Source organism: Aphis gossypii, chromosome X, assembly GCF_020184175.1.
Source record: "Aphis gossypii isolate Hap1 chromosome X, ASM2018417v2, whole genome shotgun sequence".
In the NCBI taxonomy this organism is placed as follows: domain Eukaryota; kingdom Metazoa; phylum Arthropoda; class Insecta; order Hemiptera; family Aphididae; genus Aphis; species Aphis gossypii.
Window position 1 is genome coordinate 14,203,223 of NC_065533.1, and position 61,586 is coordinate 14,264,808.

Here is a 61,586-nt window from a genome sequence, read left to right on the forward strand (position 1 = left end):
CCACAATAAAAATGAACTTGGTCAAAAAATGGATCTAAATTCCGAAAATATCCTATAATTTAAATAGTCGGTTATTTTGAAAAAAAATAGAATTTAAGCTGATAAATGATCACAATAATTTAAATACAAACAGTATTGAAGATTAGGTATACACATTTCAAAATAACCATATTATTTTACCAGTTAAAATACTAAAATAAATAAATAATTATTGTTCAATAATACTTCTTATTATTAGAAAAATAAATAAGTAATTAAATCCGAGACTTTGACTGTATTTATTTGTATTTTTTAAATGATAAAAATACTCACAAATATTAAACTATGTATGTATACTTTACAGGTACCAAGTAATAAACATTATTTAGTATTATCTTTAAAAATAACAAGTACTTAGTTTCTAATGAGCATTTTACAATCGTTAATCAATAAATAAAACTGAAAAAAAAAACCATACAATTTTTATTAGTATAATAATTGTTTAGTATTTGTATACATCAACAAAAAATAAAATAAATATGTTAATAAACATAACATAATTAATACTGAATTAATCTTATTTAAAAACTTCGATATGTTTAGACATTTAAAATTGTGTAATATTATGTTGTTTCAATTTCCAAATCAATCATTTTATTTATGCTAATGAGAATATGAACATTATCTGAAGGTAAGTCATAAAAAACTATAAAAGTGTTAGCTTGTTTACGTATAAATTTTTTTATCGCATTTACAACTGTTTGCCTATAACTGTAATGTGATAGATAATCCTTTACTTTAATATCTTCATTCGTTAGTTCTTTGATTAAGTCTTCAGCTTTTTCTTTGTAGCATTGTAATCCAATTGATTTAGAATAATCTTCTCCATACAAAAAGTTCAATTTGAAAAAAAATGTCAGAAACAAGACATTGCGACATGTTAAACATTTGTATTCATTGTTTATATTGTTTATGCGTGGTTTCAGAAAAGACATTGGAGTAAAGGTAATACATTTTGCACAATAACCAGATATTAAGTTGATATAATTATGATCATCATTTAAAAATGGTTCAATACATATTGGTTTACAAGGACCAATACATCGAAAATTATTCACACTTAAAACTTCTAGATTGTTTTCATTAGTAGAATCCAAAGAATTTTGTGAATTATCTGAACTAAATGACATACCAGAAACACCTGACATTTTTATTGGCAAGTTATTTTTATATATGTCTTTTGTCTCATCAATACAAAGCGAAGATGCAGGAGGAAACAATTTCTTATCATATTGCTGGACTTGGTTATGAGTTGGATGATTTAGCTTTATCATTTTGTTATGCTGATAATTATCATTTTTTTGAGCTTCATTATTGTTATTTATGAATTTGTTGCAAGACGAACAATTACCTGTTTTGATAATATGATTGTCAGTTGTATTTGGCTTTAATTTTAAAGACTTAGGACATGGTGGTAAGTTAGATACTTCATCATCAAAAGATGGCTCTGCTGGATTATTTTGAGCCGTTGGAATTTCTTCAAGCCGTGGAATGACTTTAAGGGCTTTTAAATTTGTTGATTTTCCATTAACGTATAGTGAATATGTGTCTGCTTTATTGGAATGAACCACTTTTACATTATATAAAATAACCTGTTGGCTCAATATCAATGAAAGAAAATCTTTGCATGGTTTCTTTATTAAAATATCGACTTGATATGAAAACAAATCAGATTTTACACCATTCATTATTTCATATTCAGAAATATTATTGAAGTTATGAATACTATGAGGATACTTGCGAACTCGAGTATAACATTTATCATAGCTCTGTATTCTTAGCAACATAAATTCTTCATCCGTGTATTTTATGATAGTTTTTATATCTCCAAATAATAAATAAATACCCGGACCAATGATTTTAGCTAGATTTTTATTTTGTAACAAATTTGTTTTTTCTAAAGGCAATAAACTTGACTTTAATAAGATAACGGGCGTGTTTATATGTGATTGAACTGCAATTAAATCTTTGGAACTAAAATCTGTCATATTTCCAATAACTAGTCCATCAATTATTAAAATTCTATCATCTTTATTTAAGAATACAATGAAAGAACTGAGAAATTCATAAATTTCATTTATCACATTCTTAAAAACTACGTCTGTGATTTGATTATTATTTCTAGTTATGGAAAAGCCGGCTTCATGATTGATATTTAATTTATTGACATTAGCCTCAATCAAAACACAATCCTTTGAATGAATACAATCACAATCTAATGATATTTTGTTAATATTTTGTGAAATTATTTCATAAACACTTGACTTAAATTGTATCTTATTAGTCTTAAATAATATACAAATGTCCTCTTCCGTTTTGAAATAGTATGTTTTAATCGGTACATACTTTATGATATCCTAAAAAAAAATTAAAATAAAGCTTAAATTAAACTTGTTAAAAATACTATTAATAAATTACAATTCTATAACATGTTACATATTCGTTGATTCCCCAAGTTATTAAAAATATAAATCACGTGATCATATATTTCTATAACAACATTATTCAGTTTCTTATATTTTAAGGCGAACAAATGTTCACTGTGACCAATGCATATAAGTATTGCTTCGTAAGCTAAGTACTTATTTTGTTAGAAGATAATTTAACTTTTATACTTAAAAATGTTTTATTTATAGTGAAATATTACTTATTATTACTTTACCTAATTGTGCTGTTTATTTTATCTTTTGTAGACCAACATTCATAATCGTACTAACGTGGAAGAGAGGTTCATGTGATTTAACCTCCTTCACCAGTTGGCCATTTTTTTTCTAACAACTCGTAAGGGATGTAAAAATTCATTGTCTCATTGTATAATTTATATTTACAATACCAATATATAAATATATTTGTTGCACCCAAAATTTACTAAAAAGTTATTATCGTTTACTAGTTATATAAAGTGATAACTAATTAATTATTACTAAATATGTGATCAAGATTTGTTATCCCTGGATATTGTTTAATGCGATTAAATAGAATACATAACACATTTTTTTTTTATTACTACCAGCAATTTGTATCATAAAATTAACATTATAATAAAATGGAAAATAAAAGAAAATGTAATACATTGTTCTCGTACTTCAATAAAAATTCAAAATAAATGTGGACACAGTACTATTATTTTATTTGATATAAAATTATTTTGCTTAAAATATATCAATATTTTGTTCATATTATTTTCAATTTTGCAACAGTTAATATTTGCTTTAACTACAGAGTAAACAACAGGTTCATAGCTTTAATGGTAAAATATTGTTTTAGAATATTTAGAATAAAACATAAAAAGCAAAATAGCTTGAATTTAATTCCCATTATTGAATGTGTCATGTTATGTAGTAGTCAAGTTCATGCATGGTCGGTCGTAGATAATCTGGTCCTATTTGTTTTAAAAGTAAATATTTTATAAAGATAACTTACATTATAAGAAAATGTATTATTATATTGTTTTTGTATTTTAGGGGTGAATCTGAACTATGTGTGAATGAAGGTAACTTTCGTGCTTTTCTCAAGCATAAAGAAAAGGATTTGTCATATGTAAAATGAAAATTAATAATACACATTAATCAATAATAAAAATATCAATGATACAAAATTTTTTTTAAGTATTCTACTCTATTTAAATGTTTTACTTTGTACTCATTACACGCTTTATAAGTAAATTGTATTCGTTCTTTTTGGTCTTTACATCTAGGTTTTATTCTACCGTTTTGAGCTCATTTATTTTTAAAAATGATTCCACTTGTATAATTTTCAATTTTTAATAACACTAGTTAATAAAGAATTAAGTGAAGAAAATTGAGAGTTAAAGTGTTTATGAAATGATTCAGCACAATTTGTAATGCGAGGTGCGTCAGTTGGAAGTTCAGCTCAAACTGATGGTGAAAACGGACATCCTTCAATGATATAATAATTAAATAAATAATCAGAAAATTTGTATAAATACTTCTAATTAAAATCTGGAGTTTTATAAATGGCAACGTTGCACGATTTTCGCCTGATTTGAATCGGGCGTATGTGGGCTACAATAAATTGGGTCCGGGCGCAAATGGATTGCGCCGCGATATCAAACACTAGTTTTTGAGATTAAGATTGTGAAATATAATAATACATTTCAGTGTTTTTAAATTTTAGCAGATGAAACAACTGATGTTAAAAACAATAAGTTTTGTACCTGATACCAAAAACGATGATTTTTACGTGGTTTTTTTTTTAATTTATTGAAATTCATAGACTAACAGGACAAAATAGAGCAACCTCCATTACATAATATAGTACATTTATTTATAAGTATCTATTTTATGATTTTTTTATATACAATTAAAATATTTTTTTTTTATTTAAATAGGTTCGAATTCTTGTGGAATCGACTGTTGAAATATGTATCGTCAAGGTTACAACAGTGGTACGATGGGGCTAACATGGTGGGACATCTTAAAGGAACACAAAAAATTATACCTGAAAATTCTCCCAAGCCTTTAAATGATTATTGTGTATTAATCTATAATTTTCTTCTGCTTTTGACATACGGTTTATTAGAAACATTTTGGGGGTATTTAAAAAATGTACTGTATGAAAAAATATGCTAATAAATAAAATTGATGAAAATGGTTAGAATCATACCGCAAAATCTTTAAAATGCCCATGCGCTACAAAGTAGGTGAAAAGATATACACTGGGTCCATGACTTAGTAGAATAATTACCTCGTGTTGTTGGTATACTTGATACAACAATATCTGAGTGGAAAGATTGGGGCTGTTACTGATGTTAATAACTTGGAAAAAGCTATGGATTTTGAATTTTTTTTTGTCTCTAAAAGTTATAAATGTGACTATAATTATAAAAAAAAATTTTTAATTCTGAACGTAGTGATAAATGTATTGATTTTATAATGATAAGTGTGTGTATTATTTTTTTTGTGTTTGTGTACAACATATTTTGTCGAAATAATGCTTCAATTACAACTTCAGGGGGGGTTTCCGATGGAAAAGTGAATATCCTTGGTACATTATACAAGTCAGAAGTAACATCTTCCAACAGTTTTCCAAACAATAAAAAAAAACAAAAAAAAAAAGTAACGGAAAAATGGGAATTTTTACTCAGGACCAGTTTTCGACTAAAACAATATTTTTAGATGGTTGTAACTAAAAAAAAAATCACTGTAAATACTTGAAATTTTCACCGCATGATTATATAAGCGTTATCTATATACGGCTAAATTTTCAAAATATTTTGACTTTTTTTGAGCTATTTATAGACAACTGAAATTAAATGTTCAATTTTTCTAAGTGTCAATAAAAAAATTATAGGTTCCCAAAAAAAAATCGAAAAATTTAATACAAGGTTCCTTATAAGTAGTTTTTGTTTTATAAGCATTTTTAGTTCAATTTTGTACGAAGTATGTCAAAATCGCAAAAATTTGCAAGTAATTTTGTAGTTGAAAAATCATAAGATTGTTTGTTTGTATCCAAGGTTAAAAATTCAAAACTAAATTTTCCAAAAGTTTACCTTCAAGTAGCTATAAAGAAAACTCGAAGTATCATTATAGGAACAATTTTAAGTGCGTTTGAATTTTAAATTTTTACGAAATTGCGTAACGATAACGATTTATTCACTAACGATTTTAAATAATTGTTATTCAAAACATATAAGTCATAAATAATTGAAAATTTTACCTGTTATTTAGTTTGGAATTTTCTTTAGATAATTTAATTTTGAAAATATTTCGCTTATTTTAATGCTATTCATAGGTATTTGAAATATTCGTTTTTGTTTATTTTTTTTTTTTAATATATATAAAAAAATTTTGGTTGAATCAAAATACTTGAAAATTCAATACAAAATTTCTCATAAGTTGGTCTTATAGTGATTCAGAAATAATAAGAATACAAAGGTACAATTTTGTTTTATTAGCATTTGAAGTTCAAATACTGACAAACATTTGTTAAAGTCATGAATATTTGCAAATTATTTTTTAGGTATAATTCATAAAAAATTTTGTATAAATAAAATTTAATAGTTGAAAATTTAAAACAAGATTCTTCATAAGTTTAGCTTACAATAATAAATTATAAAAGAACTTAAATTTTGGTGTATTCAGGCCATTAAAACATAAACCACCTTTTTCACCAACCACTGGAAATTAAATCCTAGGCTGACAAATGTTATTCGTTCAGAATTGTTTTTTGTATACAATGATGCCTCTCATTGGATTTAATACATCAATTATAGTGACCTACTATATAGCAGAGCTGTATCCAATTTTATCTTGATCATAAAATAGAATTTGTAAAATCTGAATCATTACTTAAGACTTAATAAAAATCAAATTAATTGTGATACTAATAATTATGTTATAATATTAAAAGTTGTTTTTGAAAGTAAAAAGATATTTTTAATTATTACAGTTTTAAGTTTATGAACTTATACCCCATAAGTGATCAAAATTATCAAAATTTACCACACAATACCTTGTAAGAACTATAATTTATCATTATTATTAATAATTGAAAATTTTTTATTAGTATGCTCTTCACGTAAATACTTAATATATATTTTTAAATAATTTATGTATAACGGTTTAAAATTTGATTTTACAAATACATTTTTGTGTCTCCTAAAAAGTTGACTTTTTGGAGTTATGGAGTATTGCATTATCACCGATGCTATACTATATTCGTTCCATATTTTAATGTTTTATTTTATAATAATATGATTTTATTTATTTATATTAATTATGATATATTTTGGAGAAAGTGGTTTAAGAACCAACAATATCTGTCGAAGTGAGGCGATCTCTTGTTTTTTTTTTAGGATTAAAAGTTTACACTGCATTGGAAGTAAAAGATGCTATTTCTGTCTATTTAACTATGGTTAACATTATCTACAAAGTTGTGTGATTTTTTTTTGAGAACGAATAGAGATCAACGAGTGACGGAAAAAATTTTTATTAGGTAATTAGTTTTTCACATGACTCACTAGGGTAAAGACAAATATTTTGCATTTTTGTAAGATTTAAAATCAGTCATTTTATAGAGGTTATTTTTCTAGAAATATTTTTATTTAATAACTGATTTTTAATCAGAGAGCTTTCAAAAATTGAAAGTTATTTATGAACCATCATCATTAATAATTTAATTTATAGGGAGTGATGTTCTTGGAGACAAAATTGTTACATTTGAGATGAAAGAATTTTTAAGAAAACTGAGAAGTGAAATTATTTTTATGGATAAGACATTCAAGCAGTATCTATGTTATTTACTCAAATATAAACATTGCATAGCTATGTATGTTGTTGGAATAGCGATACCATTGGCAAGTTACTAATGGTACTAGGTATGATTATAAATCTAATTTATCATAATTTTTTAGTACATAATTATTAATTAATTTAAACTAACTTGTAAGGCATTACACTTTTATGCATTGCTACCGAACAAAAGTATAACAACTTATTTGAGAATCGTGCCAATCATGGAATATCTAGATTATCTACCACTCCCATCTCGATTAAAACTAAAAATGTTTGACAAACATTTGTATATTTTTACTAAATAGGTATGCATAATGATAATAATTTTTAACCTGACTATACAAATTAAATTTATAATTGCTTTAACACAAAACAAAACAAAATTCTATTTGTGACCAATGGAGGGCTATAATATACACAGTTATCTATACACGGTATAGTATACAGAAGCCGGGAGAAAGTAATGCTAAAGCGGTTCCCTCCCGATCGTCGGTTCAAACAGGAAAAAAAAGTATACTGTATAGTGTATACACAGTATACGGACAATTTGGTGTGAATGCACTTCCTTCACTAAAAACCAAACTGAAAAAGTTCATGTATTAAGTGCAGAACTGCTGTACACGAAATGAAGAAATTAGAAATGAATTCGTTCGCACTGTCTGCGAATAACTAGGTATGTAATCCACCAGACAATATTTATGTTTAATAATGTTACTGCTTATTAGTCACATCGTTCATACCATACCCAAACAATGTTATTAAAATGTTTTTATTAGAATAAAATTCCGATGACGATAATTCAGCAGCAGATGTAGGTTCTTATCCTTGGAGAACTATGTATTTGTTGATATCAATGATATCATATTTTCACACATAAAATAATGTATTAATGAATTATTAACCAATGACTTATTATAAATGTTTTATTTGAAACTCTCTGACCGCTGTAAGTGAGTACCCTAGGTCGCAGACGGAACTGTAAAGAAAATATCGTAAAAAGTCTAGTAATCACAATTTTAGTTTTTTGAAATATAGTGGGTGAAGACGATTTTTGCGAAGTTGATTCATTTGAAATTACGTATTACATATTAAAAAAATACACGTACTACGCGAATACCGACAGATCGGACGTGAAAAACGCAAAACAGACGTGCGAAATGCGAAAATAAAATTTTAAAAAAAACGGAGAAAAACGTCGTCGTACTCGTTATCGTTAGCTGCGGTGAAACTCGATTCTATAAATAATAATAAAAGTTATATATATACATAAACACGTCCGTGTACATAAACATGATTTACACAGTTTAACCCGACATGAAATATTATTTCGAGTATAATTCCTAAATTATACATAGACTACGTACGCTGTGTACTACCTACACGATATTATTTTCATACTATTATTAACTAACCTACGTTATAACAATAGAAGGAAACTCGTATAAATAATTTCTCACAGCCTGGTGTTCCTAGATAGAGATAATCCACTAGATAATAATATTCGAGTTCACAAATTATATTTTGTAATTTGTTATTATTATTTCTACTTAAAATCAATAATAATATGTTATCATAAGATTATTTAAAATTAGAATACATTTGACAGTATGGATAGGTAATGAGACGAGTTCACTATAAAACTGGTTATTCCTCGGGTTATTCGCAGTTGCGTCGGAAATAGTTACCTATAATACATATACTTACAGACCTAAATAACCCATAATAAACAATAAGATAGGTACCTACATTGATCATTTTTAAATATTATCATCAATCTATCGATAATAATCATCTATAATAGTAATAAATAGGTAGGTGAATAAAATCGACAATTATAACTAATATATTAATAATAATCACAAATATAACTAACAATAACAGCGTTCAGCGTTCATTTAATAAATTTTTAATATTAAACTTAACTTATTACATTGCTTAAAAATCTCATATCCGCGGAATCGTTCCGAAACGCAAGCAATGCGAATGACGAGAGATTACTGAATTACAGTAATTACACACGTATGACGTAAGTCGTTTAGATCGATATCGATTGTTATTACTTACCATCGCGGCTGGGTCGCTATCCATGGCTTTATTTGTATGCGGTGCGGACATCGTTGACAATTAATTAATGTTCCGCGGGCATAATAATTAACGAGAAAACAAAAAAGAAAGATACAAATTACGGATTCAACGACTTAAGATAACAAAACACGCTATTAAGTATAAACAATTTACATGCGGCTACGCACACCCGATAAAGCTCGCGTCATTGCATCATCGGAAATGACGGACGTCGGACACGGACACGGACACCGCGGTATATCGTGCCGTGTATAGTTCTACCGTTCGACCACCAGTCGCGCTGCATGTCATAATAGTACAAGTTACACTGGAGGCAAGCACGTTTTCCTTTACTGTAACGATTCGTCTTTGACATTAAAATCAAATAAAATGTCAGCTGTCGCTGGGCTATGGAATGGAAGCAAGCACATTTTCATTTACCATAACGATTCGTCTTTGGCATTAAAATTAAATAAAATATCGGCTGTGGAAATGAACATTAGCATTTAGCACTCTATAATATAAACATTATAAACAACTATTTAAGTTTGAATATTATGATAATTTTATCATATAATATCATCGACGATACTATAATAGGTACTTCGTAAGTTAAAAAAATATCGAATACGAAATGTATATAGGTACAGGATGTATGATAGTGATAGTAGTACGACAATACTTCGGGAAATATTAGTATATTACTACGTTCGCTAAATTTTAAATACCTACTTATAAAAGTTAAACGTTTAAGCTACAACTAAGCTAAAAACAACAAAGCTAGATACTCTTCCAAATTTCGATTTTGAAGTACCTATCAAAATATTCTTAGTACTCTTAAAAATATTCGGCTTTAGAATATACAATTTTAAAATTTAAAATTGCATAAATTAATTAATGTATGTTGTTATACAAAAAAAGTAAAAACTTATGGTATTTTAACGATAAAAATGTTGTTTTATACCTACTTTTATATTTATTTCGACTCTAAATTATATAAAGCCTTTTGCACACGGCGATAACGAAATAAAACTGATTACACTCATATGATTGCTCAAAAAATCGGTTCAGCTGGTACACCAGTAAGGAATGTCGCTATAAAATGCTAAATAGTGTAGACTGCTACATATCATTTATCCATAAACTTCCAAATATTAAAATCGACCGCCGAGTCTACTGGAAACAATTTGTTTTGAAGTGCCAGTTTATAATGTAGTATCAATACATTTTTCACTAACCCATTAATGCCGTGCGTTGCTATTTAATGAAATAATGTTTTTAATTATTTTATTTTTGAAATTAGGTCTTTATTTTCTATTTTATTAGGAGGTAAATTATGATAGAAACTTTGACTATTTATTTCAGATTTCCTCTTAAAGATACTTTTAAGAATAAATAGTTCAATTTTTTACAAGAAAATGGTGTACAATGTATCAAAAACAAGTTTAGTTTGTTCACTACATTTTGATGACTTGTTTTTTTGTAATGGGAAAAAGTAGAAGACTATTACTAAAATATGCTATTCCATCAAAAATTATCAACAGAATAAAATAATATGTGAGTGTACATTTTGAATAGATAAAAACAAAACAAAATAACTCTATAACAAATAGGTATCTAATCTACATTACCTAATTATTTGAGGCTAAACAAGACTATACAAAAACAGTAAGCAACTTGCCTGTAATCAAAATGTTTCATAATTCAGAAAGTGATTCAGTCGACAATTCAGCTTCTCTAAATGTTATCAGAGGTTTAGTAAAGGTGAGTTATTAATTAAAATTACTTGTATCATGTATTTAAATAAAATAATTAGATATTTGTTCTTTTAACAATTTACTATTTTATCAAGCAATTAATACGATAATTCATAAACAATATAATTTTTATAAGTAAAGCTTTTGTTGTTGAATTGTATGATTTATAACGCACAACAAAAAAATATAACATAATAACTAACAAAAATTTAATAATATTTATCAGACACAAAACAATTATGTTTCATAATTTAAATTTCAGATAAATAAAAATTACTTTAAGTTTTATTAATAATATTTTAATAAGTTGACCATTTTTGGTTAATATCACATCTCTGTTAAAATGTTTATTTATTCTTTATCAAATCTCTAAATGTTTTATGATATTATTTTCTACGGAGCAATGTAGAAGGAGTGTTACTTTGATATTTTTTGTTAATTTTTTGGTTCTATCTTCATTTAACTAATGCTATGATAAAGAAAAATGTATTAATTAAATTGCTTAACTACAAATATATATATTTCTCCACAAGAATCAATCAAAAAAATATCATTTTTTTATAATCTTAACACATATATTTTTTAAAGTTACATGTAGTTAGCTAAGTAGCCAAACTATAAATGCTCTCCAAAAAAAATTTTTATGATAATTGTTTTATGAAATATTTTAATATAAGTGAAGTGGAGTTACATTGATACATGTCTTTTTTCCTAAAAAAATATAACTATTCATTTAAATGGATATATTTCTTTCAACTCCATTGACATGTAATAGGTAGATAATAAAAATATAATATTATCAATAAAAATGTAATTTTATTTTAACATAACCCAGTCTTATTTTTTCTGGTAGACTTTAACTAATGTTTCTTATCAGAATACTACTTAAAATTTTACCTACATTTTATTTAGTCTTTTAATACGATATTTAATTAAATTTATATTTTTATTACAATATCTGGTGCTGGTTCGGTATGCGCTCTACAATCAAGTTTCTGGTTCGGTATGCGCTCTACAGGTCGATTTTAATTAGTTATTATTTTATTTTCATAATTTTCAAAAACGTCATAATAAAAGTATTATAGAATATAAATATATAAAAATTAGTTAAATAATTATAAAAGTAATATAAAATTTAAATAAGTGTATAAAAATTAGTTATTTTCCGCTCTACATACGTCGTCATTATTATTTTTTTTTATTATTGGCTTTCATTCACGTTATGGATATCTTCTAGCATGGCGAGGAAAAGATCCGGCCTGTCTTGACAGTAAAGTCGCCAGCAATATTGATCAAGATGGGACTGCAAATGATGTAAAGGAACACCTCTCATTTTCTTTAATAATTTAATTTTTGCGTCCAACCATGACCTCTCAATGTTTTGAGTGTGAGCTCCTGTATTTGCATCGACATAAGACGTTTGGTGATTTACCGTCTTGTGTACAAATCCACGGCTTGTGAGACACCTATAAGCAGCCCATTCATCAGAATGAATTTCTGATCCTGCTTCGCATTCACGTTCTATTATTGGTAAAAGTGTTTCTCGATCGCGTCGATGAACATAAAAATAACGGCAATCGTTTCCATTTTTTAAACCAAATACCCAGGGGCCATCTACTCGTGCACCATAATTTCGGTTATTAATAACCTCAGAATTTATATCTGTCAATGTGGGAGGACCATCTCCAGCTAATAATCTACCCCTATTGTACTTCCTTCGGCCAGCGAAACGAGCTTCGTCAATTTGAATTGGATTTTGTGCATTTCCAACCAATTTGTTTTTAGTTTTCAAAACAGCTGTGCATACTTCTCGGCACATATTAAACCAATCGGTAACACACTCCTTACTTCTCCCTGTCCGATCCATTACCATTTGTGTGGGCAATTCCAATACAAACATAAATACAAGTTCAATAATTTGACAAAGTGTTAACCCACTATTGCAACGTTGGTTTAAGTCAGTGAAATGAAAAAATCTGCTGCCAGCTCTTGCCGATCTTGTTGTCTGACAGCCTCGTTTTGGACACCGAAAAATAGCCATCCACTCCCCATTTCGGCATTTCCGTCGTTTGATTTGCATTTCTGTGCCGCATTTATGACAAGGGTCGTTGTCTTCGGCACTTTTCAACAATCCTTTCTCTACTAGAAACCGATGACACTACTATAGTATAAAACTCACGAAACGTCATCACAGCCATCACAATTAACAATTAATACAAAATTATAAATTATAAAATATTGTATTATATAAAAATAAAATATTATACTTATAACGATACTAGTGAACACTAGAAAACGACTGTAATAAAATGTACAGTAAGTATAATATAATTTAAGGTAAAGATAATCAAAGATAAGATAAGTCGAAAGAAAAACCCAACATATAATATATAAAACCGAGGCAGATATTTCCGTACCAAACGTAAATCGAGTGTAGAACGGCAAAATCTGTAGAGCGCATACCGAACCAGCACCCAATATCTTAAACATATAATTAAGAAGTAATAAAAAACTTAATTATAATAACAAAAACAAATACCTAATCTTATTTAACTGAGTCTTATCTTTTTTGGCAGACTTTTATTAATATTCCTTATAATAATATTAACTAAAATGTTACCTACATTTTTTTTTTGTCTTTTGTTAATTAAATTTTATCAACTTAAAACTAAAAATTTCTTACATCCAATGAATTAGAAAATTTGTACTTAATTCATTTCCCCACGCCTTTGACTTAAGGATACTTCAAGACTGCTTGAATTTATTCTACATTTACTTCAAACACATCATCTTTTATTAATTTAAATGTTTGTTTGGTTGTACCCAATGACTTAAGTCTAGTTACTGTTATAATTTTGTCCTTGATATTTTTTATAACAGCGAGATAAACATAAATTGACATCCCATGCTTATCAAATTTAGCATTAACTAAAATAAATGTTCCAATTTTTATGTTATCATTACTTGGTGGTTGATAGTCTGGTTTAGAGTCATCTATCACTTCATGTTCTGACTCAGAGTCATTAGTTAGAATTGGAAGATTGCTTACTTCTACCTCTTCATCAGAAATTTCATTTTTATTGACACCAAATGTAGCCACTGTTATATCTGCTCCTGCTCCTACAGCTATATTTTTTTTCTTTTTTCGTTGCATTGTCATCAGTTTTTGGGTATCGTTGACTTTTAAAAAAATCGGTAACAGTATCATTAATTAAGATATCTGAATCATCAGTATTTGGCAATTTGTCCATCACTTTTTGTTTATTCAATGGAAAAATACTTGAGGTTTTAAAAGACGCTCGCAAATCATTGGCAATTGAACCACCACTATTATAATAATTATACATAACATGAATTGCTTTTCATACAAGAGTAGGAAATGCTACTTTTGGAATAGCTTTCAATCTAGTATTTTGGTTTTTCCACTCATTTAATGCACTTCGCCATGCTTGTTTCAACTATCTGAAATAACCAACATCTAAGGACTGGGTTAAATGAGTAGAGTTCTTAGGAAGGCTAACAAAGCCAATATCATTTTCAATTTTGTTCGCATTCAAAAATTACATCTTTTGGGATGATAGGTTATCCCCTAATAGAACTTTTCTCCCAGGCTGTCGTTTATAATATGGTGAAAAAAAACTAGTTAGCAACCAGTCTTTAAATTTAATGCTATCAATCTGTCCATAAGATGAACGATTGTATCAAGATTCTCTAGAGTAACAAGGTTAGTTCTTAGGTCAATACTTCTTAGTAGGCAACGACTTCAACTCCAAACACTCTTAATGGGGGCGTATATCCAAAAACCGGAGTGGCAAAATGCTTCATTCAACCATCAATAAGAATTCAATCAACTTTATGAGTCCCAAAGGGCCAACTTACTGGCCTCTTCATGAAAATAGACATCCAGACAGACTACACTTCTTCCTCTCCAAACTACCTAAAAATATAATATACTCCATAAGCATCTTGTGCGAACTTAGCTCTGACCACACCCCTGTTCTTTTAACTGTGAATGACGCACCCAAACCAAACATTTCTCATACTTCTTTATCCCAAAGCTCTGTCAACTAAGATAAATTTTCTGAAATAATGCAAAAAGGTACAAACCTAAAACTCTCTCTCAAAGTAAACAACGATTTCGAAAATGCTGCCCATGATCTAACATCTTCTTTACAATCTGCAGTATATGAATCTTCTTACAAGATAAACCAAAAAAACCACAATTATATAAAAAAAGTGCTACCCGCTCATATAATAGACCTAATCTCCCAAAAACGTCAAGCCCAAGCCAAATTCCTAAAAGATTGCTCACTGTCGAAAACGCAAAAAGATTACTTAACTTTCCCACCACTTACCGGCACTAATCGAGCTCTAGCCTATTCAGATAAAGAGAAAGTTGACTTTTTCAGTGAGCATTTATTCAATGTATTCATGCCCCATCCCGATATTCCACCCGATCTTGTGCTCTTAAACTCGATTGCCAAATTTCTAGATACCCCTTTTCCAGTACCATTACCTGCTAAAACCACCCCCACAACAAAGTTAACTTTCTAATCTAAAATCCAAAAGTTGGCAAAGCACCAAGTCATGATTTATTAACTAACGCAATTCTTAAAAAATTACCTGAAAAAACTCTGATTCTCATTACCTTACATCTTCAATTCCATGTTTAGACTTTCATATTCTCTTTTGAAATGGAAACTATCAACAATTATACTCATTCTTCCAATAAACCAAAAAACCTAGTAACTGCATATAGACTTATTAGTTTGTTACCAACTTCTTTGGCCAAATTATTTGAAAAACTCATTCTCAAGAGAATCAGACCGATTCTTTAGACAGTGAACATTATCCCTGACTCTCAATTTGGTTTTAGGTCTTAACACTCAACCATACATCAAATAGGCTAACTAATATTTAATATTTTGAAGTAAGTCTTTACATATTGGCTGTGCTAAAATTTCATCATCACTGGAATCAACTTTAGAACCCCAGCGCATTTTTCGCTCTGTGCTTTCTGTGTCTGATACGACTACTATATCAAAAAGTGTAAGTATATAACAGCTTAAAATATGTACAAAAACTTAAAATAATAATAACAACACCTCATTTAACCATTTATCTTTATAACTAATATTATATTTAACCAATTTTATTTTATTTGTTTACAGATTAGATTGAATGAAAATGATTTTTTCAACGTTACTGGTTGCGAGTCTAGTTCTTTTTGAGTTTAAAACAAGATCAGCTTTGGAAAATAATCGTTCGCTGAGAACAGATGTCGCAGGTACACAAAGTCTTCTTTTTACAATTTCGTTCAACCTGGGATATAATTGTTTTCTACTAGACCATCACTTTAAAGGGTCTAGCTGACGGCTAAGTAGACTTCCACTCTAATATTTATCTAATTTAACAACACTTGCTACAAATGAATTATTTTGACCAACAATTAAACTTACTTGATCGTCAAATTTTTTCCAAATACTTGAAGACGATTGTACAAGTGAGGTATTTTGATTTTCTTCGTTTATTACGTTATTTGGTATGTCATTATTTAAGTTTTGTAATTTCTTACCAGTCGAGATTTATAGGCTTCAAATCTGTCATCACTTGAAAATCCATACTTTTTGAATCTAGGGTCTAGAAGAATTGATTGGGACTGAATGCCATTACTTTCCAAATTTTTGAAGTACTTAGTTAGTGTTGTATTAATTTCATTTGCCATTTCAACAATTGCAGTTGGTGTTTCTGAATTCGGGATAATTAAATGTAAGTGGTCTAATAAAAATATATAAAATAAATTTTGTTTTGATATTGTCACAGTATTTTCAGAGCTCATTTCAGTTGTTACATCATCAAAAACTTGAAAAAATGTACAAGCAGAAGATATTATTTCCCATTCGTCATCACTTATGCAATTTAAACTGTTATTAGTTATGGCTAATGTTGAAAACACCGGTTCTTTTAATTTAACAATCCTTTCCATCATTTTAAAAGCAGAATTCCATCTCGTTTTACATTCCTGAATAAGTTTAAGAAGTTCAAATCCACTTTGCTTTTGAATATTTTGAAGTTTATGAAGAGCCCCAGAACTTTCTTTAAAGAACTCAACTATATTTTTTATTTTGGTCATAATTGGTTTTATGTGATTAAGAGCATGTTGATTACCGATGTTTAAAACATGGAACATGTTGCCATTGATTTAATCGAATAGCATTAACTATATTTGGAGCGTTATCTGTGACGGCGGCCGATATTTTATTTTAAATGTTCCATTTTTTAGCTGTAGCCATCAGAAAATTGGCAAGTTCCTTAGTTGTGAACTTTTTATTATAAATAATGCATCCAATTAATCGAGAGCATAATACAATGTCTGAATTTATGAAATGAACAGTTAACGCTATAAAATGCTCATTGTTGATAGATGTCCAACCATCTGTTGTCAACGACAATGCAGTGACATAATTTAAATCCGCTTTAACTTTCTCTAAGGTACTTTTATACATTTGTAGTAGTAAACTATTTGAGATGGTCTTCCTAGATGGCATTGTATAGTTAGGCCCAAGCATTTTAATAGGATTTCTGAACTCAGTTTCTTCTACAATTGAAAATGGATGGAAATATTTCAGAATGAATTTTGTTATTTGTAAGTCTATAGCTTTAGATTTTAAAAACGAAATCGGTTTTGAAATAAATTGTATAATTGAACTTTGTCTAGATGAATTTGTTGATGGGTTCAACGATGATGTTAATGGACCTACTGATTCAAACACTGTAATTAAAGAAGCTGTACTTACGGTTGCACTGGTGGATGGAGTGTTGATGTATCATCTACATTTTCTTCGATAGCGATGGTCTTGACAGTGGCACAGTTACGTGTTTTGTTTAAGTTTTCAAATTCCTTAGAAGGTTACTTGTAGATCCTTCAGAGTAACTGATTTCATGCCCACAATAGGAGCTTTTAGCAATAATGTCAGATTTTACCGTAAAATACTTCCAGATCGCACTTCGTTTACGTTTTAAATTATTCATGTTTAAGTATATCACAAATATTAATATGTGTAGGTTAGGTTAGGTTAGTTGAAGAGCTGCCTAACCTAATTAATGATAGATATATGATTGCCATAATGTTTGGTACTTCTGAAGGTACATCTCAACCTAGTAGAAACTATTCTCTTAAATATTATTTATATATTTATGCTATTGCTTATTGCACATGTAGCAAATTGTAAGAAAGTGTCTAGTATAGTTTAACTTAAATTTGGAGGATATTGAAAAAACTCAAATGGCCAAAAAAACTCTCTGATTGCTTGACCTCGTGAAACGTAAAATATTTCAACTTTTATTATATAATAGTTATAATTAATAAGTCTTATTTATTTTTTTAACGCTAGTCTGGAATCTGGAGCCTTATATTTGTCGATACTGTAATTTAGTTTTCAGACATATAGTTGCACTTGATCAACATGTTAAAAGTAAAAATAATAAAGCCTCCATGTCCAAAATTCTCCCCAATGGAAGATCAACCACAAGAAAATGATAAAAAAAAACCCTTAATTTTACATAAGTTTCAAATAAACTAATTTTGAATTAATAATGATTTTATAAGTACCTACCTGATTTATGTTTAATTATTCTTTATTTATATCTAGATTACATAAAACATTTAAAACATATTATTATGTATAGTATAATTTATTAAAAACGAGAAAATTGAAATTTACAAAACTGTATTTTTATAAACTTAAGCCATTTCAGACAAAGTATTTACAAATATTTGCATCAATCTAAAACATCACCTATTTTGCCAGAAGATATAAAAGGAAAATTTGTAATTTAAGTTATGTTTTTCGAGTTAAATAAAAGTAATAGATAACTATATTAATTATAAATATTTTAAAACTGTATGTAGGTATTAATTTAACTTAGTTAAAAATATCATTAACTTGCAAAACCACCCTTAAAGTGGAAAATCAAATAATTTTATCGACAACATATTGACAAAAAGACTAATGTGTAAACATACACTCAAATAAAAACCCTCATCATTGTAAATTGAATATTATATTTATTAGTTTATTACTCCGTTCAGAATCTAAAACAATTATTATTGTTAAAATTCAAAATTGAATGGAATTAAGGATTTAGGTATTTAACACAGATAATAATACGACTTTATAATCATAGTGACAGTATAATATAATAAATGTAATGTACAAGGTACAACTGATCTAGACACACGTCATATTACGACATACCGTGTCCAAGTAACTCTTAAACAAACAAAAAGCCATATATTTTATACGCATCATTGTCGTCATTCTACTTTCATACATCCTTGTTAAATATGTCTTAATCATGAATGTAATATAAGAAAGACAAAATTTACTGATGAAATACAATAATGTAACGCGCACACGTGTGCTTACAATGATTACTAATGTCTAATATTGATTTAATTGTGTATTTCAATAATATTATTACCTACCCAGTACAAGCAACGCGGAGAAATGGCACTGCATGTCTGCATTTATCCATGCATTCAGAGTGGGAGAAAAAAATAAGTAGACAATTCTAAAAATAAATTTAGATTGTTATTTTTGTACAAAACAGCAATAGGTAGGTACTTACGTGGATTTACCATGATTATATAGGTATTTACGTAGTGATTGTCAAACCAATGTATTTCACGTAGGTACATATTTCACTGAATATAATTTTATATAGTCGTCTCGGAAATCAGAAAAATTAATGCTGTTTACAACTTTTTTTGTTTATGTTCATACTGTACGCATATTTTACATTATACAAGGTATTTATATAAAGTTGTTCGTGAACACGTGCGTATGAAGGGTTCGGCGTCGTGTTCGCTGGGTCTTGTACACTGCTCATAATATTATAGACGAACGCGCAGAGAATATAAACACGGTCCGCCGCCTCCTTTCAGACGCACCTCAAACCAAACAACCAATTACGCGTCACCCACGGGCGGGGCCGATCTCCCGGAAATAAACATATAAAATAATAATAATGTATAATTCAACTTTCCGGGCCAATTCACGCGCGTGCACACTGCACACGTCCTTTATTCACCCTTCCATGCACGCGATATACCCATATTGTGTACGACGCACACTTCTGAATATCCTTTGCACTCTCTCTCTCTCACACATATTCACATATTATTATCTGTTGTTATTGTTGTAAACGGCGGCTGACGACGACGGTTATGATTTTTTTCGTTTTCATTTTTACCTGTGCACCCATCATTTCCGGTTCGAGCGTCGCACCACATGCATCAGCCTTGCTCTTCTTAATACATACATTGTACTGAACGCGGCCGTTTCTATAGTATGGCTTTATTGAAATGCCTACGTATTATACATGTCTATTATAAATCAATATTATATTAAAATTTCGTCGGTGTAGCTGAGTAGTTCGATAGTGTAAAAATCTATAAGACATTAAGTAACTATAACACCTTTTTTTCTATTTAAACTATTTTAATTGTTAAGAAAGTAACGTGAATGAATTAACACATAATATGTATATTCTTTAATTCCTATTATACCTACAACAGTTATAATAGTACTAACTCTAGATTACATATTAATGTGGATGTAGCTATGTGTATTTGCTCCTATCCAGTTGAATCCAACATAATCCCCATAAAAACTTCAACGTTTATGTACACCACATGTAAGATAACGCAAATCACAAAAATAAACATTTTCAGGAGAATCAAAAATAAATTTTATTTTGTCATTTTTATTTTAGAACATATTAATAATAAAAAATATTAATTATTATTTTTTACTGATTATATATATTATTTTTTAGTAAAATCATGATTTTTAATTTATGAGAAGTATGAGTATTAATTTTTATACCGTTCATTTTGTATATTTCAAGTAATAGTTAAGAGGCCGTCACACTAGGAAAAAATCGACCGTAAAACATGGTTTTTTGATTCCAATAGTACTCAAGTCTCATTAGTCGTAGAAACATGATTTTTGTATCAAATTAAACGTGAGAAGTTGTACTAAAAACTGTTGGAACAAATTTTTGAAATTTGTTTTCAAACCGATTTTATTTATATTTGAAATTTGTTAAAATTTTGAAATTTTTAAAAAATTATATAAAATCAGCAAATTGAGATATCAAAATTCTGTTCCAACAGTTTTTAGTACAACTTCTCACGTTTAATTTGGTACCAAAATCATGTTTCTACGACTAATGAGACTTGAGTACTATTGGAATCAAAAAACCATGTTTGTTGTAAAAAAATTATGATTTTACGGCCGTCGTGTGCTGCTATCGAAACAACTGCGGCACTGTTCTAAAACTGTACTCATTCCCCCACACTTCGCGCATATGCAGCGGTACCTCACCTAGATCGAAACCGGTTATCTAGCCGCGCGCGTTTTATAAATACCCAGAGTATCGATAAGGAAAATAATAATATGGCCCATGAATATTATTTGAATTATTTCGATATAATAATTCAAATTCATATTCTAATAAACTAAACACATGTTGAAACCACAAAGTATCATAAAGTTGCCAAAACTCAGCTGAAAAATGTACGATCTCGACAATTTTTTTTTTCAAACTGTAGGAAATTTTTCAATATAATTAGTGGTTAGGTTTAAAATATGAAAATGTTTTAATTTAACTGAGTATAAGTGTATACAAAAGAAATATGTCGTTTACTCCTGAAAAAAATCATTGTTGATAACTTTTGCAGGGCTTTTTTAAAAGAATGCCGTGGAATTAAAATATAAATATTTTAATTTATTATAAATATTTTTATATTAAATACAGATTTTTGTAAACTAAACATAAATGCATACAGCAATTTAATGATTTTATTGAAATAGTTGAATCAAAAACTAATTGCTGCAGCATGTAGTACATAGTACCTACATAGTATATAATACCCTAAATAATATATAACTGTGTATAAACGTATTGAGATTACTATGTAAGTATTTATTGATATCCACATGATTACACTAATCATCAGTAGAAAATATGTGGTCAAAGTATTTTTCATATAAAACTAGAATTAATCTACTATAGTCTATGGGTGTTGTAGTATAAAATTTTTATACCTATTTAATATATGTAAACATTCGGTTATTATCAAGTAAAAAGGCGACAGTATGACATATATTGGTAGAAACTTTTGTTTGCTCTTACTAAATCTAAATAAATGTATATATGTATAATACGTCAATAATAAAATTCTCAACACTAATGAGTAATGACCATAATTTGTTCAAGATAGTTTTAATATCTAATATATTATATTATAAATATTATATCTACTATCATTTCTCCATTAGATATAGTATAAAAGTAAGTACCTATTTGTGATAATTAAATTATTATTATTTTATTACTCGCATTATTCATTAGTATAACTAGTATAAGGTAATTATATAATTAAATATTATGATCAACGATAATAGTGCATATCAAAATGGGAAGACATCAAAATTATTGTCATTCTGTAAAACTGTCCACACCAGTAACAACTTACATTCTAATTGAATTTTTATTGTGGTTTAATTTTTTTTTATTTAACGTTAAAATGGATCAACTTAAAAAACGTACTCGTCAACCATCGAAAAAGTTATCAACTAAAAAGAATTGAGTAATCGAGTGATGAATTTTCTAGGAATTCAAAACAAAACCAAGTAAGTAAAATATTAAATGATTAAAATATAAAATATGTATAAATAATAACGTAATATCAGTTATAACAATACATTGTTTTTAATTAAGTCCCAATCCAGAGGTCGTAGAATCTGTTGTGAAACCTTTTTTCTTGGGTGATGACAATCAACTACCATGCACATCAAGGGAAACAATTAGGTAAACTTTTGCTAAATTATATAGCTATTAAATTTGGTAAACTATAATAACTTAATATTTAAATAATATACGGAAAATGTATTACATAATCGCATGCAGCAGTATAATATTTTTATATATACAATATTTTTATATATTTTTTAAAGTCAAAATCCAGAGCTCGTAAAATCTGTTGAGGCACCTTTTTTCTTAGGTGCTGACAATCAACTACCATGCACATCAAGGGAAACAATTAGGTAAATTAAAAATGTTTAATAATTTAAATTAAAACTCTGATTATATAAATTTGAATGTATATGAGAACTCCAACGATTTTTGTATATATATATCAATTTTTTTTTAAAAAAAAATTAGAAAAATAAATGATCCGGAGGGTAATGCAAATAATTATTGGAATACTGAAGAAAATTTACATAACTTAACAGTGGACGAATCTATACTTAGTAATCAAGAAATTAAGTATGCATTTAAAATTTATATTTTGATTGAAGATGAGTCGTAATAAATTTAATTCTTTAACAGGCAATGTGATGTTGATGAAAGTTCGGGAAGACGAATAGTGGATATGCATTACGTTTTTAGTCAAATTAAAAACAGTGTTCATAGAGGGTCATTTGGTTGTACATTTTTAAATATGACGTTTATTTCTGAGAAAAAACACGGGTTTAGATCATCATTTAAGTTTAAATGTGATGTTTGTAATATTGTTATGTTTATCGACTCAGAAAAGTTGAAACCTGAAGCTTATTTGCCAGTAAATTATTCCGCCGTTAATGGATCAATAGCAGCTGGAATTGGATTTACACAGTTGTCCGAATTGTGTGCGATAATCGATATACCTTGTATGTCTTCAACTACTTTTCTGAAAATTCAAGAGTTTATTTGCAAAAGAATTCACGAAGTTGCAGAGGAACAAATGAAAATTGCTGGTGAAGAAGAACGTCGTTTAGCAATAAAAGCTGGTACATTAGATGTTGATGGAACCCCTATGTGCACTGTAGTTGCGGATGGACAGTGGTCAAAGCGCAGTTACAAGACTAAATATGATGCATTATCTGGAGTGGTAAAATATATATATGCTATATTAGTATATTAGTTTTATAAAACTGTTTTGAATGACCTTATTTATAATTCTACTTTCTAGGCAACAATAATAGGTTATAGATCGAAAAAAATTTTGTTTGTGGGAATTAGAAACCGTTATTGTATAATTTGCCAAAGGGCCAAAAATAAAAAACTATCTCCACCTGACCATACTTGTTTTTTAAATTGGAAAAAGGGTGCAACAAGCATGGAAGCCGATGCCATTGCCGATGGATTTAAACAAAGTTTGGAAATGCATGGACTCAAATATAACAAACTAATAGGTTAGTGTATATAATATATCAGTAACAATATTAATATATCAATATCAATAATGACCCATTCGGCACGATTCCCAACGACTGGCTTTATCAGTAGTAATTATTATAATGACAACGACAAAATCGACAAATAATAAAGAATATATAATTTGTTTATGGGGCCCACACGAGCTTGCTCATAAACCATAACACACGATATGGGGCCCATTATACACACGATAATATTATAATATATTTATTAGGTATAATTTCTGTATTAAATAAAATAAAATATATATGGCTTATAATGATTTTAATGATACGATTTATAAAAGAAATAGGAATAATAAAATTAATGACAACTACAATATCAATTACATATAGTAATTATACCAACAGTAATATTTTAATTAAAGTGTCAATTATTATAAAAATGCAAGATAAATTAAATAATATTCGTATATATACATATATATATAGTTGCAGCAACCATAGTTGATAAAAATGTATAAATGATAATAAAATAAAAATAATTATCTTTACCAGGAGATGGAGATTCTAGCGTTTCAAAAAGGCTATCTGAAATCATGCCTTATGGACCTAGACTACTCGTAAAAAAAATAGAATGTCGTAATCATTTATTGCGAAATTATGGTACAAAATTAGCAGCTATGACAGCAAACACGAAGTATCCAATTTTGTTAAGAAAACATGTAAAAGCCAATGCATTACGTTTTAGATTTTCAATAACTAAGGCAATTGAATATCGTAATAGTTTACAAGGTCAATCAGATTACGAAAAAGAAGTTGGTAAGTTGAAAAAAATTTTTTTTATGAATTTTAATTTTTTAAACAACAAGACTTACAGACTTACTTGTACTACAGAGTATAGAATATAACTTGAATAATATATATTTTTTTATAACTATACTATAGGATTACGGAAAGATATAAGTAATAGTTTTCGTCACATTTTGGGTAGCCATGATCGATGTGAGCCATATTTTTGCAAGGGCACAATACCAAATGAAAAAAATATGATTTTAGAAGCTGAAAGATCGGGATTCTTAACTGATATATCTCAAATAATATCTCGTTTAGTCGTCAATGTTGATAGTTTACTTATGAATGTTGACAACAACGTGTGTGAACAATTCAATAGTGTAATTAATAAACATTTAGCGGGTAAACGAATAAATTACTCACAAAGAAATTCATACAATTCACGAGTTGAAGCTGCGGTTATATCATATAATTCAAGTGGACAATTTCTTCGTTTAATGCATAAAAATATACAAAATGATATAAGCCCAGGTATACCTACTTTGAAGTATTATTTTTTTTTTAGTATTTTTGATTTTTTTTTTTATATATACATATACTTCTAGGTATAATAGGAAAGAAATTCCTTACATCCAATAAAAAAAAAAGAAACCAATCTAAAAAACGTCTTTTTCCTACAAGTATACAGAAAAAGAGTAATGTTGGCCCGGATCAACATTATGGTTTAGCCGAACCATTACCCGAAGAAGATAATATTTCAAAAGAAGAGTTACAAAAAATAAAAGATGATTTTATCAATTCACTACGATTAGATAGAAACGGGCGCTTGGATATTGAAAAGAAAACTAGAGAACAAGCTAATTCTCAAATTTGGCATGCTGAACGAAGGAATAGACTTACAACATCAAATTTTGGCCGTGTTTGTAAACTACGACCAACTACGTCTTGTAAAATTTCTGTTTACGATATATTATATAGGACATTTTTTTCGAAGGCAACTGATTATGGTAAAGCCACCGAACCAGAAGCTATCGTCGCATTGGAAAATATTTTAAAATGCAAAATCCATCCGTGTGGGCTTATCATCGATGAACAATTTCCTTACCTAGCAACAACTCCAGGTAAAATGTATTACAGTTACTTATGATATGCATTAATAATTTCAAATAAAATAATAATAATAATTTTTTTTGTATATGAATACAGACGGTATTATCAATGACGATTTTTTAGTTGAAATTAAATGCCCGTTCGCAGTCAGAGATACGTTGACATTTTCGGAAGCGATAAACAGTAAAAAAGTAAGAGTATAATATATACTAACTATCTAATCCAGTGGTTTTCAAACTGGGTGCCGCGGTTATTCCATAAATTACAGATTGCATTGAATTGTGATATAAGAAAATAAATTAATAATTAATTCAAAAAACATTTTGTTCATCTAAAAAAGGTCAGTGTGCCGTGAACATTATTTTAAGTTTACGGTGTACCTTGTGGCATGTATAATAAAAGTTTGAAAACCACTGATCTAATCAGTACCTATAACTGTTAAAATATTAAGTTTAGTGTAGGTAAAAATGTAAAAATGTTTTTATTCTATTTTACAACAAACATTTTTAGTTATTATTCTGTCGACTCGATGACAATGGAAAAATGCAGCTAAAAGTTGATCATAATTATTATTATCAAGTTCAGGGACAAATGCATATTTCCAAACGAAGATTTTGTTATTTCTTCGTTTATTCAAAAAATTGGACAGAAGTACAAATAATAAATTATGATGTTTGCTTTTGGAATACAAAAATGGTTGATAAATTAAAACTGTAAGTTTTTAAAAATTTTTAATTTTAATATCAAAGATAAGTTTACTCTTATACAACTTAGTAAGTTTGTTACTTTCTTTTAAGATTTTACATGGAATGTTTACTACCAGAAATAGTGAATCCTCAGTATGGAAAACGATTACAAATAGATGACATAAAAGATCCAGAACACATTTTGGAAAACATAAAAACAAAAAACAAAACTAAAATAAATTTGAAACTAAATTATAAATGATTTAATATTAGAACCCATGTTTATAGTATACATATTTCTATACATAATATATATATACCGTATCCAAATATTTTAATAAATTATTTATTACGAAATATGCATTGCTTAATTATTCACATTATATGCCTATACGTAGGTATTAATTAATTAATAACATATACATTATGCATCATCAGATATAATAAGTATAATACTATTAATACTATAATAGTTGAAGTTCAATCTGTGTAATTTAAGGTTATTATTTATTACAATTATAATTAATTTATAATTTCAGTCATTCAAACAATTATCTGAATTATCATAAAACATGATTATACGAGATCGTTAATTTGTAATATCATAAATTGGAACATTTATTATAATTAACATTAATTGTAATTGCATTATCATACCTCAATTATCATGATACATTAACATTAAACAAGTCTAATCTAAAAATTAGAAAAAAATTAGCCTATATTATAGATATTTAAAAAAGCGATACAGTGTTCAGTCACAGTCTCGAGATCAGTTTCAGTTACAGTGTGTAAGTGTTTCCAGTCACCATCATTGCGAGACTCCAGACAAATTTTTATTTTCTAAATACAGTTTTTTTTAAAGTCAGTGTTCTTTTAAATTATATATAGTTTTGTATTTATACATATACATTATACATATCATCAACTCTCAGAACAAACGCTACATCATTTGTAAGTACCCATTTATAACTACTTAAAAATATACTTTTTTTAATTTTAAATTTTAGTTCATTGATAAATCTTGTATACGATGAAAAATGATTCTGAACGGAGATAATTAGGTACCTATTAACTTTCGATTATTATATTTGGACGAGTCTTACAAACGGAATGATATTACGAAATTTCGACCAAATTTAAAAAATAATGATTCTCTTTTCGACCAAAACAAACATTTTTGTAAAATTATGGCAATTACCTATATAGATACTTTTAATACTTTTGCAAAATTATTAAAAGTATAAGTTGCATAAAATATTGTAAAATAAAATATAGAAAATTATTTAAAATTTAAGACTATCTATATCAACATTATTTTTATATTAATATGTCACAATATGTATAATATTATTTAAAATAATAAAATAATAATATGTAATTTTGTCAAAAGATACAAGATACTATTATTGTAAATATTTGTAATGAATAGTACCAAGATATTTGAATTTAAGTTGCAGAACCTTTAAAACTTAAATATTATATGAAACAAATAGTGATAATTTTTATTGTGTGTGTATAATTAATATCGTTTTGTAAATAATTTCGTAAAGAATTGTATTTTTACGAATAATAATCTATCCAGGTGCAATTGTAAAAGATAATTAAAAACCCTAAAATTAAATTGTATACTATTTTTTAAATTTTTTATATAATATTGTATATATATATTGTGGCATATTAACATAAAAATAATGTTAATATTTTACTATTCTTATATATTAAAAATGTTCTATATTTATTTTACAACATTTTATGCAACTTATAAAAAATTATTTAGCAGCAATTATTTTATTTTTTTACATATATTATATACATTTTTGATTTTGGTCAAAAACGGGTATGCCCCATTTTATGAGAAACCTTATTTTAAATTTTCAAATTTTAGGTATTAATTCTCAAATGAAAATACTAATGTAAACATCTGATACAAGTTTCAAGTTTTTACAATGAATTATTTTTGAATAAACATAAAAATCGTATATGCGTCGTACCTACCTACTTGTATTTTTATTATTTATTATTTACTATTTTTTTTTTACCGATCAGATTAAGGTTAGGTTAGATCAAATTAAAACCTAATAGAATAAGAATTTATGCAGTAAAACAAATTTTTTCAATGATAAAAATAGTTTTAATTGCTGTTATGAGTGCGTTAAATCGTATTTTTATACAAATTTTTCTTGTTTTTTAGAGCATTTAAATCCGTTCTCTTATTTTTTAAAGCACAATATTTAAATTAAGTGTTTAATTTAAATTGTACCTATATATAATATTTATATTTTATTTCATAATAGGTATTACAACCAGTCAACACTCAACATGAATATCAAAAAAGTTCTATTTGTTATTATTACAACCATACATTTCACTTTTGGATTCATTGCTTACGATTGCGGAGGTCCTAACCTAAATATAACTTCCTTTGACAGTCTAGAAGTAGACAACTGTGATCTTCCAATACCTTCGAAAACAGAACGGGTAACAAGAATACAACTATTGCAAAGGGTTGAAACATATCCAGTTAATTTCAAATCATGCCTGATCACTGTTGATTATTTAATAACAAGGTGTTCGGCGTTTGAAGACGCACAAGTTGTAGAGGGAGGGTATTTTTCCGACATAATAGAGTTAGGTAGTGCTAGATGTTCAGAGACTCACCAGAAACAATCTTTCACTTTTCAAACGGGAGGAGTAGTGACAGATTTAAAAATAAACGAAACGATATTTGTAACAAATATCATTGCCGGAACATTAGACAAGTATGGTAATTGTAAAGGCACAACTTTTAAATCAAGCAGAGGAGAGTGGGAAGATGTGGTCGTACAAGCTAAATTTAAAATATTGCTTTCAGAAGGTACGGCTATAGCAAATAGTAAAGATAATATCCTCATACTTCCAACAGGAACCAAAATGAAATTATCTGAAAATTATGGTTTTGATTCTTTTAAAGGAGAGACTATATGGACAAACAACCATTTCACTTGTGAAGTACAAGATTTCAATGTTTTATATGATGGTCCTGCATCGTTAATAATTTCAAATGCCATTAATGATTTTTCAAATAATATATATACCTATATTGTGGAAACGGATAAAATAGTTTTCCCTAAAACAAATTAAAAAAAGTTTTGCATGCGGGATGCCAGTGATTCAAACTGAACACATACAGTTAGTCATACTTGTAGATACCGCATTTTTCAATCGATTTACGACAACAACAATTTCTCCGCAAAACACTGATTTGTTAGCCTACGTTAATACAAAATTTGTTTATGTTGAAAACTTCTTTAAATCTACGATAACATCATTGTATAATGACATAATTAAAAAACAGTGTGATCTCGAACGAAAAATATTACAACAAAAGCTTACACTAGCCTCTTCGAGCATTTCCGACTTTTCGTATCTTATGGGCGAAGGACCAGGTTTTACTGCAGTGAAAACAGGCGAAATAATATATTTAATAAAATGTAAAAAGGTAAATGTTGAAATATCGAGAAAAAATGTATGTTTTAATGAACTACCAGTTTTATATAACAACAAAACGTTTTTCATGGCCCCCAAAACGCACATATTGCAACAATTTGGAACTCAAATTGATTGTAATATACTACTTCCACCTGGCTTCAATTTGGACGGAGACTGGTTTGGTATTGTACCCAATATACAAGAAAAAAAAAAACCACAAAAGCTCAAACCGGCTACAACCTGGACGTGGTCGTACAAAAGTCCAGAATCGCTTATGAATGCTGGTATATACACACAAGACACAATGAAAGCTTTTCAGCAACATATATTGTTTCCACAAGAAGTGAGTGCTGCTACAAATAATTTAATAAGACAATCTATGGGATATGATACGACTAACCAAGGTCTGCAATATAAATATCTTATTGACGAACAGACAATAAGCAACATGGTCGAAAATAAATTACATCAACTTTGGGGATGGTTTACAACTATTGGTACTTTTGTTTCGGGACTGATGGGGATATTTTTTATTGTAAAATTAATATTAACACTAGTGGATACGGGGATTAATATTACTATTTTATACAAAACCTTTGGGTGGAGTGCAAAACTGTTGGCAGGAATTTTTTCTAGTATTACCCATTATTTAATGTTAAAGACACAAAAAAAATCAAAATTTTGATCAAGACTCGCTAGACACAAAACATGTTCGCTATTCAATTAAAAATAGCAAAAAAGTGTACCCGAGCTTGAGTCAAGATTCTGTTTAAACACTTTAAAGCCATACAGAAATAATGTATTTAATTTAATTTATTATTTATTTAGTATTAAAAGTATTGTTTTAAATTTGTATATTTTATTTAATTATTTAATGATAAAAAATTTTAATTTCATATTAAATGTACATGAAAAATGCAATTATTACCTTTATGTTATATGTTTATAAATATATACATTTGAAAAAAGGTTAAAGAAATATTTGTTTTTTACTATTTTGTATGGTAATTAAATATTAGATTATAAAATGATTAAATTATGTATTTTTAAGTGTGTTTAAGTAGTAGGTACAGGTTATTATGCTCAATATTCTATTTTTCTTTGAATTACCAAAAAAATTTGTAAGTTGTAGCATGTTCACGAATAATGTAATGTAAAATATACGCAATACATTTAATATTACAAAACTAATATTTAGATATTTAGGTAATATTAATTTAGGTTATTGCTATAAATTAGTTATTATTTACTTTATTATAAATATTTCATGAAGTAAATATCTAATAATGTATTATAAATACAAATCACATCGGTACCCGCGGGTATTAAAAATATTACAGCTGCATTTACCCATTTACGTGTATATTACGCGCGATCCGTCTTAGACGAAGGTTCAAATAATAATAAACACCGCTCCCGAATAGGCATAATCCTCGGCTGGCCGCCGACTACCAGTAGTGGGCGTGGTTAAAACGTCGCGTGCTTGCGGATCACGAAAACACCTAACAGCGCGTTCTCTCGGACGTTGTATGCGTTTCACTTTTAGTGTGACGGCCTCTTAATACTTAATATTATACGCGCAAATAATGGCGATTTCATATAAAGTCCAATTGAGAAAAGCGCTTTTCAATTTTTTATGAATTTTTCCATTTTCCGTGCAAATTTTTTAATTTCTCTTTTAGTAAAAACCTTATTTAGACTATTAAAAATATTTCTTAAAAAAATGACCCCAAATGGTCGATTAATTGTTATAATAAATAATAAAAAAAATGTTTCTGTAAAATATTTTTATATTTTTATTTTTATATATTATATATTATATATATTTATAAAATATTATCATCAAGCATTTTTTTTTTAATAAATCTGTATTATTATGGTATTATAACGGAATAAAATAAAAAACCTTTTTATTACAAATAAATAATATTAATACTGTTGACTAATATTTATATCAAAAATAAAAAGTTTTAAAAAAAAATTAGAAAAATAAATGATCCGGAGGGTAATGCAAATAATTATTGGAATACTGAAGAAAATTTACATAACTTAACAGTGGACGAATCTATACTTAGTAATCAAGAAATTAAGTATGCATTTAAAATTTATATTTTGATTGAAGATGAGTCGTAATAAATTTAATTCTTTAACAGGCAATGTGATGTTGATGAAAGTTCGGGAAGACGAATAGTGGATATGCATTACGTTTTTAGTCAAATTAAAAACAGTGTTCATAGAGGGTCATTTGGTTGTACATTTTTAAATATGACGTTTATTTCTGAGAAAAAACACGGGTTTAGATCATCATTTAAGTTTAAATGTGATGTTTGTAATATTGTTATGTTTATCGACTCAGAAAAGTTGAAACCTGAAGCTTATTTGCCAGTAAATTATTCCGCCGTTAATGGATCAATAGCAGCTGGAATTGGATTTACACAGTTGTCCGAATTGTGTGCGATAATCGATATACCTTGTATGTCTTCAACTACTTTTCTGAAAATTCAAGAGTTTATTTGCAAAAGAATTCACGAAGTTGCAGAGGAACAAATGAAAATTGCTGGTGAAGAAGAACGTCGTTTAGCAATAAAAGCTGGTACATTAGATGTTGATGGAACCCCTATGTGCACTGTAGTTGCGGATGGACAGTGGTCAAAGCGCAGTTACAAGACTAAATATGATGCATTATCTGGAGTGGTAAAATATATATATGCTATATTAGTATATTAGTTTTATAAAACTGTTTTGAATGACCTTATTTATAATTCTACTTTCTAGGCAACAATAATAGGTTATAGATCGAAAAAAATTTTGTTTGTGGGAATTAGAAACCGTTATTGTATAATTTGCCAAAGGGCCAAAAATAAAAAACTATCTCCACCTGACCATACTTGTTTTTTAAATTGGAAAAAGGGTGCAACAAGCATGGAAGCCGATGCCATTGCCGATGGATTTAAACAAAGTTTGGAAATGCATGGACTCAAATATAACAAACTAATAGGTTAGTGTATATAATATATCAGTAACAATATTAATATATCAATATCAATAATGACCCATTCGGCACGATTCCCAACGACTGGCTTTATCAGTAGTAATTATTATAATGACAACGACAAAATCGACAAAAATAAAGAATATATAATTTGTTTATGGGCCCCACACGAGCTTGCTCATAAACCATAACACACGATATGGGGCCCATTATACACACGATAATATTATAATATATTTATTAGGTATAATTTCTGTATTAAATAAAATAAAATATATATGGCTTATAATGATTTTAATGATACGATTTATAAAAGAAATAGGAATAATAAAATTAATGACAACTACAATATCAATTACATATAGTAATTATACCAACAGTAATATTTTAATTAAAGTGTCAATTATTATAAAAATGCAAGATAAATTAAATAATATTCGTATATATACATATATATATAGTTGCAGCAACCATAGTTGATAAAAATGTATAAATGATAATAAAATAAAAATAATTATCTTTACCAGGAGATGGAGATTCTAGCGTTTCAAAAAGGCTATCTGAAATCATGCCTTATGGACCTAGACTACTCGTAAAAAAAATAGAATGTCGTAATCATTTATTGCGAAATTATGGTACAAAATTAGCAGCTATGACAGCAAACACGAAGTATCCAATTTTGTTAAGAAAACATGTAAAAGCCAATGCATTACGTTTTAGATTTTCAATAACTAAGGCAATTGAATATCGTAATAGTTTACAAGGTCAATCAGATTACGAAAAAGAAGTTGGTAAGTTGAAAAAAATTTTTTTTATGAATTTTAATTTTTTAAACAACAAGACTTACAGACTTACTTGTACTACAGAGTATAGAATATAACTTGAATAATATATATTTTTTTATAACTATACTATAGGATTACGGAAAGATATAAGTAATAGTTTTCGTCACATTTTGGGTAGCCATGATCGATGTGAGCCATATTTTTGCAAGGGCACAATACCAAATGAAAAAAATATGATTTTAGAAGCTGAAAGATCGGGATTCTTAACTGATATATCTCAAATAATATCTCGTTTAGTCGTCAATGTTGATAGTTTACTTATGAATGTTGACAACAACGTGTGTGAACAATTCAATAGTGTAATTAATAAACATTTAGCGGGTAAACGAATAAATTACTCACAAAGAAATTCATACAATTCACGAGTTGAAGCTGCGGTTATATCATATAATTCAAGTGGACAATTTCTTCGTTTAATGCATAAAAATATACAAAATGATATAAGCCCAGGTATACCTACTTTGAAGTATTATTTTTTTTTTAGTATTTTTGATTTTTTTTTTTATATATACATATACTTCTAGGTATAATAGGAAAGAAATTCCTTACATCCAATAAAAAAAAAAGAAACCAATCTAAAAAACGTCTTTTTCCTACAAGTATACAGAAAAAGAGTAATGTTGGCCCGGATCAACATTATGGTTTAGCCGAACCATTACCCGAAGAAGATAATATTTCAAAAGAAGAGTTACAAAAAATAAAAGATGATTTTATCAATTCACTACGATTAGATAGAAACGGGCGCTTGGATATTGAAAAGAAAACTAGAGAACAAGCTAATTCTCAAATTTGGCATGCTGAACGAAGGAATAGACTTACAACATCAAATTTTGGCCGTGTTTGTAAACTACGACCAACTACGTCTTGTAAAATTTCTGTTTACGATATATTATATAGGACATTTTTTTCGAAGGCAACTGATTATGGTAAAGCCACCGAACCAGAAGCTATCGTCGCATTGGAAAATATTTTAAAATGCAAAATCCATCCGTGTGGGCTTATCATCGATGAACAATTTCCTTACCTAGCAACAACTCCAGGTAAAATGTATTACAGTTACTTATGATATGCATTAATAATTTCAAATAAAATAATAATAATAATAATAATAATAATTTTTTTTGTATATGAATACAGACGGTATTATCAATGACGATTTTTTAGTTGAAATTAAATGCCCGTTCGCAGTCAGAGATACGTTGACATTTTCGGAAGCGATAAACAGTAAAAAAGTAAGAGTATAATATATACTAACTATCTAATCCAGTGGTTTTCAAACTGGGTGCCGCGGTTATTCCATAAATTACAGATTGCATTGAATTGTGATATAAGAAAATAAATTAATAATTAATTCAAAACAATTTTGTTCATCTAAAAAAGGTCAGTGTGCCGTGAACATTATTTTAAGTTTACGGTGTACCTTGTGGCATGTATAATAAAAGTTTGAAAACCACTGATCTAATCAGTACCTATAACTGTTAAAATATTAAGTTTAGTGTAGGTAAAAATGTAAAAATGTTTTTATTCTATTTTACAACAAACATTTTTAGTTATTATTCTGTCGACTCGATGACAATGGAAAAATGCAGCTAAAAGTTGATCATAATTATTATTATCAAGTTCAGGGACAAATGCATATTTCCAAACGAAGATTTTGTTATTTCTTCGTTTATTCAAAAAATTGGACAGAAGTACAAATAATAAATTATGATGTTTGCTTTTGGAATACAAAAATGGTTGATAAATTAAAACTGTAAGTTTTTAAAAATTTTTAATTTTAATATCAAAGATAAGTTTACTCTTATACAACTTAGTAAGTTTGTTACTTTCTTTTAAGATTTTACATGGAATGTTTACTACCAGAAATAGTGAATCCTCAGTATGGAAAACGATTACAAATAGATGACATAAAAGATCCAGAACACATTTTGGAAAACATAAAAACAAAAAACAAAACTAAAATAAATTTGAAACTAAATTATAAATGATTTAATATTAGAACCCATGTTTATAGTATACATATTTCTATACATATATATATATATACCGTATCCAAATATTTTAATAAATTATTTATTACGAAATATGCATTGCTTAATTATTCACATTATATGCCTATACGTAGGTATTAATTAATTAATAACATATACATTATGCATCATCAGATATAATAAGTATAATACTATTAATACTATAATAGTTGAAGTTCAATCTGTGTAATTTAAGGTTATTATTTATTACAATTATAATTAATTTATAATTTCAGTCATTCAAACAATTATCTGAATTATCATAAAACATGATTATACGAGATCGTTAATTTGTAATATCATAAATTGGAACATTTATTATAATTAACATTAATTGTAATTGCATTATCATACCTCAATTATCATGATACATTAACATTAAACAAGTCTAATCTAAAAATTAGAAAAAAATTAGCCTATATTATAGATATTTAAAAAAGCGATACAGTGTTCAGTCACAGTCTCGAGATCAGTTTCAGTTACAGTGTGTAAGTGTTTCCAGTCACCATCATTGCGAGACTCCAGACAAATTTTTATTTTCTAAATACAGTTTTTTTTAAAGTCAGTGTTCTTTTAAATTATATATAGTTTTGTATTTATACATATACATTATACATATCATCAACTCTCAGAACAAACGCTACATCATTTGTAAGTACCCATTTATAACTACTTAAAAATATACTTTTTTTAATTTTAAATTTTAGTTCATTGATAAATCTTGTATACGATGAAAAATGATTCTGAACGGAGATAATTAGGTACCTATTAACTTTCGATTATTATATTTGGACGAGTCTTACAAACGGAATGATATTACGAAATTTCGACCAAATTTAAAAAATAATGATTCTCTTTTCGACCAAAACAAACATTTTTGTAAAATTATGGCAATTACCTATATAGATACTTTTAATACTTTTGCAAAATTATTAAAAGTATAAGTTGCATAAAATATTGTAAAATAAAATATAGAAAATTATTTAAAATTTAAGACTATCTATATCAATTATTTTTATATTAATATGTCACAATATGTATAATATTATTTAAAATAATAAAATAATAATAATATGTAATTTTGTCAAAAGATACAAGATACTATTATTGTAAATATTTGTAATGAATAGTACCAAGATATTTGAATTTAAGTTGCAGAACCTTTAAAACTTAAATATTATATGAAACAAATAGTGATAATTTTTATTGTGTGTGTATAATTAATATCGTTTTGTAAATAATTTCGTAAAGAATTGTATTTTTACGAATAATAATTCTATCCAGGTGCAATTGTAAGATAAATTAAAAACCCTAAAATTAAATTGTATACTATTTTTTAAATTTTTTATATAATATTGTATATATATATTGTGGCATATTAACATAAAAATAATGTTAATATTTTACTATTCTTATATATTAAAAATGTTCTATATTTATTTTACAACATTTTGCAACTTATAAAAAATTATTTAGCAGCAATTATTTTATTTTTTTACATATATTATATACATTTTTGATTTTGGTCAAAAACGGGTATGCCCCATTTTATGAGAAACCTTATTTTAAATTTTCAAATTTTAGGTATTAATTCTCAAATGAAAATACTAATGTAAACATCTGATACAAGTTTCAAGTTTTTACAATGAATTATTTTTGAATAAACATAAAAATCGTATATGCGTCGTACCTACCTACTTGTATTTTTATTATTTATTATTTACTATATTTTTTTTTACCGATCAGATTAAGGTTAGGTTAGATCAAATTAAAACCTAATAGAATAAGAATTTATGCAGTAAAACAAATTTTTTCAATGATAAAAATAGTTTTAATTGCTGTTATGAGTGCGTTAAATCGTATTTTTATACAAATTTTTCTTGTTTTTTAGAGCATTTAAATCCGTTCTCTTATTTTTTAAAGCACAATATTTAAATTAAGTGTTTAATTTAAATTGTACCTATATATAATATTTATATTTTATTTCATAATAGGTATTACAACCAGTCAACACTCAACATGAATATCAAAAAAGTTCTATTTGTTATTATTACAACCATACATTTCACTTTTGGATTCATTGCTTACGATTGCGGAGGTCCTAACCTAAATATAACTTCCTTTGACAGTCTAGAAGTAGACAACTGTGATCTTCCAATACCTTCGAAAACAGAACGGGTAACAAGAATACAACTATTGCAAAGGGTTGAAACATATCCAGTTAATTTCAAATCATGCCTGATCACTGTTGATTATTTAATAACAAGGTGTTCGGCGTTTGAAGACGCACAAGTTGTAGAGGGAGGGTATTTTTCCGACATAATAGAGTTAGGTAGTGCTAGATGTTCAGAGACTCACCAGAAACAATCTTTCACTTTTCAAACGGGAGGAGTAGTGACAGATTTAAAAATAAACGAAACGATATTTGTAACAAATATCATTGCCGGAACATTAGACAAGTATGGTAATTGTAAAGGCACAACTTTTAAATCAAGCAGAGGAGAGTGGGAAGATGTGGTCGTACAAGCTAAATTTAAAATATTGCTTTCAGAAGGTACGGCTATAGCAAATAGTAAAGATAATATCCTCATACTTCCAACAGGAACCAAAATGAAATTATCTGAAAATTATGGTTTTGATTCTTTTAAAGGAGAGACTATATGGACAAACAACCATTTCACTTGTGAAGTACAAGATTTCAATGTTTTATATGATGGTCCTGCATCGTTAATAATTTCAAATGCCATTAATGATTTTTCAAATAATATATATACCTATATTGTGGAAACGGATAAAATAGTATTTTCCCTAAAACAAATTAAAAAAAGTTTTGCATGCGGGATGCCAGTGATTCAAACTGAACACATACAGTTAGTCATACTTGTAGATACCGCATTTTTCAATCGATTTACGACAACAACAATTTCTCCGCAAAACACTGATTTGTTAGCCTACGTTAATACAAAATTTGTTTATGTTGAAAACTTCTTTAAATCTACGATAACATCATTGTATAATGACATAATTAAAAAACAGTGTGATCTCGAACGAAAAATATTACAACAAAAGCTTACACTAGCCTCTTCGAGCATTTCCGACTTTTCGTATCTTATGGGCGAAGGACCAGGTTTTACTGCAGTGAAAACAGGCGAAATAATATATTTAATAAAATGTAAAAAGGTAAATGTTGAAATATCGAGAAAAAATGTATGTTTTAATGAACTACCAGTTTTATATAACAACAAAACGTTTTTCATGGCCCCCAAAACGCACATATTGCAACAATTTGGAACTCAAATTGATTGTAATATACTACTACACCCACTGGCTTCAATTTGGACGGAGACTGGTTTGGTATTGTACCCAATATACAAGAAATAAAAAAACCACAAAAGCTCAAACCGGCTACAACCTGGACGTGGTCGTACAAAAGTCCAGAATCGCTTATGAATGCTGGTATATACACACAAGACACAATGAAAGCTTTTCAGCAACATATATTGTTTCCACAAGAAGTGAGTGCTGCTACAAATAATTTAATAAGACAATCTATGGGATATGATACGACTAACCAAGGTCTGCAATATAAATATCTTATTGACGAACAGACAATAAGCAACATGGTCGAAAATAAATTACATCAACTTTGGGGATGGTTTACAACTATTGGTACTTTTGTTTCGGGACTGATGGGGATATTTTTTATTGTAAAATTAATATTAACACTAGTGGATACGGGGATTAATATTACTATTTTATACAAAACCTTTGGGTGGAGTGCAAAACTGTTGGCAGGAATTTTTTCTAGTATTACCCATTATTTAATGTTAAAGACACACAAAAAAAATCAAAATTTTGATCAAGACTCGCTAGACACAAAACATGTTCGCTATTCAATTAAAAATAGCAAAAAAGTGTACCCGAGCTTGAGTCAAGATTCTGTTTAAACACTTTAAAGCCATACAGAAATAATGTATTTAATTTAATTTATTATTTATTTAGTATTAAAAGTATTGTTTTAAATTTGTATATTTTATTTAATTATTTAATGATAAAAAATTTTAATTTCATATTAAATGTACATGAAAAATGCAATTATTACCTTTATGTTATATGTTTATAAATATAATACATTTGAAAAAAGGTTAAAGAAATATTTGTTTTTTACTATTTTGTATGGTAATTAAATATTAGATTATAAAATGATTAAATTATGTATTTTTAAGTGTGTTTAAGTAGGTACAGGTTATTATGCTCAATATTCTATTTTTCTTTGAATTACCAAAAAAATTTGTAAGTTGTAGCATGTTCACGAATAATGTATAATGTAAAATATACGCAATACATTTAAATATTACAAAACTAATATTTAGATATTTAGGTAATATTAATTTAGGTTATTGCTATAAATTAGTTATTATTTACTTTATTATAAATATTTCATGAAGTAAATATCTAATAATGTATTATAAATACAAATCACATCGGTACCCGCGGGTATTAAAAATATTACAGCTGCATTTACCCATTTACGTGTATATTTACGCGCGATCCGTCTTAGACGAAGGTTCAAATAATAATAAACACCGCTCCGAATAGGCATAATCCTCGGCTGGCCGCCGACTACCAGTAGTGGGCGTGGTTAAAACGTCGCGTGCTTGCGGATCACGAAAACACCTAACAGCGCGTTCTCTCGGACGTTGTATGCGTTTCACTTTTAGTGTGACGGCCTCTTAATACTTAATATTAAATACGCGCAAATAATGGCGATTTTCATTATAAAGTCCAATTTAGAAAAGCGCTTTTCAATTTTTTATGAATTTTTCCATTTTCCGTGCAAATTTTTTAATTTCTCTTTTATAAAAACCTTATTAGACTATTAAAAATATTTCTTATAAAAAATGACCCCAAATGGTCGATTAATTGTTATAATAAATAATAAAAAAAATGTTTTCGTAAAATATTTTTATATTTTTATTTTTATATATTTAAATATATAATATTTATAAAATATTATCATCAAGCTTTTTTTTTTAAATTAAATCGTATTATTATGGTATTAACGGAATAAAATAACAAAACCTTTTTATTACAAATAAATAATATTAATACTGTTGACTAATATTTATATCCAAAATAAAAAGTTTTAAAAAAAAATTAATACTCATTAAATAAATTAATTAATCCAAAAACAAAACAATTTACTAATATTTAACACACTGTTAGCTAATACCATTGGTTATAGGCAATAAAGATCAGGCATTTATCAGACATAATTTGCGGCCCACATTCGAAATTTTTATTTATATTTTATACTACGGCCATATATACTTCATGGTTTTTTTTATATATTAATTTCGATAAAATGTTCAATACCTAGATATAATAATATTATCTTTGTTCACTTATCTATTTTGTAATTTTTAAAAACTTATTAAAATAAAATTGTTTTTTATATGTATCTATACAAATTTCTAATTTTTATAAAATGGTCACGGATTTGTAGGAATACTCCCGGGGGTCGCGAGTTGGGAACGCCTTCTAAAGATAGTTACTGCAATACAAAGTACACTATACAGAAAATAGTCCCGACAGAGGCCGATGGGACAAATCTTATTTATTTTATAATATTTATTATTATCAGTGATCGGGCCTGCACTTCCAATTACCAATTGCCAACTGTTTTTTCTGCATTAGTATTTTGGGTAGTACATAGTGAACTTGAAATTTTTATTTTCTAACATTACATTATATATTATATTTCATTTAACTTATAATAATGTTATTACTTGTTAAAGTTTTATTTTATTACTGCAAATAAAAAAAAAAATTATAAATAATTAATTTTAATTGATCAAATATCAATTAATAATTATTGGATGGAAATTGTAAAAATTATATTAATTGAATAATTACCATAAAAAACTTATTATTATTTTATTAGGTATATATTATTTTGTATTTATGTAATTTTTTGAAGTTATAAATAAATTAAACCTATTTTTATATATTATATAATAAGATTAAATAGCAATTTCATCCATTTTTCTATGCCATAAAACTTTTTATATACATTTTGAGATTTATTTTTGCTATTTATCTAGGCTACCTACCTAATATGTACAATATTTATCCTCAATTATTCAATAAAAATTATTGAATATAAAAGCATCAAAAAATGTATAAATTGAGTGTTCCGATTATTAAAAATTCCATTTTTAATCATATTTATAATATTATAGTATTTTATTTATAATTTTATACTGACATGGATAATATGGTATGTCATTGAAAATTTTTTTTGAACAAATGCTTATTACATTTTGGATGATAGTGATAATAGTAATAACTAATAAGTAATAACTATTAACTGATATTACTTATAACAATAAAAATTACAATATAGTATTACTATAATTAAATTAAATAATATTCTATAGTTCCATAGTTCCATGAGTATATCGATATTATTAAGGTATTCACTTTCAAGTATCAATTATTGTTTCTTATAAAATGTTTATGTTGAAATATTTCAATCAAATATTATTAAAATAAACATCATGAAGATAAGTACCTAACCTATGTTTTATAAATGTCTAAATAGATAAATAGGTATGTACCTACTATAGGTAGGTAATTACGTACTACTTACTAGTTATATAAAACAAAAAGCCCCATCTAAAAATACAAGTTTAATTTACCATACTATATACCTATTTAATACTAATGATTATTAATTAACATTAATAATAAAAAAAAAATAGTCACGTTGTATCGTGTTATTAATTATTACACCTAGGTATAATAGTTAATAAATAATAGTTTAAAATTCTTCAGTAGAGTTTCAACACAGTTCAGTGTTTAAGATGTAATTTATAATTTAAAATGAACCTAGCTTGCAAGTTAAAAAAATAAATATGAATATGTTGAAAGTCTATTCATTGTAACATACCTAGGTACCAAATGTACAGAAGATGCTCGTGTAGATACCTCATATCAAACAGTGGAAAATAATATTATTTATTATAATAAGTAGGTACATTGAATTATATTGAAAATCATACGACTTAACAATTTTAGATTCAACAAAATTACATCTAAACATGCCAATAATATTTGATACCTATACCATTTTATAAATAGTTTATAATTTATTATAAGTTTCTAACTTAATTTGTACGTTTTTATTAATATGCTATCATCAAATACAATATTGGTTATACGGATACCTACTTGAAAATTAATATTTATGTTGAGGTAATATTTTAAAAAGACAAATATCAATGAAGTATTGTAAATTTAGGTACTAATAGATACCTAACTGTATATGAATTAGTTGAAATTAAAAAATATAACTAATAATAACTAATATTATTAAATATTCATTCGTCTTCATATCCATACTCTATAGTGTAGAGTGTAGATGAATTATAATAATAATACTATTTTATACCTATTTATTATGAATAAAATAATATTTTATAATCGAAGTATATAATGAATTGGTATAAGTATTGTATTATTAATTAGTTATAAACAAAGAAAACAACTAGTTATTTGTCTTTTTTGCATTGTCAATACGATTTAATGATATTATACAATAGGTAACTATAAAAAAAAAAAAAATAAAACAATTAGTTTTTATGGTTTTTTGTTAATAAAAATTATTTTTTTACTAATAATAATTTGTTAACAATATTATACGGTGTTGTAGCTCCATTTAATCACTTCGTTAGATAAAAAGTTACTTACATATTTTATTATATGTATTTATGAAAGGTGCATTGACATTGTGTAATACGCGAGTGAAAATAGAAAGTCACAATGTTATATTCTCCGCTACGCCAATATTATATCATAGACCATAGTATAATATATAATATATACACCTAGGTAATAATAATTATAATACGATAGTACAACCATTACCGTTAAATATTAAAAAAAAGTATTACAAAGTATTTTATTTTACTATTGATGATACAATGGATTAAATTACTTTTTGCAAAAACATTACATTTAAAAAAATATAATTGTGTGTACAAAATATAATGATATATGTATGTTAAAGTATTAGTATTTATAGGTATTAAGTATTTTTATTAAAACAAAATGTCAAAAATCGTTTGAGAAGAAATAATTATTTTATGGTTAATATATAATGTCATAAAAATTATTCAAATGTTCATAAAAAAATAATTTGACTTTAAAGTAGACATTTTTTTTTAGTATAGATTAAAAATCCTATAGAAAACCTTGTATTAAATTTTCAAATTTTAGATATCAAAATAATAATTTTTTAAATTTACTAATTCAATCAAAATTATAAATTTAAATACTTATAAAAAAATATTGTGACTATAATTTTTATTTGCAAATGAACTTTATGCTAAATTTTCAAGCATTTTACGTAGGCATGAATTTTATCGACATTTATACAAAAAAAAAAAAAAAATGAAAAATTTACATTAATAGCTCAAAAATAGTTGAAATATTTTGAAAATTATGTCATGTCTAGACAATAACTGTACTCACTATTTGACATTGGTGAACATTTTAAATGTCTAGATTATTCGTTTTTAAGCTTTACAAAAAAAAAAACAAAACAAAACAAAAGTGACCATAACAAAAACTATATTTGAGTAAAAAATCCGGTTTTTTCTTTATTATTTTTCTCTTTTTTCTCGCAGTTATTTTTTAAATCACTAAATTTTTTTACTTCTCTAATTTACAAACTAAACCCAATTTACTATCCGAAACCACATATTAATATTATAATCTTAGTCACATTTTTTTTTTAAACTTATTTAAAACTTAAAATTTTGTTATCTAAAATTTGAAAATTGTACGCAAGATTTCTCACAAGTTTTTACTTACAAGGAGTCTGACATAAAGCCATATAGATTATTGATGAACATTAAAGTTTCAAATATTGACGACTCTAGTCAAAATCGTGATTATCGTATGCGTACTTTTTATTGTACACTATAATATTCTATGGCGACCTAGTTTCTCGTGCCATATAATAATATAGGTCACCGCGGTAGATAAGTACAAAACCGGCATCTCCACCAACACACGACGATGACGTATGGTATGTATACAATAACACGGTAATATTACTATTATATCGTTAATGGCATATTATGCCACCGCCATCGCCGGTGTCGTTTACCCGAACCGGATTCGATTGAATAATAATGCGCATAGCCGCGCTACACGACTGCCGTTGCCGCCGACGTTCAAACAGCTCGGGACCGTCGGCTCGATCGTTTGGCCAAACGCGATTTCCTTCACGACACGCTCAATTTCTTCTCGCTCGTAGGCCATTTCCGAGAACGTTGTTTGGCTTTTTTTTTCCTAAACCCCGTCCGAAAAAAACGTCAAAACGGCGTCCATCATATTCACACAGGTGTTTGACTCGGAAGACTCGTTGACCGGACCCATCGTACTCGGGTTCGCCGTCATCGGGTTCTTGGCCGTGTTGTTCCTGATATGCGACGTACTACTCGAGATGGCAAAGGGATGCGCGGCACATCTATTGCCACTGGTGATGCCCGACCGGACTCCGCTGAGCGTCAAGTACGGAAAATGGGCAGGTCAGTTGAGATGTTAATGAACAGTATTAGGTACCTATACATTTAGGTATATTAGGTATACACGTGTTGGTTTTGCAAAATGATAATTACAAAAAAGCTTTAAGTCTTTTACAAATGTTAGATTTACCTATAACGTATTTCCACAAAAATGATGTACTTACGTTTATTCTAGGTATAAAAAATATGTTTTTGAAAAATTGATTAAATTGAAAATATATGTACAAGCATTTACAGACTTACAGTGAAACCTCTACACAGAGGCTATTTGCAAAGAATTACAAAATGTCCACTATAGTAAGGCGCCATCAGAAAAAATTAAAAATAACAAACATTTTGTTAAAAAAAAGTTGGAATAGATTAAGTTAGGTATACATACACGGTTTAATTGGTATTATCTATTACATAAATTTAGGTAATTATTATTTATTATTATGTAATATACCTATTAATTTTAGTTTTAATTTATTATTTATAATTTATTAAATATGTGAGTGTGCGTGTATTAAAACATGGGTATGAAAATGTTAAATGTTAAATATTTATGTACCTGAAATTAAAAAAATCTGTTAACTTTTATCCATTAAGATGAGATAAAAAATGAACGAAATGTACCTAATTATAAAAGATAACTATAATATTTTTATTACTTAAACATTTTCAATATTGTACATGTACCTACCAATAGGTATATTTGTATCCATTTACAAGAGGTAATTATTTATTTTGGTATCAATTTTTAGAAACCCGTCCATTATTAGGAGTAATCAGTGTTCACTATTAAGAGGTTATAACCCCTATATTTACTCGCATTTTCGCCGGTATATTTAAAAGTGTCTTTTATTGGAAAGTGTCCACTATTCAGAGTTGTCCATTAATAGAGATTTTACTATATTTATGTTCTAAACTCATTTAACTTTATTATTTGTTTTTTATGTTTATATGAGTACCCAAATATCTAATTATTGAATATTTTTAACCAATTCTTATTTTTATTTATACGAGTATATACTTTTGATTTTGATTTTAAAAATATCTATGTAAGCAGTTAATGTAATTAATCATATATTATAAAAATATACCATAAAATAATTCTTAATGGTGTATGTTTTAGATATACTAATAGATGTACGTTTAATTTGAATTTTATTCAATCAAATAAAAAATATATTTGTATTAAAATTTAATTTAAATACGCGTGTGAAATTGCTAAAGTATCACAAAAATACTTAGATAAATAAAAACGTATCCGTATACAGCTGTATCCGCATATTTTAACGACACGCGAGTGTAAAATACGTAAGTTAATTATACATAATATAGTATGTATCCGATATCATACCATTGGCTATAATTATCAAAAAGTCTAAGGTATTTTAGTTGATTAAAATAAAGTTGCTTTATAAAATGTTTTTCACTTCAAACTTACCTATCTAAAATAGTGTACCGAATTTCACCAAATTATTTGTAGTTCGACACTTAGACATTATATTATAGACATCATAACTAGGTACCTATTATTATTTTATTTGCAAACCTTTTTTGTAAGGCAGTAAATAATTATCAATTATTTATTTCGTTTGGTATTTTATACAATTTATGCTAAATACATGTATTTTACTTGTGTTAGCTAAAACATGTTTATTTTATGACGTGCCACTATACAACCTTGATCTCTAAAATGTATAGATATTATTAAAGTTATTATGTTAATAAACTGTAATTGCGATAAAATGAATTACATTAAAAATTTACCTAACACATATAACTCTCTTAATAAAAAATTTAAATATATGCTAATGCATTAATTTATTATAACTTATAGTAATATTTTTTTTCTACTTATATATTTTTCTAACTCGTACTTATATTATTTTTCGTATTAGTATTAAACATTATTAAGATGGACAATTTGTTAACACACATTTATTAAAATAAAATGATAAAAATATTCATTGATATTAATTGAAAATTTAAAACGAATTTAAAGTAAAATTTGGATAGACTGAAAATTCATAAATTAATGAATACCTACTTTTTAGTTCGTGGTGAATAATATTTTAACTTTTAATTTAACTCGAAAAGTTTACGGGTAAATAGTAAAAAACATTAATATTAATAGTAGTCATTAGAATCAAAATGTATTATTCTCTTTTGTTATGTTAGTACATAATTGGTCTGAATAATTTTATTTAAAAAAATAAATATTAATTTATATGTTGTTAAATTTAAGCAAATTTATATTGGTTAAACACATTTTATAAAATGTGAAATGTAGGTCTGTTGCTAATCGAACCTATATGTTGTTTAAGTTATGTTAGTTACGTATATACATTTTAATGTATTCATTTAGAAGAGGAAGGATAGTGATGAATAATTTAACATTTTGTTTGTACTCTAGGTCATTATTTAGTATACTGTGTCACTTTGCTTTTATATTTATATCGTGTATCTATTGAATAAAAATATAGAAAAAATATTTGGTAATTGCATGAAATTTACATTAAAAATCGTCTTTGAAAGTTTATAACTACAACGTTTCACGTGAACGTGCATATCGTATAGTAATAGGCATAGGTATATAAATACAAAACAATATTATTTTAACTTTTTTTTTTATTATTTAAAAATTAATCATATACTTATAGAATAGGGCCCACATAAAGATAATACAGAAGAGAATAATATAATATACACAGAGGTATTTACGTAGAATTTTTAATACACAATTTTATAAATACAGGAATCAAAACCTAAGTACTTATTAGAGCATTATTATTATTCATTACTTTACTTCAACCACGGGCGTGTACAAACAAAATAAACAAGTTAAACGTGATTGATTCCGATGTTTTCATCATTCCTCGTTTATAATTAGTTTCCTTATTCGATATACGTAACAGCTGAACAAACGTAAGCATTCAAAATTGATTACAACGTGTTGCGAGTACAATTTTATGTGTACCTATGTAAATTTATTTATAGACAACTGCGCGTTTCCCGATATCCGAATTTTATTATAACTTACAGCGTATAATATTAATATTTTAAGATGCCTGAAGGAAAAAATATTTACAATAATAGACATTACCATATGGGTGAAAAAAATTGTTTAAATAAAAACATGTTACATTAATTATAAATGTATATAATGCACACTATTTTGTGTTAGTACAGCCATAACTTAACCAGACATACCCACGTCAGTAAGTAGGTACCTACTTATTATTACTTGTTGTTTCTAATATTCCAAACAGACAGGTATTTCATGTTATTTTTTTTTTACTGATTTAACAATTATTATAATATTATACCAGAGTTTATTTTATTACACAGTTTCAGTACCTACACAAGGGTATACTTATAAGTTAATACCAAGTTTATGATTAGGTACCAACTCTGTAAATATTAATTATGTATTGATCATCGACGATCATCATGATCAATACTGATATATAAATGAATTTAAGAATGTGTAATTGTATTTTTATATAAATTAATTGGCTTATCTGTAAAACTACTTATTGTAAAATTATTGTATTGCACATACTAAACGTGGATAAAATATAATTTATTTTAGGAAATCACTGGAAATTCGTATAAATGAATTAAATAAATAAAAAATTATACACCATTGAGTCGTCAATGTATTATGGTATGTTATTCGTCAACGATGTTATACCTAACAAATTAGCAACTATACATTTTTAGTTTTTCCTATTTACCTTTATTACGGTTGTATAGCTGAGAATAATGTATAACAATAATAAAGGTAGGTATATAATATTATCTTTAGAAATAGAATTCTCGACGATGCTGTAATATGTGAAAATACGAGCTCAGAAATCGAAATAATGCTATATATATATTATAATTTATAATAAGCATTGTTTTAGTAAAATATATAATATTTTGGTTATGTTAATACAAAAACCATAATTATCATCGGTTATTGCAATATCTATGTGGCCAAGAGTCGAGTTTTTCGTTATTGATTTAATTTAGAAAGGCGTTCGATGATATTATTTACCTTTATAAACTCTACGGTTTCGTGAAAGTCGAGAAATTGTATGAGCCTATGACGTTGCATTATACAATGTATAATATAAATAGTGTGTACAATCGTGATTGTTTGAGTAGGTACTTACTGTTACCGTCCACTTACTACCACCAGCTGATGATTCGTTAAACATTGAACAGTGAACAATTTTTTATTTTTTAAACCTCAACTTAAACTTGTAATTCAAAATCTAAAACAGATTATTTTTGTAAACATCAAAATGCTTATAAATATATGTAAACCTACCTATTATCAAATGTTTAATAAATAGTTTAGTATTAATTAATTTATATTCACATTTTTTAAGTTATAAATATAAGTTGTCATTTCATAGTTAAAAGTTTTTACTGTGTTATGGTGTTTATAAACAATTATTAAAACAAGTTCATTTAAAATATTACAATTTTATTAGGTATATAATATCTTAACTTTCAAAAAAAATAATACTTTTCAAAATAATCACTATAACAAATAATATGTACATAGTATATTACATACTTTAAGTATTAAACTACCCTGTACTTAATTATAGCTTCTTGCTTCCTACATATTTTATTATACCTATGTTGGCACCGTACTTTTTAACTTACGTAAGTATCTTTAGTATCTACAATCTACTATTAAATATTATTTATTGAGATGGAAATTGCTGGTGATGTACCAATTGTAAATTGTGTAATTATCATTTGAAAAACGTAAGCCTTACGATTATTATGCACTAGTGGGAAATCTAGGTTAAGCGAATTACCTTTCTTTATTTCACTATAGATTTATACACATACAAAATGATTGAGTTACAATAGAGAAACAAAACAACAACAACAACAACAAAAACAGATACCTAGAAAAAAGAAAAATGTATCATACAATTGAATTACGTTATATATAGGTACACTGATTGTATAGAATACAATCCATCTAACACGTACGTGCAAACTTGTAATTATATAATGGGTATGCATTTAAGTATAATTTATAATAAAAGCTAGGAGCGTATAAAAAATGTCATTACGGACAATTTGTTTGCATCTTTTGTGATATAATAGTATATGGTATATCTACGGCTTTATATGTATTTTCAATAAAATTTTCAATACAACTAGATTATAACTTTTTATTAAAAATGTATTAGTTTAGTAGTATTGTGATAAAAAGTAAGTAATGTAGGTAGAATGTAGATAATCGTTCACGCGAGTAAAAATAATTTCACTCGCCCAAACAGTATAAATAATAGTTAGTGCTTAATCATTTTGAACGATCGGATAAAAATGAATATTTCAAAATGTGGACATTTTATCCAATCTGACAATTAATTTATTGGTAAAGATGGACAACCCCCCCCCCAACAATCACCGCCCATCACATATGTATCTTTCTAGAAGTAGGTAAACAGGCGTACATCTTTAAAATCGTGACTTCAAAACATTTTACGGTTTTATGTAATCTATAGATCTTAATCAACTAATCACTGCCGCTACTACCTCGTACTTACAAGTTACTAATTACTTTTATATAACTATTAACTACTAATAACTATAAATAAAAAAATTAAATAAAAAATTGACAAACATTGATTAGAATAACTAAAAGCAACCTAATGGATCTTGTTATAAAAATAATGCTACATTTTTATAGATAATTAATTAAAAACTTTTCATGTAAAACTACTAGAACTATAAGTCACTAATAAAAATAAAACTTTCGTCATGGTATAAGGGAAGATAATATTAGGAGGAGTTAATCCAATATCGTTTTTATTTTAATACGAAAAAAGTCATGGTTTAAAAATTCATTATTTTTATGGTTTTCAAACTTCTTGATGTTGAAAAAATAAAAACGATATTACACAGTTAGAATTGTCTTCGTTTTTGGCAAAATGTGGTTCTTTTCCACGTTTTTAACATAATACCATAATTATTATTTACTTAATTATTTCACAATTATATGTACTAATTGTCTTTGAATTAATATTATTTTTATTTTTTTCAAAATTTTTTATATCAATTATCAATTCCACAAAAAACGAATGTATGGGCTTTCACTTTGAAAAAATAAACAAAGGTGTATTATAGTTTATAAGTATAGGTACCCACTCTAAAACTTATTAGCAGAATAGTCATTACCTCTAAATATCCACTAAATTCGTATAATCGTACAATACATTATACATTTATATATTCCGTGAGTTTAAATGGGTATAGTATAATGACAAAGGGTATACTGTAAAAATGTTGATGCATTACACCAATTTTCTAACAAACTTTAAATTCTCACCTATAGTAAAAAATATGTGAGCTAATTTGCCATTTAATATTAATGTTACAACGGTTTTATAAAAGTATTCTGCTTTTGATCAGAAATACAAAATATAGGTAATTGAAAAAAAAACTTAGAGCTACTATTATGTTGTATAAAAATAACTTTTTTTAATACAAAAATTGACTAAAAATTAATGCATCCATTTAAATGGATCACTTCGTTCGTATATTTTCATAATATTTACCATATTATATCATACTATCGTGTAATTTTTATTGTGTATGTAATGTACAAAATTGTACTAATGTCTATAGTTTATACAATGTACAATATATCATAACTAGGTATACATATATATTTTGGCGGAAACGGAAAGCGACACTGTAATTTCACTTTCTTTTGACCAACTGCACTATCTACCTACAATTATCGTTTTGTTATACGCAATGTGCCATTATATATGATCCAACGACCTTAAACGGTTCATGGCCTCGTAGGTAATTTTATATTTTACTCTCATCTTGTTGATTACCTACCTATTATGTATTATAGTGCGCACGCATATTGTATTTGTATGTCTATTTTTATTAAATATAAATTCAAATAAATAACCGGGAATCAAAGTGTAAGAAATTGGTCGTCGGCCAAGATTATTTCAGAATGAATACAGCTTAACTTCACTAAATAAAGTTATAAAAAGCAATTTCCCTGTAGACTATTATTATCATATTATATACCCAAGTAAAACTAAATAATATAAAATTGTATACTACATTTTACATTGAATTAGTTATTACATATTATATTATGATTTTCCAATGTCTAAGTAGGTACCCAATCCTAAAATTAACGACAATACGGTGTAAATGTGTGTACTTGCAACTCAATTGTATAATATATTCATTTGAACTTTGAGACTGTTTACATTAACGAAGCATAAGAACAAAAACAAACAATAATTTTATGACAATAATGTAATATATTCATACGAATTGAACTCATTTTTTACCATTTCGTAGTCCTAGTAAGTTGTTCTCGTTGATACTATAGGTATTTAACTGAAAAAAAATAATAAATGTTGTGTTTAACAAAAAAATAAATAAATAAATGAAAATAGGTAGGTAAATAATTTATTTTTTAAGAAAACTTCTATTAAAACGTTTGGAATTTCTAAACGTTTTGTACTAATTATTACAACTAGAAAGTTAAACTGTCTTAGATCCCTAATTTTTTTATTTTTCTAAAAATTTGTTATTATACGTCTATACCATTATTGAAAACAGTACAATTATTTTAAATAACTTGTAAATAATAGAAAATAATAAACATAAAAGTACCTAATTATAAGCTAAAGAAGTCATACTTTAAAAAATCAAATTTTGTAGGTATACAGCAGTAACAGGAGTTAAAAATTGATTGTGTGTAGATAGTAATAATAGATCTAATTTATGTATATATACTATGGTTATAAAAAAAAAAAAAATGTTTATATCGGTAGGTATTTTGTAAAATGATTAAACGTTTAATCATAAAATGATCAATACTTATACTTATGAGTTATGTAACTATGTCTCGACTTACCTAACTTATATAATCGACCTCAAATTTATTTTCATACCTGTTTTTTTACATAATCTAACCCACTTTGGCCGTCTTGATGGGTAATAACTAATAAACAATTCACGTTTCTTTTGATTTACTATATAAAATCGTTAAGGCTAAAAATTGAAAAAATATCTTAACTTATTAATAGTTTTATCAATATTTTCTCTGTTGACATTTTTACCCTAAATAATATAATCAAAATGTTTGGATCTAAATTTATTTTTAATGTTTATCATATAATATGATTTTTGGCTATCCACAGAACACGTTTTTTCTAAAAGCGCTCGAGAATCGCTAAAAACGCGATAGGTACGTTATTGCCGATAACATTAATTTGTTGTACATTAATTTAAAAAAATATATATATTATAATATTAAATAATCATCTACATTTTACAATGTGACATCTTATATTGCCGGTGTGGTACGCCGATATATTTACATTTCTATGTTCGTTGTGTTTCTAAACAGTATATGATGCTAACAGTTTCTAATACTTAAAGCTGTAGTAGGAACAAATAAAAGTAGTCTTGTTTTTAATTTTAGAATACAAATTTTAAGTACCTATCCAATTTTATTTTGCATAATTGGTAGCTTATCATGGTTACAAGTCCTTTTCCTAACTTTTTTCAAACTTAATATAATAATTGTATTTTATCTAAATTGTTATAGTGGTCACTGGATCTACAGACGGCATTGGAAAAGAATACGCCAAGGAATTAGCCAAACGAGGACTCAATATTGTATTGATTAGCAGGTCAATTGATAAATTGAATAAAATTGCTTCGGAGATAGGTAAGATATAGTTATACAACTTAATATATTTCAATATCTACATTAGAATAATTAGATAGTGACATTTTAAACTACATAAATATTTTGAACATCATGACCTTTTGAAAAAATCGTGATCCGCATAAACAAATTATTTAAAATAAAATATCATTAAGTACCAAATAGTACTTTCTGTGTGTACGCTAAACATTTGTTGATTACTTAATGTATTTATTTAAAAATGTGTCCTAATTATTTATATTAACATTCCCGTGTGGCAAGTACATCACTCATACATATTATACTAACATATTTGACTTGAATAAGAGCCAGAGCCATTTATTTATTTAAAAAAGCAGGTAGGTTTAATAGGAATTTATTAAGGTGACTAAATAATTGTAATTTTTATTGAATTAAAATGTATTATAAATTTTAAAATGCAACTCCAATAATTAAAAAAAAATATTCATTAATCAAATAATATTTTTTTCATAATATTAAAATAATTATGTAATTGTAATAAATGTTACATTTGTTAATTTTAAAAAAATCTATTTTGTCAATATAACTAGTACCTAGTGTTTTTTTTTCAGCCATGGCTATTATTATTATTTATTACTGTTTCTAATGTTATTTTAGAACTAAAACATTTATTAAGGGGAAACAGACAATTTTCATACAAGAATACGTGTGTGCATGCAGTCTTGTAAATGTGTACGTAGTATAAGTGATCATTAGTGCACGTACACATACAACTGCGCCACTGCGTTGAGAGTAAATAATAAACAATATAATATCATGTTAATTTATTAATGTGTACTTTTTATAAATTCTACTGATAGACCTGATACTGCTTTAAAATTTCTGAAAACCAACTTGAATTCTTTAGTATTTCCACTTGAGATCGATCCAACTATACTTTAAGATTTTTAATTTAAGTGTCAAACAATAAACATTTAATACTTCGCAAATTTTAAATATTCAAACCAAGATTTGGAAAAAAAAGTTTTTAATATTTAATGTATAGAAGTTAAAATATGAAATTTGATAAAGTGAACAAATCGATCTCAAATAGACATAATAAACAATTTTTATTATTTTACAAAAGTATAATCGCATGGAGATCGGTATAATTAACAAAAATATTATACAATAATAATCTAACATTTTGGTTGAAATAACTGACTGTTTACAATTCTCTTGCAGAATGCAGACTAAAACTAAATTTAACAATTTTATAAAAGACATTTTGAGTGAAACTCATATCGGTTTTGTGCTATTTTTTGCAGTTAGTGACGATTTACGTCAACGTATTTATTTACCAAAAATTGGGTGAAATTTAAATTATTTTCCATGTATTATTTATTTATTTATTTATTATTATTTATCATGTCAATGTCTTAAAATTATACATCAACATTCAACATAGTAAGTAATACTATAGTAACTATAACAACTATAGTGACGTCGGTTATTATAGCAATCTTCACGATAGAGATAGGCTTAAATTGAGTACCTACTTATTCCACCCACCAAAAAGAGTTCCTGAAGCTCCTAAATACGTTATAGCTTGACATCGTCAGTATAATAAATTATACTAATACGTGTTAATTGATATTTCTAGCCTACCCATATTTTTATTCATATTTAAATTTATGAAAAAAGCACGAACAATATTTTAAATAACAATAAATTTATCTATAACCCTAAATTTATATTTTTTAAAATTATATGAGGCGATGGTGATGCGGTGAAGTACCTACAATAAAATTAATGAAATCAAAAATGAAAATATAAAATATATGAAAAATAAATTTAAGTTGTAATCAAACGATTAAAATACAATATTTAAAAACCTAATAAAGTAAAGTAAACTTAGGAAACGAAGAATTTTAAACTTGAATACAATATTTTACATGTAGCATCTATTAAATATTTTTCAGAACAAGAGTTCAATGTCGAAGTTAAAGTTATACAAGCCGATTTTAGCAAAGGACAGATCGTGTTCGATCACATCACCAAAGAATTAGAGAACATTGAAATCGGAATATTAAGTTTGTGACATTTATATAAATATAATATAATAAGATTTGAAATAATACCTATGTATACATATTACATATCATTTGTACTTATATAATAGGTGTAGTAGGTATACTAAACTACATAAATTCCTAGCTATAAACTATACGGTTTTTTTTTTCTTATACATAACGTCTTATTTGAATGAATATTTCCTAATAATTTTTATGAATTGTATTTAAGTAAACAACGTTGGTATGCAATACTTATATCCAATGTACATTACCGAAGTACCGGAATCGACCGTATGGGACTTGGTGAATGTTAACGTTGGTGCTACCACACATATGACAAAAGTCGTGTTGCCGGGCATGCAAAAACGGAAACGGGGAGCCATCGTAAACGTGTCGTCCAGTGCAGAATTGCAGCCCATGCCACTGTTGGCCGTGTACGCAGCAACCAAGGTAAACAGTCTGAGTACACCTGATTTTTTTCCTTTAGTTTTATCTTTCCGTCTAGACTTTAGGTTATAGGGATACATTTACGAACACTTAATAGTTGATTGATAAGTCATTCGATGACTAATTTACATTTACGAGGATTAAGACATAGTTTTTAAATAAAAAAAAATCGTTTAAATTACACGAAAGGTTATAAAAAAATGTGTTATAAAAACAGGTGTACTAATTGGATACATTTTTAATAGTAGGTATATTATATTTTTTAAAAGCTATGTATAATATGTATATTCCTTTATCCATGCTAAACGATTGTAATAGTTGTATAGTACCTAATACACATTTAATAATACTTACTGAAATTAGTTGAAAATAATTTTTAACAAAGTACTTCATGTGAGTCTGTAGTGAATGTAATGTTTTAATATTTTTCAAATTAATTTGAAAACAGTTTTTACATGTTTTTTTAATTTGTATAAAAGAAAAAAGTCACACAATTTAAAGTAAACCTACAGCTACATAAGAAAGTTAAAAAAAAAAAATCAAAATTATTATAATTTTATATTATTTCAATTTAAAAAATACCTATATTTACCACATAATATGCACAGCTAAAGATATATTAATAGTATTTCTTTGAAGTGCATTCCACTTTATCAGTAATTACTGTAACCGACTGATTTTGAATCACATTTTGACATAAATACTTCAGTAGGTATTGTGAAAATGTCACTTTAGTATTTATTGATTGGACTAGCGTAAAATATGAAAAACATTATTTACAGATTTTAGAACTAAGAGTCATCACTGGTAAAATAAAATAATAAATATATATTATTGACTTGTACGCATTTGTATTTATTCATTTTTTCAGTCATACATAAAAAGCTTTACGGAAGCACTTCGCATCGAGTACGAAGAAGACAATATAACGGTGCAACATCTTTTCCCGTTGTTCGTTAACACAAAAATGAACGCTTTCAGCTACAAATTACAAGAGACGACTTTATTCGTACCCGATGCAAAGATGTATGCCACGAACGCCGTCAACACATTGGGTATGGTGGACCACTCGACCGGCTACTGGGCCCACGGTATTCAGGTAAAGCGTCGATACCTACATCGTTAATTAATTTTACATTGAAATTCACTTTATTACCTAGCCATTTAGTATAATAAATAATAAATGTAAGATTCTAATTTATTAAAAAAAAAAAAATCTTTCAAAAATCACAAGTACGGTAGTACCAACAAATAAAAAACAAACATTTTATGAGGTGTATCCTATGGTTAATACACGTTATAATAAAAATATACTGCCTCTTTATACTGGTTTATTATCTTCACATCAACCATTCCAGAATACAGATCTGTATATTATTTAAGTACCATTATTGTGTTATTTGTGACTATATTATCACACCCTAAAAATTACTACGTATGTGTTTCATACTTTTTACAGACATTTCTCAATATTTTCTTGTAAATTATAAGTACTCGTTTTTCACATACATTTTTTTTATTTTTGTTGTTATTTATAAAATTGTTATGCAATTAAAAAAAAAAGTGATATCTCTTACGTAATGGCATACAAAATTTTTCCAGTTTTTTTTTTTTTTACTAAGAGTTCATCTTATTACTAAAAATTGTTTGTTGAAACCTGTTTTGTTTGGATAAGACCACTGTACATACTGGTTAAACTTCGACATTATTTTTTTTTTTTATCAACGGGGGACCACTTTTAAGTTACTTCAAATTAGTAGCTACCTAGCTATTTAAATATATTTAAAATGTCATTAAACGCAGTTTTAACCTAAAAAATTCGGACGTTCGTAGCCTCCTTTACCAGTAGATTTTAAACCAAATGATACGTCGAAATAAAAAGCTACTGAAAATATTAAATATTAAAACCAATAACTAAATCTTTTTAAATTAAAAATAAATTGAATTTCATCGATTTGCTTGTATCAAATTTACTTGTATATTATTGTATTTTTAAATAATGCAACTACGGAACTAAAATTATTTTTAATTGACATAGATACTCCATTGAATAATATTCAACTTAGAATTTAGAATCAAATAAAATATATATAATATTTTGAAATACTTTACACAATTACACCTGTATGTTAACTGCCAACTTTGATGTTTTTTCTTGAAAATAAAATTAAAGTATTTTAAGTATACAAAAACATTAAATAACTTTTTTTTTTAATGTAGTATATAACTAATAAGTAAAATTTTTTTATTCTGTTAATATTATAGTTTTGTAATTTTGTATTCTATTTTATTTTTTCAGCATTTCTTTATGAGACTGCCACCAATATGGATTAGAACTTTGATTGGAGAATTTATGACTCATTCCTTTAGAAGTGACTATTTTTCTAAAAAAGGTTTTAAAGTAGAATAATTTTACAAGAATTTATACTTGTGTTACATAAGTGTTATCTATAAAAAAAAAAGTATATTATATTATAACACTTATAAATTGATAGATTTTATTATTAATTAAATTGTCTTACATACTATTATATCTTGTATTTTAAAAATGGTTATCTAAATATTATAAAATGGTTAATTATTGAGTTTTTGAAAGCTGTTAGATTGAATTTGAACTAGTTTTATAGTTTTTATTTATAGAGTATTAAAAGTTAAAACTATTTTGTACAATATTAAGTATAAAAATGTAGTCTATATTTTTATGTTATAACGAGGACTGTGAATTTAATACATTTATATGTTTTTCTTTTTTTCTACATAGTACATATAAGAAAAAAGATTCGGTAAAAATTTGTTTTGAGTTATTTACCTATTATTCAAAAATACGAAATTTTTTTTCAAATTTTCGTAAATTATACTACGAGTTGGAGCCGTTGGAGGATGAAATTGCAAGTTTTCATGATATCTTCATATAAGTGTTTTTTCTTAATATTTATAAATTATAATAATTGAGTTACAACCGTATAAAAAACCGATTTTGAACGCGTCGTGGTATGTGGATTTCGGCAGTGATTTATTATAGTAAAAACTTCCAAACTGTTAGACAAATCAACGAAAGTTTTGATGAAAATTACTTTCTTTCGATCAATATTGCTCAAAAATAAGGTACTGATCTATTCAATTTGTCGGATAGGTAGTTTGTTTATTTACTTTGTTAAACTTCAGACTTACAAAAAATTTTGTTTTGTATTTAATTGAGCTATTAAGACCCCATAGAACCAAAGCACGTTCTTGTCAATAGTTTATTGTTGGTTATTCGTCGTTATTTCGTATAGTAGGTACCTAGGTAATCATTTTATTAACTAGTTAGTTTTTATTGTTTTTAATTCTTCTTTATTTAAGAACCGCGCATAGTTGGTGCACTTGTATAGTTGTATATACATTATAAAGTTATTTAAATCATGTGAATATCATTTTGATGTGACGCAACTGAAACACATTGTTCAAAAATCAAAATTTAAAAAAAAAAAGCATTTAAAAATTGTTTTATAAATGATAAAAAATGAAAATAAACATTGAAAAGACGATTGAATTCAAATTATTATGAAATTAATCCTTGTTAATATGGATCTTGAAAACAATGCAATACCATATATATTCTCAAATTGTGAAAGTTAAAGTTAAATTATCTACTGTTAGGTAGTAACATTATAGATTTGCACCGACTAAAGAAGCGTTTTATCTATCGTTTATCGAAGTCAAACATCGAACATATTATACCGACCGTAGGGCGTACGTTAAGTTCAATAATAGGTAATTAATAATTAATCGTAAATGAACAAACTATCGAAATATGCAGGAAAAAATGGAGTTCTCGAGAAGTATGTAAAACTTATAGCAAAATATGTAAAAATACCTAATGTAAAATAAAATGTAGTTAATATAGTCATTGGAAATCGCTTAAAACGAATTTATCATTTACCTAAATTAAATTATCAAAACACAGTAAAAATGTGTATTTCCATGTAAATCTGAGCCCTAGTTATTAGCCATAGGACATTTGTCTCCATTCTCCGGAATATACTTTGATAATAATATAAATACAATTTAATGTTTAAATGACAAATGACAATATTATAAAATACACAAATACATAATTAATAATCATACAATTCATAAAATGTATTAAGTCGACATAAAATGGCGTAAAATTTAATAAATTAAAATCAAATACTATAATACTAAGATAAATTATTCATATTTAGGTGAACTAACTTATGTTTTTTAAATAGTAGGTATATAAAAATCCTATGCAATATTATAATTGTTATTTCTTTTCCTTAAACTAACTAAATATAATACAGTAGGTATATTTATCATTTCATTTTTTTTCCCAATGCAATTAGTCATAAATCATTTGACCTGAAAATAAATATATAATTTATCTTATGATATTATATTCATTTTTACCATATTTTGTGTTGATTTAATACATTGTATTGATTATGTATTTTTATATTTTATAACATTGTCATCTAAGCATTAAATGTTATTTATATTATCAATGTATGCAGGGGATCAAACATCCTATGGCTAATAACGTCATATTTTAA

General features: G+C 26.7%; 4 protein-coding genes and 1 long non-coding RNA gene across 17 annotated transcripts; 3 read left to right on the forward strand and 2 right to left on the reverse strand.

Moving 5' to 3' along the window:
- Positions 1–259: 259 nt before the first annotated feature.
- LOC114120537 (uncharacterized) lies at positions 260–10,196 on the reverse strand. Its single transcript, XM_027982475.2, has 2 exons — positions 9,360–10,196; positions 260–2,396 (listed from the first exon to the last, which is right to left on the reverse strand). Exons 1-2 carry the CDS (start codon positions 9,408–9,410, stop codon positions 603–605), a joined length of 1,845 nt encoding a protein of 614 aa, XP_027838276.2. The 5' UTR covers positions 9,411–10,196; the 3' UTR covers positions 260–602.
- Positions 10,197–22,382: 12,186 nt separating this feature from the next.
- On the forward strand, positions 22,383–36,312 carry LOC126551823 (uncharacterized). 13 transcript variants are annotated; one of them, XM_050206071.1, is made up of 12 exons: positions 22,383–22,818; positions 22,907–22,996; positions 23,143–23,232; positions 23,351–23,455; positions 23,519–24,059; positions 24,141–24,363; positions 24,886–25,149; positions 25,276–25,653; positions 25,728–26,243; positions 26,329–26,423; positions 26,743–26,945; positions 36,064–36,312. In XM_050206071.1, exons 1-12 carry the CDS (start codon positions 22,787–22,789, stop codon positions 36,212–36,214), a joined length of 2,688 nt encoding a protein of 895 aa, XP_050062028.1. In that variant the 5' UTR covers positions 22,383–22,786; the 3' UTR covers positions 36,215–36,312. The 13 variants fall into 13 exon arrangements, with proteins under 13 accessions (XP_050062028.1, XP_050062024.1, XP_050062027.1 ...); XM_050206067.1 differs by lacking the exon at positions 26,743–26,945 and adding an exon at positions 35,777–35,979; XM_050206070.1 differs by lacking the exons at positions 25,728–26,243; positions 26,329–26,423; positions 26,743–26,945 and adding exons at positions 34,751–35,266; positions 35,364–35,458; positions 35,777–35,979.
- A 125-nt stretch (positions 36,313–36,437) lies between these two features.
- LOC126552365 (uncharacterized) lies at positions 36,438–39,637 on the forward strand. Its single transcript, XM_050207055.1, has 2 exons — positions 36,438–36,907; positions 38,251–39,637. Exon 2 carries the CDS (start codon positions 38,276–38,278, stop codon positions 39,635–39,637), a length of 1,362 nt encoding a protein of 453 aa, XP_050063012.1. The 5' UTR covers positions 36,438–36,907; positions 38,251–38,275.
- Positions 39,638–45,477: 5,840 nt separating this feature from the next.
- Positions 45,478–59,564, forward strand: LOC114120533 (inactive hydroxysteroid dehydrogenase-like protein 1). Its single transcript, XM_027982471.2, has 6 exons — positions 45,478–45,855; positions 54,449–54,571; positions 56,494–56,604; positions 56,816–57,036; positions 57,905–58,132; positions 59,333–59,564. Exons 1-6 carry the CDS (start codon positions 45,771–45,773, stop codon positions 59,441–59,443), a joined length of 879 nt encoding a protein of 292 aa, XP_027838272.2. The 5' UTR covers positions 45,478–45,770; the 3' UTR covers positions 59,444–59,564.
- LOC126551684 (uncharacterized) lies at positions 45,528–47,505 on the reverse strand. Its single transcript, XR_007605621.1, has 2 exons — positions 47,282–47,505; positions 45,528–45,889 (listed from the first exon to the last, which is right to left on the reverse strand). It is a non-coding gene; the product is annotated as an uncharacterized LOC126551684 (long non-coding RNA).
- Positions 59,565–61,586: the final 2,022 nt, after the last annotated feature.

Bases quoted from the DNA above. Each gene is read 5' to 3' on its own strand.
- LOC114120533 (XM_027982471.2), top strand. From the start codon at position 45,771: ATGGCAAAGGGATGCGCGGCACATCTATTGCCACTGGTGATGCCCGAC. The intron at 45,856-54,448 runs GTCAGTTGAGAT...AAATTGTTATAG, and splicing joins CAAGTACGGAAAATGGGCAG to TGGTCACTGGATCTACAGAC. The intron at 56,605-56,815 runs GTTTGTGACATT...ATTGTATTTAAG, and splicing joins CATTGAAATCGGAATATTAA to TAAACAACGTTGGTATGCAA.
- LOC126551823 (XM_050206071.1), top strand. From the start codon at position 22,787: ATGAATTTTCTAGGAATTCAAAACAAAACCAA. The intron at 25,150-25,275 runs GTAAGTTGAAAA...ACTATACTATAG, and splicing joins AGATTACGAAAAAGAAGTTG to GATTACGGAAAGATATAAGT. The intron at 26,244-26,328 runs GTAAAATGTATT...ATATGAATACAG, and splicing joins TTACCTAGCAACAACTCCAG to ACGGTATTATCAATGACGAT.
- LOC114120537 (XM_027982475.2), bottom strand. From the start codon at position 9,410: ATGTCCGCACCGCATACAAATAAAGCCATGGATAGCGACCCAGCCGCG. The intron at 2,397-9,359 runs GTAAGTAATAAC...ATTTTTTTTTAG, and splicing joins ATAGCGACCCAGCCGCGATG to GATATCATAAAGTATGTACC.
- LOC126552365 (XM_050207055.1), top strand. From the start codon at position 38,276: ATGAATATCAAAAAAGTTCTATTTGTTATTATTACAACCATACATTTC.